Raw genomic sequence first — 72,089 nt, forward strand, 5'->3', positions numbered from 1 at the left:
TATATTGAACATTTTCTTGTAAGGAAACATAGATCATAAAGAGGTTCCTAGGATGATAAATCACTTGGGGAAAGAGAAAGAGATACAGAGATATCTCTGTATCTTCATGTGCAGCCAAGTCACAGCACATAAAAGAATGGGTGAAATCAAGACCCTTTGTATAATTTCATCTTTCTTTTCATTTTCTTGATTTCATTTTTTAATTTTCCTTCTTGGTTTTCTTTTACCAAAATGGCTACCAATAAAAAAAGGGCTATGTCTGGGACGCCTGGGTGGCTCAGTTGGTTGGACGACTGCCTTCAGCTCAGGTCATGATCCCGGAGTCCCGAGATCGAGTCCCGCATCGGGCTCCCAGCTCCACGGGGAGTCTGCTTCTCTCTCTGACCTTCTCCTCACTCATGCTCTCTCTCACTATCTCTCTCTCCCAAATAAATAAATAAAATCTTTAAAAAAAAAAAAAAAGGGCTATGTCTGCGGCACCTGGGTGGCTCAGTTGGTTAAGCGGCTGCCTTTGGCTTAGGTCATGAGCCCGATGTCCTGGGATCCAGTCTCGCATTGGGCTCCCCGCTCTGTGGGGAGTCTGCTTCTTCCTCTACCGTTCCCCCTGTTTCTGCTCTCACTCATTCTCTCTCTCTCAAACAAACAAACAAATAAGCAAATAAAATCTTTTTAAAATAAAAAAATAAAGGTAAATAAAAAATGGCTCTGTCAATATTAACAATGGATGCACCAGGCATCCATTATGCACCATAATTAAATTAATTAATTATATTAATGTCCTTTCATCACTCATCATAGGCACGTAGATTACTTTAGGATTAAGTCAGGACTAAAACCGCTGAAATGTAATATGATTTCTAGATTTAAGGTTTTTCTCCCTTCACGGGTACCCAGACTTAAACTATATTCCCTGTTAGAAGGGCCAAGAAAATCGAACATTTTTATCATATGTACGTACAGTTTTGAGGACCTAAAATCTGACATTGGACTTCTCCAACGCTTTTATGGGTGCCTCACGCTCCTTTGGACCATGCTTTGCATTTAGTTGGACAAGGTTCGTGTGGAACAACGCAGAGAAGATATACTTTAAAGGGGTCTCTGAGCACAGTTTTGTTCACAGTCAGTGATGCACTTTAGCCAGCAAGTGTTTAATTTGTAACTTAATAAAATTACCAAAATGTAGATCTTAAAACAGAGAGGTGTTTAAGAAATGTCTCTTTGGGGAGTGATTGCTATCAACCGCACATAAAGCACAATTGGAGATTGCACGAGTACTTACTGTAAAAGAGCATCTGCTCCCGTACCTATGAATCCTCTTGCTTATAAAGACGATCCAGCCCTGAGTGCACACAGGGAGGGGAGGAGGGCAGAGTGCACGGCTGGCAGCCTCAGGTGGGGAAAGGGATGGGGGCCGGGAGCATCTCTGAAAGCTTCTTCGAGGCACTAATGTCCAGCGTCTGTTTGCTAATATTGTTTTATCACTCTGCCAGGCCATATCCAGTTTATTCGATCTAATGTAGATAATGAACATGAAATCTTCAGGGTAGCTAAGGACATTTCCTAATGAATATAAGAACCTTAGAAAGGGAAATGATTATAATGGATGCAACAGTGTTCTCTGAATCACTAGACCGAGTAAATTGGACATGACATAATAGCTTCTTGTTTTTTGCCAGAGACTCACTCCTGCTCCTTAGAGAGGAATTCAATCATTGCTGTTTCGGTCAACTCTTTATCAGCTGTTTGAATTATTTGATGAATAGCTCCAGTGAATAACCCAGGGCCTGGAACTTTTATGAATAGCTTAGGATACTTGTCTGTGTAATAGAAGAATTTAGAATGTTTTGGCTAAGCGTATTTTCCTTGCCAACTCTTGTATCCGGTTAAGTGTAATGAAACCATGTACCCAACTGGGATCTTTTGAGAGCTGTCTTCATTTTCACTTTCATATTTCAGTAGAATAAAACCAATGAAAGCACTTCGGGGGTAAAGCATATCACAAGTTATTAAGATTAACCCCTTTTGGGGGACCCTGGGTGGTTCAGTTGGCTGAGCCTCCAACTCTTGATTTTGGCTCAGGTTGTGGTATCAGGATTATGAGATCAAGTCCCAGGTCAGACTCTGCGCTCAGCTGGGAGTCTGGTCTGCTTGTCCCTCTTCCTCACCCTTTCCTCCTTCTCCCTTCGCAGCTCTTGCTGGTGTATGCATGCTCTCTCTTTCTAAAATAAATAAAATAAAGTCATTTAAAAAATAAGATTAATGCCTTTTTTTTAAAAAAACACTTTGTCTGTCCAGTGTGGGGCTTGAACTCACAACCCCAAGATCAAGAGTCGCATGCTCTACCGACTGAATCAGCCAGGCTGCCTGATTAATCCCTTTTATAAAGTAGATGATGCTGTTTAAAAATTGGCATATGATCTTGTAGAGTTTAAATTATTTTCTCATTTAAATAATAACAATAATAATAATTAGTTCTCATATAGTGTTTCTTTCCAGCTGAAGTTCTAAATTCTCTACAAAGGATAATTCTTTTAATTTTCACAACAGTTCTATGAGATAGATACAATTAATATGTCTGTCTAACAGATGAGGAAGAGATCCAACGAAGTTGAGAAATACACCTGAGATCACAGAGCTGTAAGGTAGTTGAACTGAGATTTGAACCGATGCCCCCGAGTCTATGCTCTTCACCACTCTGCTATTCTACCTCTTGAAAATTTGTAATACAAGTTAAGATGGTTTAGTGTTTCTGATCAATATGTGGCAATATAAATATATTGGAAAAATATTTGTATCATTACTACAAAAAAGCAGTTAGCACTGAAATCCAGTGATATTTAGCCCTATCAATCAAGCTTAATTAAAGATGTTTAATGCAACCGACCTTATGGTTTTTTGAGCCTGCAAGGAAAAGAAATGTGTTTGGTTATGTTTCGCAATTAGGCTTTTGATTAAGAAAGAACAGGAAATATCAGGTTGACCAGCTGGAGGGTGGGGTGGGGGGTTGGGCACCATGGATAGACTTGGTCCCATAGGGGAGAGGGGGAAAAAAACAAAAAATCGCCTGAAAAGCTGTATGTTCAGGCTCCACTTTCAGAGTAAAAACTCTAATTCTGCAGTCCTGCTTTAGGGAGAAGTGGAATGTAAGCATTCAGCATTGCTCTGATAGCAACTGGTTCCCTTGTGTTGCCTCCAGAAAGATGGGTCCATTATTCTCTCCTCTTGAGCTTTGCTATTTTATGCAGTCCGTCTCTGTTTCAACTGCTTTTACTTCTGCTGCTGACTCTATCATTACATGTTTCAAGTTCAAACTCCCCAAGAGGGAGTATTTGTTTTAGTGAATTGTCACCATCTAGTATAAAAGCATTTCTTATGGACAGAATCCTGTGACAGTCACCTCTGGATGGCTATCTTGGGGTCCAATATCCACCCCTGCTCCAAACAGCTATACCAAAGACTGACAATCTATGCATATGGAATTCCTAGGTCAATTCCCTCAGAAGACAGCTAAGCGTAGTTACTCAACACATTGTGTGCAAATCATGACTCCATATATTTTTCCCCAAGTTTTGTAAATATTAGTCAGTCTGAAAACTTTCCTCAATGAAGCTAGATGTCTATAATATTTAATAAAGTTCTTATTTAAAATTAATGAAAGTAATGTTTCCTAAACACATAATTAAGGTAAAATTATTAGGTAAGTATTAAATTTGAAGAAATGTTATACAAATATGTATAAAGTTAAACTACAACATACAACTTTCTGATCTTTACACTTCTTTTCTCGCAGAGACTGAAGAATTGAGAGAGATATTTCATTCATTGAAGAACTAGAAGTTTAATATTGAAATAAATTCTTTCAAATAAGTCTTCAATTGTTTGGCTCTGTAACTATTCGTTTCTTTTTATTTCACTGTTAATAGAAAAAACAATTACTCTGTAATTTCTAGGGCATGAATGTGCCTTTCAAACTTTAAAGACTGTTGGTACAAGTCATAAGATATATTAAACTGAAAGGATTCAGTCCCAGCGGATGAATGTGTGTCCTTTCGTGTGTGTTATTACCTTGACTTAGTGATGGCACTTCCCTGACGGATTATTCACCCAAGCTTCCCCCACTATCAGGAATCTTTTATCCCAGTATTCTTGTGACAGTTTAATATGGCAGACCTCCGCAGTGATCCTCATATAGTAAGCAAAATGATCTGTTGGGAAAAGAGAAGAAACCAAAACGAGAATAAAAATGAGTTGTGTTGAACTTCGCTTTCTCAGAAAACTGAGACACTCATGTCTGAACATTTTTACAGTGTTCTTCCTTTTGTTAAACCTTGATACATTTTGAAATAATTGTTTTTCTTTTTTTATTCTTGAGGCCAAATTGGTCTATAATGTTATATATGCCTTGGGAGTACATCATTACGATTGCATATTTGTATATTCTCTGAAGAGATGACCACCATAAGGTGAGTCACTAACCATCACCAGTCAGTTGAACCTCTTTACCTGTTTCACCCACCCCTTACCACATTCCCCTCTGGTAACTACCAATCTGTTCTTTGTATTTACAATCTTATTTTTAATTGGTTTTGTTTTTTGGATGTCACATATAAGTGAAATCATCTGGTATTTGTCTTTCTCCATCTGACTTATTTTACTTAGCATAATATCCTCAAAGTTCATCAATGCTACAAATAGCAAGATTTCCTTCCATTTATGGCTGAATAGTGTTCCATGGTGTCTTTCCATATCTATCTATCTATCTATCTATCTATCTATCTATCTATTATTTTTCGTATCTTCTTACCTACTCATCAATCATTAGACATGTAGGTTGTTTCCATATCTTGACAATTGTAAATAATGCTGCAATAAACATAGGGGTTCATATATATTTTCAATTTGTGTTTCCATTTTCTTTGGGTAAGTACCCTAGAAGTAAAATCTTTGAATCACATAGTAGTTCTATTTACATTTTTTAGGACACTCCACATGTTTATCATAGTGGCTGCACCAATTTACATTCCTGTCAACAAGGTCGAAGAGTTCCTGAATTCCTTTTTCTCGACATCCTCTCCAACACTGGTTATTTTCTGTCTTTTTGATAATTGCCATTCTAATAGCTGTGAGGGGATTCCTCATTGTGGTTTTGATTTGCATTTACCTGATGATTAGTGATATTGAACATCTTTTCATGTGCTTGTTAGCTATCTGTATGTCTTCTGGGGAAAATGTCTATACAAATCCTCTGTCCATTTTTAAAATCAGGTTGTTTGTCTTTTGTTGTTGAATTTTATGAGCTCCTTATATATTTTGGATGTTAACCCTTTTTTGCTATATAATTAGCAAACATCTCCCATTCAGTAACTTGCCTTTTCATTTTGTCAATGATTTCCTTCACTGCGAAGAGGCTTCCTGGCTTGATATGGTCGCGTTTGTTTAATTTTGTTTTTTTCCCTGTTGCCTTTGAGATCAGATCCCGAAAAACATCACTAAGACTCGTGTCAAGGAGCTTATGGTCTGTTTTTCTTCTAGGAGTCTTATGGTTTCAGGTCTTGGATTTGTATCTGTAATCCATTTGGAGTTTGTTTTGTGAATGGTGTAAGATGGTGGTTTAGTTTGATTCCTTTGTATATGGCTGTCCAGTTTTTAGAGCACTGTTTGTTGAAGAGACTGTCCTTTATTGTATACTCTTGACTCCTTTGTTGTAAGTCAGTTAACCATATATATGTGAGTTTATTTCTGGGCTATCTATTCTGTTCTATTGATCTGTATGTTTGTTTTTACTGACGATGAAATAACTGTTTTGATTACTACAGGCTTATAATTTGAAATCAGGAAGTGTGATATCTCCAGTTTTGTTCCTCTTTCTCAAGATCCTTTGGCTATTTGGGGTATTAAGTGGTTTGATACAAAATTTGGGATTATTAGTTCTATTTTGTGAAAAATGTCATTGAGGTTTTGATAGGTATTGCATTGAATTTGTAGGCTGCTTCAAGTAAGATGGACATTTTAACAGTGTTCTTCCAATCCATGAGACCAGACTACCTTTCCATTTATTTGATATTTCCATATCTTATTCAATTTCTTTAATCATTGCCTTATAGTTTTCAATGTATGGTTCTTAGAGCACCTTGGTTAAATTTTTTCCTAGGTATTTTATTTCTGATGCAATTGTAAATGAAATTATTTTCTTAATTTCTCTTTCTAATAGTTCATTATTAGAGTATGGAAATGTAATAGATTTCTATATATTAATTTTTCATCCTGCAATTTTACTGAATTCATTTATTAGTTCTAACCTTCTTTTGATGGGGTCATTAGGGTTTTCTATATATGAAACCATGTCATTTACAAATAGTGACAATTCTATTTCTTCCTTTTCATTTAGATATCTTTTATTTCTTTTTTTGCCTAATTTCTAGGACTTCAATACTACATTAAATAAAGTAATGAGAGTGGGCATCCTTGTCTTATTTCTGACATAGAAACAAGTGCGATTCTGTGTGGGTTTGCCATTTATGGTCTTTATGATATTGAGGTACATTCCTTCTATACCATTTTGTTGAGAGTTTTTATGGTAAATGGATGCTGAATTTCATCAAATGCTTTTTCTGCTTCTGTTGAGATTATCATATGATTCTTATACTTCATTTTGGTCATGTGGTATATCACATTGATTGATTTGAGAATGTTGAACTGTCCCCCCATCCTTGGAATAAATCTCATTTGATCATGGTGTATGATATTTCTAATGTCTTGTTGAATTTGGTTTGCTAAGCTTTTTTTTTTTTTTTTGAGGATTTTTACATCTATGTTCATTAGAGATATTGGCTTATAAGTTTTTTGTTTTTTGCTTTTTGTTTTGTGGTGTCTTTGTCTGTTTTTTTTTTTACCAGGGTAAATCTGGTCTCCTAAGTTGACTTTGAAAGCATTCTTTCCTCTCCAATATTTCGGAAGAGTTTGAGGGTAGGTAGTACATCTTTGAATGTTTGATAGACTTTACCTGTGAAGCTGTCTGGTTCCAGACTTTTTTTGGGGGGGGGGGTTTATTACTGATTTGATCTCCTTGCTAGTAATTGGTTTATTCAGATTTTCCATTTTTTCATGATTCAGACTTGGAAGATTGTATGTTTCTATTTATCTATTTCTTCTAGGTTTTACAATTTGTTCATGTGTGATTGTTTCTACTGGTCTTTTATATTTTTGTGGTATCAGTTGTAACTTCTCCTTAATTTATGATTTTTATTTATTTGAGCCAGCTTTCTTTTTCTCAGTGAGCACAGCTAAAAGTTTATCAACTTTATTTATCTTTTCCAAAAACCAGTCTTACTGCCATTGATTTTTTATTGTCTTTTTAGTCTCTATTTCATTTGCTTGTGTTCTGATCTTTAATTTTCTTCCTTCAACAGATTTTCTTCATTGATCTATTTCTTTCTTTAATCTTTACTTCATAGTTGGAATTTAACTCAATGTGTTTTTTTTGTTACAAATAATTTTATTTTATATTTGTCATTAAAAAGATTCTCCAGCACATGTTACCTTTTGTGAATGCAAAACTCTACTGTGTGGATTTATTCCCCCTGCTGATCTCTGGAAATGTATTGTGAATTGTCTATTATACTAAATTCTGGCTGAACTTTGGTTCCAAGTAGCTTAGAGACAGCTCTGTGCTACTCATTAGTGAAATGTTTTTAAGCCCATGGTGGCAGGTGAAGGAGAGATTCATAAAATATTTATAAAAAATTGAATAAACTGGTTTCAGAGTGGGGAATATGGCACTAAATTGCACTGCAATTTGAGGTGAGTCACTTAACCCCTCAGCCCTCTGTTTCTTCACTGGCAAAAGGGATATACTACTATTTGTCCTCAGAGGTGACTGTGAATTTTAAATATTAGTACCACGTTTGGTACATGTGGTCATTTCTAGGTCATTTGAAAATATTATTATTTTTATTAGATAAATTTAATTCCCTAAGAAACAGAGGCTCCATTGCTAAATAATGTATTATTGGCAGAGAAATACAGCTAACATATAGATAATTCATCTTTCAGTTACCTGTGGTACTGTAGAACACCAGACTATTACAGATAGAAGGGACTGATTTAATTTAGTATATTTAGGATTTGACCCTAGGTGCACTAGAGATTTCATTTAGGCCCCTCAGGGGCCCCTGGGATGTGGGGGAAGGAAGCAATTTAGTGGGATTTCACATTTTCATCCCCTGTTTCCATAAAAGAAATTCAACTTTTTAAAAATGTATCTTTGGTGTATTGCCAAATGATTTCAAAGTATTTTGCCAAAAAGTGTTTGAAGATCACTAATCACAATCAACATCCTCGCCTATAGATGCAACCACCAATCTCCAAATCCATCCTTAAGTCATGTTTGTCTGTGATTCTAGTTGCTAAAAGAACTATAGAGGAAAAAAAAAGGAGAGGAAGATCTTAGAGCAACGTTTTTAACCTTGGCTTCCCATTGGAATCACCTTGAGAGATTTGAAAATCTTGAAGCCCAGGTCGTTCCCCAAACCAATTATATCAAGCCTCCATGGGTGATTCTGATGAGCAGCCAAAGTTGGAAAACACTGGCTTAGCAGGAGGGAGAGGTGACTTTGACTTAAGTTGATAGGGAAATGTGTATGGAGAAAGTAGGCTCTGAATAGAATTCCAGAGATGGACTAAATTTCAATGGAAAAAGGTAGGGGAATTTTAGGTGATTTGGCAATATTAATTTCATAGAATAAATAGGAGTGAATAGAAGAAGAGAGCGAGAAAAGGGACAAAATCAGAAGAATAAAATGGTCTTAAAATTTAGAAATAACTTCATATATCAAATTCTGACTCTTTTATTTATTACCTGTGAAAATATGGCCAAATTACTTAATCAACTAAATCTGTTTCTTCATCTGAAAAATGGAAAATAAAAGGGCCCATGAAATAAATACTACTTGAGGAAATTGATTAAACTACTTTTCTCAATATCAATTTATGGGAAACTCTCAATATTTGTTGACCATTACCATAGTCATTATTACCAATAGATGGCATTGAAAGTTAAAGACTGTCACTTGATTGCAATAAGGAGTCAGTTGGGCCCAGATTGTGGAAAGCCTTGAATGCCAGAATAAGCAGAGTTTTCCTTTTTACCTGTTCCTGGAGCTTAAGTTTTTGAGCACAGGACCAAAGCAACTGAAATAATGGGTTAGCTGCATATAAGCGCAGTGTGCAGGAATGATGGAAGAGTGGAAGGCAGTAGCTGGGAGACTTGGATAGGAGAGGCTACATCCCAGGAAGGAAGTCCCTAGATTATAACAGTTGGAACTTCCGAGAAAAACTTATAAAAGAGATATTATAACTTATAATTAGAGACTTATAAACTTATAAAAGAGATACTAAGCTTGAAATAGTGACAGAAGAGCTAATACCTAGTTTGGAAGGAAAGAGGAGCAGTTCATTGTACACCTTTCCAGCCTGAAGTTAGGGCAGAGCTGTTAAAAAGAAGGGGAGCAGAGAGTTGAAAATGTAATATGTATATCAGGAGGGGGGGATCAGACATGATAATAAAGTTTGATAATCACTCAAGTAGAAGTCCTAGTTGATAGTGTGAGGGTAGCTGAGATCCCAAGGGAAGACTGTTAAGCAAGAGGAACAGAAGGCTGTTCAAATTCCACAGAGGAGTAAAATTTGCCTTTACAACCCTCCCCCTCATTCTCCCTTCCCCTCTCCTACTTCAGCTGACCCTGGAACAACATGGCTTTGAACTGCATAGATTCAGTCATGTGCAGGATTTTTTTTAAATAAATGCAACATGGTTCTAGAAATGTATTTTTTCTTTCCTATGATTTTCTTTGTGCATTCTTAATGCAGAATATTTCTGGCAGTTGGTTTTGAGGTATAAAATGGGACCATGATTCAACAGGCAGATATTGGAAGATAAACAGAAGGCAGAGGGAGCCTAAGGGATCCTGTGCCACTGGAGCACAAAAGTCTCCTATGCTGGGGCCTGGGAACAGACTCACAGATCAGTAGTTGGGGGGAAAGGACTTTAGGACAGCCCCTCAGACTGAAACCTGCAGCTGCGGGGACACGCGTGTGAACTGGGGGTGGCTGGTGGTTTTAGAAGCACAAAAGAGACATGCCTGGACCTGGAAACAAGGACTGGGAGTGCTGCTGTGGGATGCACAACCCAGGATGCTCCGGTTTTTAGCAGCACAGACAAAAACAGAGACAGTGTGGCCTGGACAGCTCACTGGAGAGCAGACTGTGGTCTCTCTGTTCTGAGACAGAAGTTTTGATATGGTCACTTCTGCTTTGACTCTTGAAAAAGACACAGAAGGCCACCTGGGAAAGCCATCAGAGAACAAAATTCCCCCCAAACCAGTTTTCATTGAGCCCATCTCACAACAGGGGGCAGAGCTCTGCCCAAACAAGGTTGCCTGAGTAACAGTGCCACACCTCCCCCAGAAGACAGGCTGAAAGAACAGGAGGCCAACAACCCTAAGGTCCTTATAAAACAGGTGCATCTTTCTTGGGTTGTGGTCAATAATTTGCACTTTTTTCATTTCCTCAACCACCCTCAACAGAATGACTAAGAGGAGGAACACTCAACACAGAAAAAATTCAGAAATGGTGTCCTCGGCCACAGAACTAATGGATATGAATATAAGCAAGATGTTGGAAATAGACTTCAGGGTAACAGGTATGCAGACAACAGCTAGAATGGAGAAAACCAGTAATAGATTCTCTCTGTTGGGCAGAAATGAGAGCTGATCTGGCAGAACTTAATGCTTTATCAGTGAGATCCAATCTAATCTAGATAATCTAACAGCTAGGGTAAATGAGGCAGAAGAAGGAATTGGTGATATAGAAGACAAACTGATAGAAAAGAAGAAGGAGCGCCTGGGTGGGCCTGTTCCCTTGGCTCGGGTCCTGATCTCAGGATCCTGGGATTGGGTCTCACATCAAGCTCTCTGTTTGGTGGGAAACCTTCCTCTCCTCTCTCTCTCTCTGCCTGCCTCTCTGCCTGCTTGTGATCTCTGTTTGTCAAATAAACAAATTTAAAAGAAAAGAAAAGAAACAGGAAGAGGCCTGGAACAAACAGCTTAAAATACATGAAAACAGAATTAGAGAAATAAATGATGCCATGAAACATTCCAGTGTCAGAGTTATTGGGATCCCTGAGAGGGTGGAGAAAGAGAGGGGACTAGAAGATGTATTTGAGAAAATTATAGTTGAGAACCTCCCTAATCTAGGGACTGAACTAAGCATTTGTGCCCTAGAGGCAGAAAGGACCCCTCTCAAGATCAAGGAGAATAGACCAACGCTCTGGCAAGTAATAGTAAATCTCACAAATCTTAGAACCAAGGAAACCATCTTGAGGGAAGTTGGGGGAAGGCATTCCTTGTGTACAGGAGAAGGAACATCAGACCTGTCCACAGACAGCTGGTAAGCCAGAAAGGGCTGGCAAGACAGATTCAGGGTACTAAATGAGAAGAACATGCAGCTAAGAATTCTTTATCCATCAAGGCTGTCATTCAGAATGGATGGAGGGATGAAGAGCTTCCACGACCAGCAAAAACTGAAACATGTAACAACTAAGTTAGCCCTGCAAGAAATATTAAGGGGGATTCTATAAAAGGAGAAATACCCCAAGAATGATATCGAACAGAAATTTACAAAGAAAATCTATAGGAACAAGGACCCAGTGGCAACATAATGGCAATAAAACCATACCTTTCAATAATCACTCCCAAGTGAATAGCCTAAATCCTCCCATAAAATGGCATAGGGTTGCAGACTGGTTATGAAGGCAAGACCCATCCATATGCTGTCTACAAGAAACTCATTTTGAGCCTAAAGGTATCTCCAGACTGAAAGTGAAGGGGTGGAGAACCATCTTTCATGCCAACGGACCTCAAAAGGAAGTTGTGGTAGCAATTCTCATTTCAGACAAATTAGATTTTAAGCTAAAGACTGTAGTTAGAGATACAGAAGGACACTATATCATTCTTAAAGGGTCTATACAATAAGAAGATCTAACAATTGTAAATATCTATGCCTCCAACCTGGGAGCAGTCAACTACATAATCCAACCATTAACCAAAATAAAGAGACATATTTATAATAATACATTAGCAGTAGTAGACCTTAACACTCCATTCTCAGCAATAGATAGATCATCTAAGCAGAAAATCAGCAAAGAAACAAGAGCTTTGAATGACACACTGCACCAGATGGACCTCATAGATATATACAGAACATTCCACCCTAAAACAACAGAATACTCATTCCTCTTGAGCGCACATGGAACTTTCTTTAGAATAGACCACACAATGGATCACTCAACTGATACCAAAAGACTGAGATTATTCTCTGCATATTCTCAGACCACAATGCTTTGAAACTGGAACTCAATCACAAGAAAAACTTTGGAAGAAATTCAAAACACTTGGAAGCTAAAGACCATCCTATTCAAGAATGTTTGGTTCAACCAGGAAATAAAAGAAGAACTTAAACAATTCATGGAAACCAAGGAGAACAAAGATACACCAGTCCAAAACCTATGGCATACAGCAAAGGCAGTCTTAAGGGGGAAATACATAGCCATCCAAACCTCACTCAAAAAAATAGGAAAATCCCGAATACACAAACTACCTTTACACCTTAAAGAACTGGAGAATCAATAACAAATTAAGACTAACTCATGTACATGAAGGGAAATAATTAAGATTAAAGCGGAGATTAATTAATCAGAAACCAAAAATACAGTAGAACACATCAATGAAACTAGAAGCTGGTTCTTTGAAGGAATTAATAAGATCAATAAACCACTGTCTAGATTTATCCCAAAGAAAAGAGAAAGGACCCAATTTAATAAAATTATGAATGAAAGGGGAGAGGTCATGACTAACACCAAGGAAATAGAAACAATTATCAGAAATTATTATCAACAGCTATGTACCAATAAATTAAGCAACCTAGAAGAAATGGATGTGTTCCTGGAAAGCAATAAACTACCAGGACTACACAGAGAAATTGACAACCTGAATAGACCAATAACCAGTAACGAGATTGAAGCAGTGATCAAAAACCTCCCAAAAATAAGAGTCCAGGACATGATGGATTTCCTGGGGAATTCTACCAAACATTCAAAGAAATGGTACGTGTTCTCTTGAGGCTGTTTTGATAAGTAGTAACAGAAGGAAAACTTTCAGGCTCTTTCCATAAGGCCAGCATTACCTTGATTCCAAAACCAGGCAAAGAGCCCATCAAAAAGGAGAATCACACCAATATCCCTCATGAGTATGGATGCCAAAATTCCCAACAAGATCCTAGCTAAGAGGATCCAGTAGTGCATTAAAAGGATTATCTATCATGACCAGGTGGGATTTATCCGTGGGATGCAAGGGTCAATCAATGTGATAAAACACATGAATAAGAGGAGAGAGAAGAACCACATGGTCCTCTCAATTGATGCAGAAAAAGCATTTGACAAAATACAGCATCCTTTCTTGATTAAAACTCTTGAGAGTTTAGGGATAGAGGGAACATTCCTCAATTTCATAAAATCCCTCTATGAAAAACCCACAGCAAACATCATTCTCAATGGGGAAAAGCTGAGAGCATTTCCCTTAAGAGCAGAGGATGCTCACTCTTGCCACTATTGTTCAACTTAGTACAAGAAGTCCTAGCAACAGCAAGCATACAACAACAACAACAAAATGTGTTCAAATTGGCAAAGAAGTCAAACTCTCTCTCTTGCAGATGACATCATACTTTATGTGCAAAACCCAAAAGACTCCACCCCCAAATTACTAGATCTCACAGCAATTTGGTAATGTGGCAGGATACAAAATCAATGCACAGAAATCAGTTGCTTTCTTACACACTAACAATGTTACTGTAGAAAGAAATTAGAGAATCAATTCTATTTACAAAAGCACCCCAAACCATAAAATACCTTGCAATAAAGCTAACCAAGGAGGTAAAAGATCTATGTTCTAGGAACTACAGAACAGTCATGAAAGAAATTGAAGAAGAAGCAAAAAAATGGAAAAGCATTTCATGCTCATGGAACAGAAGAATAAACATTGTTAAAATGGCTCTGCTGCCCAGAGCAATCTGTACTTTCAACGTCATCCTGATCAAAATACCAACAGCATTTTTCAAAGTGCTGGAACAAACAATCCTAAAATGTTTATGGACCAGAAAAGACCCTGAATCATTAAGAAAATTTTGAAAAAGAAAAACAAAACTGGAGGCAACACGTTGCCTGACTTCAAGCTATACTACAAAGCTATGATCACCAAGATAGCATGGTACTGGCACAAAAACAGACACATAGACCAATGGAACAGAATAGGGAGCCCAGATATGGACCCTCAACTCTATGGTCAAATAATCTTTGACAAAGCAGGAAAAAATATTCAATGGGAAAAAAGACAATCTCTTCAATTAATGGTGCTGGGAAAATAGGACAGCTATATACGGAAGAATGAAACTTTACAATTCTCTTACAGCATACACAAAGATGAATTAAATGGATGAAAGACCTCAATGTGAGACAGGCATCCATCAAAATCCTAGAGGAGAACACAGGCACTAGCCTCTTTGACATCAGCCATCGCAACTTCTTTCAAGACACGGCTCCAAAGGTACTCACTACCCCTCATTCTCTTTCATACACTCGAGATTTTGCATATCGTTTCCACTGACTGGAATGTTCTACTTTTCTCCTGAGCCACTCTCCTCGGCCACATGGTCCCTTCAAAACAGAGACAGTTTCTTTTTCCTCCTCTTCATAGCCTTCTCCATTCTCCCAGTCTTTTCCTTCTTTTGTTTTCTATTAACACTCTGAATATATTTTTATAATAATATAAGTTGAATTGTGATTTTATGTTTATTTTGTCTCTCTGATTAAACGGTGGGTTCCCATTATGTTATGTGTTTAATTACGGATGTTTAATAAACTCTTATTGAATAAATGAGTAAGTATTTCTCTTGGCTCTACTTCAATGCTTGTCTACATGCTGTAAACCACTAGGGAGGATCTGAAAATGTATAGAAGTGCTATTTTTAATAAAGGCTCATGAGTGCTGTTGGCATTTGATGCCTAAATACTAGGAACACGAAATATACTGCAAAGTGTGGGACACTATTTACAGTGAGCAATTGTTTCTTCCCAAATGTCAAAGGGGACACAACTGAAAACACTGATCTAAAGAGTGCCGAGCATATAGTAGCTACTATCGAGCACAATTTCAAGCAGGATTTCTCAATCAACAAGTAGGATATATCTCTATCTAAGGGGCAAAATCATGTTTGAAGTTGTTTTCAAGTACCATGGGGCAAGAGAGGAAAGGACATAACACAGGCAGAAAAGGGAGTTCTAAAGTAAATTGAGTTCTGTTTTTGATACTAGTACTTTTTAAATTAAACCAGAATGTTCTTTTTCCTTTAAAACGTAAGTTACATAACTTTATTAAACACTGAAAAAGATTGTCCTAGAGATTTCACAATAATCACTATTTATTTAGAGTCTTAATATCTTGACAATTGTATGAAGAGGGGGTCAATATAATTTCTGATGTGTGTAGGAGAGCGGTCTGTTCTGTAGAAATGTTTTCTGACTAAAATTGTATCGATTCTTCCTGAAGAGTAATTATTTTCTATGTTTTTTGCTATAACAAAATTGAATTGAATTACTGTCAGATGATCCCAAAGAGCCAAAACAAAGTAAAAAAAAAAAAAAAAAAAAAAAGAAGAAGAAGAAAAAAAGAAAAGGAAAATAACTTGTTCAGTTGCCTTACTTTGGATAGGGTCATAGTTTTTTTTTTTTAGTGATCTATTTTTTTTAATTTATTTTTTATTTTCAGCATAACAGTATTCCTTATTTTTGCACCACACCCAGTGCTCTATGCAATCCGTGCCCTCTATAATACCCTCCACCTGGCTCCCTCAACCTCCCACCCCCCATCCCTTCAAAACCCTCAGATTGTTTTTCAGGGTCCATAGTCTCTCTCATTGTTTACCACCCCTTCCAATTTCCCCCAACTTCCCTTCTCCTCTCCATCTCCCCTTGTCCTCCATGTTATTTGTTATGCTCCACAAGTAAGTGAAACCATATGATAATTGACTCTCTCTGCTTGACTTATTTCACTCAGCATAATCTCTTCCAGTCCCGTCCATGTTGCTACAAAAGTTGGGTATTCTTCCTTTCTGATGGAAGGGTCATAGATTATTCACTGGAGAGTGAGTATCTGTTTCAGAGTTGTTTATCAACCCTTGTCAGAACTTCGTGTTTACTATGGGGGTTCTTATAGGACCATTTCTTACCCATTCATTATGAATCTTTCCAAGCTCCAGGTAACTGTCTCCTCCATAGCGGAGTCACTTAGTGAAAACACAGTATGAGCTGAAGCAGACTATTTCTAAGGAGTTTATTATTTCCTTCTGAAAGAGGGAGATGTTTTCTTGGGCTTTATGAGAAGTGGGATATGGAGCCCAGTGGCACACTTCTATGTGCTATAGAATTTCCAAGGTCCGGAATGCGTATCAGTTATCTACCTCTTAACAGTGTAGCACTATTTTTGGCATGGGACTCAAAAACATTTACATATATTAAGCAAGAAAAATAATTTACTGTAATTATAAACACTTTCTTCAGGATATACCTCTATAGTTTTTCCAAACAGATGAAATCATTGGAAGGGTGACCTACACAATAGCTTTTTTTCATTCTTACATGAGAAATGATAAAGATACAGAAATAGATTCCACATTTATTAAAGGTGCTGTTATCTCCATCTCTGTTCCAGTTCCTCCCTCAAAAAACATACCAGAAATGAAACCCCTTGAAGAAATAAACATTTATTATTTCTTAAACCTAGTGACTAACCGTATTTCTGATCCCCAAATAATGCTTAATCATAGTTGTTGAATAGATGGTTTAGTATTTTATAAGTTTTCTACAAGGAAATGAAAGTAATCAATTTATCAGTAGGCTGTCATATGGAGATGGACCACAGGGTGGCACCAGAGTACTTGAAAGTAAGTGCATTTAGGTATACCTATTCTAAAACAAGGATGGGTTACTGTTCTTTTAAAAAAATATTTTTAGATTTTTATGTAAATGACTTAATAAAAACATGACTAAAATTTTAAATTAAAAAAAATTCTGGGTTCTATTTTGTTCTTAAATGTGAGAGCACACTGAGTAAGCATTTTAAAAAACAAAACTGTGGATCAAGTCAGAGATGGAGGGCCCAAGAAAGGATGTGTAATGAGGAACATTCCATGGGCTGGCAAAATTGGCTACTTCACTCTAAAGCATGCACACTACAGAGAGGTATCTATAGATGTGTGTGTGTGTACACAAATATTTATATATACTTTGTATATATATCTCACATATTTATATATTAAACTTACAAAAATACACAAAATATCTATGTAAAATACATGAATATGTATACACACGTGTAATTTATTATATATTATATATAGATATCTTGTGTATACTTCATGTATACATTATACATAATATAAGATATATATTATACCTGTATTTCTACTCTATTTACCTATGTATCTACCAATCAAAGCAGAACATTTTCTTCAAAGGAAGCAGACTGGGCTGTTTTGTGCCATCATGCCTTTTCTAGAACTATTCTCTGTCTCATGTTCCTTTCCAGACTCCACTCAGAAACCCTTTCCTTTATGAAGCCTTTTTCTCATGTGTCTCCCAAGGAAAAGTTATTACTTGCTTTATTGTTTGTGCCCTGTTGTTTCCTTACACAATTTTATATCAATATCTATGCCTTGTAAGCACACTCATTTACTTTACTACTTGATTTATTTTATTTAATTGTTAGTCATTTGAGAAAGGAACTTTATCTCATTGGGTTTTGACTCCCAGAGCCTGGCACATAATAGAAACCTAAAAAATGTTTCATGAATAAATGTCTGACTTTTTATGCTGAGAAAATGTGATGAAAAAAATGAACAGAAGAGAGACTGTTCTGGTTTAAAATGTCAAGATTTTCTGGCTAATGTTGACATCAATCACATTTAATCACTAACAGTGATCAGGAGTTTATAAATTCATCATTATTTTACTAATATTAATAGAAAAGTAGCATTAAATGGTAACTATTCTTTCTGTATTTGGGAGTGTGGGGTTGATGATACTGCAGGGAAACAGGATTTGTCACCCTAAAATATGCCTCTCTGGCATAAGGATTATTTTACACTGATTATTTTTAAGAAACTATATATATAGGAGAAACTCTGAAAACTAAGAAATTATCCTTTTGTAAGAGATATTTACATTTACTAGTGAAATCTCCATTTGTAAAGTTATCTCTCTTTCTTTATAGGGAAGAGGAGGATGACTAAATTCTCTAGAAACTTAGATGACTGGCTCACCCTTCCCCAGACTTTCTATTGTCTTTAGCTGGAAATGGCATTTAAGGTGCTGGTTTGGGATCTTTAGCAGAGTAATTCAGTTTTCCTGGGGTCTCCCACGTGTTTCAGAGGTATACATGTTACTAAAGTTCTATTTTTTTTTTTTTTTTTTTTTCTGTTAGGCTGTCTTTTATTCCAGGGAAGGGAGGTCGAGAAACTTAGCCAAGAATCTAGAAGGGTAGAGAGAAAATTATTTTTCCTACCCCACAAAACTAAGCTTAATAGATAATGAGGATTAGATAGATCACTGCTGTCTCAGTCATTTTGCACATTAACTTGTACTGTAAAACATCCCTCTTTCTCTATTCACTGCATCTGTAAACCAGATCAATTAAAACTAGACTCAACATTGATCCTTCCATATGCTGGTTGGCATTCCTTCATCAGCTAGGAGTTTATATTTCTAATTTTTTTAAACCCCCTGTTTACAAACCTTCTGCTTATTCTTGAATAATGCAGCAATGCTAAAATCCTGAGCCAACAATACTTAATTTTCAAGAGCCAAATGCTCAGCTAAATAAAGATACAGTATCTTGGAGATATGTGGATTAACGAACACTTCTGTGACTAGTTTAATGTCTTTGAAGAAGTGTTTAAAATAATTAAGTTTGCGTTATATAAAATTGGAATAGTATTTTCAGTGGCAATACTTGGTAAAAAACACAGTATTTTAATTTCTGTTTTTAACAGTGGAAAATGGAGTTGACCAAGATTTCATTTCTGCTACATACCAATACACTAATGATACACACGCCTGTACACACACACACGCACATACCCATACACACACCCCTTGATCTTCAGTAATTAAGATCTTCCATGATTTGCAATTAAGGATAAGTGATGATCATACAATCTGACCAAATACAAAGGTCTCCCATGATATTCACTGGGCAAACCGAGGTAGCATAGAATCTTGGTACTCTAACCTTGTCATTTTTTTAGACTTTTCCTATTTTTTTTCAGATTAAAAAAAAAGTAAATACAAGCTATTTGAGGTAGAAAATCTAGAAGAGATATCAATATTTTTTATCACTTAAAATGCCATCCAGCACTATGGACAAAACCCTTTTTTATTCCTCAGAATTTCAAGTGTAAAATTTTTCTATAAAATTTGAAAGTATATATAGAGTAGAATCTTAAATCTGTGCATGTAAACCATTCCCCTAAATATGAAGAATTTTTAGTGTGACATATTTCATATCCGTTTCAATCTATTCTTCCCAGTAGCAGCCGTACGCACGCTCGCACGCCTTCTTCTCCTGTTTCTCTTCCCTCTTCCTTCTGCCACCTGGGAACATACATACCTGTTTTATTGATTTCTTCCCTACTTTACGGAATCTTTTAGAATCCGTTTTTGTTTTTCTTTTTTTTTTAACTTTTTTTTTTTTTTAAGATTTTATTTATTTGACAGAGATCACAGGTAGGCAGAGAGACAGGCAGAGCAAAAGGAAGGGAAGCAGGCTCCCTGCTGAGTAGAGAGTCCAACTGTGGACTCGATCCCAGGACCCTGAGACCACCACCCAAGCCAAAGGCAGAGGCTTTAACCCACTGAGCCACCCAGGCACCCCTAGAATCCATTTTTCTGTGCATGAGTCATTGATCACTTTGATGAACTGTGTTCACAAATCTTCAATCCTACTATGTTTTTTTCTTTATTAGCAAGCTGTTTTAGATATCTTACTTCTAGGATAAAATACAAAAGAGTGATTTATAAAGGTGTCCTCTCTTTCAGTTCACCACTTATTGTTCTTTCTGCCTATACTGTTGGCTGGTTTTCTGATTAATACAATGTTAGGCACCCAGTGGCCACTTATTGAATGCTTGATTAATGAATGAATGCACCATTCGCTGTTGAATTAAAGATTTTGAGAAGAGAGCAATTGCTATAGACACGTGCCTTGACTCCTTATGTTGCCTAAAGAAGTTCCAAAAACGGAGGTTATTTCATATATTTATTTCTTATTTCAGCGCCCAGTGGAGTTTCTAACCCATAGTGTATATCTTAATGCTGTCATCACAATTTCTAGTTCTGTAAGTGTATTTGAATTGTGGCACTACCATTTATTAGCTGTATTAACGATTCTTAAGGCTCAGTCCCCATTGTAAAATGCAGACAATAACAATATCCAGTTAATAGATTTCTTTTGAAAATTAAACGAGATAGTGGGACAAAAATACATGACTGTTCCTGCTATTCATTGGTGCTTAATAAACCACCCCTGGAACTCAGTGACACAAAACGGGAACTATTTTATTCTTCTAATAAATTCAATTTATAAGATATTCTTATGAATTCTGGAGCCTCAGCTTGGAAGACTTAGATAGCTGGGGATGCTGGAAGTGAAATGATATGGAAGGTTCTTTACTGACATACCCAGTCAAAATGACTTGAAGAAGAGCCTCCCCTGTGGTGGGCCACTGGAGCTCCTACATGCAGCCTCTCTATGTGGCCTGTGCTTCTTAAAGCATGGTGACTAGGTTCCAAGTGGGAGTGTCTTAGTACTTGAAGCATTCTCCTGCTGTAGGGCCTTTGCAGTTACTCTTCTTGTCCTGGATTTCTGTCCTTCCAGATAGCCCCAAGACTGTCTTGCTCATCTTTAGGCCACGTACAAATGTCACCTTTTCAATGAATATCCTTTTATATTACAACTACTCCAATGCTTCTTATCATCCCTCTTTGCTTAATTTTTCTCAACAGCACTTTTTCACCATCTGACAAACTATTCACTTATTTGCTTATGTTTCATACCTTTTCTTGGAAAGCAAATTCTGTGAGGGCAAGGATTTTTTTTTTTTCCTTATTTCCTGCCAACTCACAGCAAAGTGCCTCTTGCAGGTGCTCAGGAAATATTTGGTGAAACAATGAATAGAGTAATAATGTATAAATATCATACTACATTTATATTAAAGTCAAATAAACTTAAAATAACTCACTGTCTGTAAGACATTTATCAAAAATAATACTTGGAAGGACAAATACCATATGATTTCATTTATAAGCGGAATTTAAAAAAAACAAAGCATATGAACAAACCAAGAAAAGCAGAAACAGATCCATAACCACAGAGAAGAAACTAATTAGTAATTATTGTAAGAGAGCAGGGTAGAGGGACAGGAAAGTGGGAGTTTAGGCTTCCAGTTATGGAATGAATGAGTCATGGGGATAAAAGGCGCAGCCTGGGGTGTACAGCCCGTGGTATTGTGATAGTGCTGTATGCGGACAAATGACACTTGTGAGCCGAGCATAAGATACAGAATTGTCGAATCACCATGTTGTACTTCTGAAACTAATAGAACCTTGTGCAGAAACTATACTTCAATTAAAAAATCATAACACCTATCAAAATCATTCAATATGTTTTTTTATAAGCTACATTTTCCCAGTACCCTAAGTTGATTTCAGTTTATTTTGCTTCTCTAAGAGCCTCAGCAGACCACAGGCCCTTTATTAACTGCTTTGTGTGCATCGATACAGCTTCTCTAGTGAAATAGCTCATACATTCGGAGTTATTTTAGATCCTAGGAGAATCTGGTTCAATTTGTATCTTCATTTTAGATCTATTATTCTGAAAACCAAAAATTCCTGCATTGTTAAAAAAAAATTCCCACATTGTTATGGGAGGTATTACCATGCACTTTTAAGATACTATTTTCTAAGCTATGGTAAGCAAATATAGGAAGATTCAGTAATTTCCACTGTAAGACAAATAAAGGCTAATTCAGGTTAAAATTTTAGTCGATAGTATCAAATTATAAATGTTCTAGTCTTACAGATATGTTTAGTACAAAAATACATGGCCAAAAGTAAATTGGTTCTTCAGGCATAAAAATGAGATCAGGAATATAAGTTAACAATCTTTTTTTTTTTTTTTTAAGATTTTATTTATTTGACAGAGAGAGACACAACAAGAGAGGGAACACAAGCAGGGGGAGTGGGAGAGGGAGAAGCTCGCTTCCCCCTTAGCAGGGAGCTCCAAGGGGGGGGCTCCATCCCAGGACTCTGGGACCATGACTTGAGTGGAAGACAGATGCTTAACAACTGAGCCACCCAGGTGGCTCACCCTACTTTGCCTGTTCCTCTACCCTGCTCTCTTACAATAATTACCTATAACCTAACAATCTTTTAAATAGAGGCTATAAAAATTGTGAATTATGTGCATCCTGAAATTTAGGTGGGTAATTTGGCTATGTGTTCAGTTTTTTTAAGGCTTATATGGAGAATCATGTAAATACTGCTGTTGTTTACCAAGGTCTCCAACAAATGAGTTACTTTATCTTTCCAGATTTCTCTTAACAGTCAGAGAAAAGATGGAAAAAAATTTTATTTCAAAGGTCAACTGTTCTGCTACATTTAAAACATATATTTGGTTCTATCACTTTCGTGTGACTTTAATTTCGTGTGACTTTAACTCAAATCTAAATTTGATTTAAATTTAAATTTGACTTTAAGTCATCAAATTTGTGACATTTTATTTGAAAAAGCTGAATTTAAATTTGAGTTGTTTAATATGATTGATTAAAAAATTCGGGATCTTGAGAATTGAGTAAATATTTATTGATGTGTTAATTTATAATCACAAAGCTTACATTATAGAATTATATATGCATGGATATTTATACAATACAACAAATAAAAATTTTCTGTAATGTTAGAAAAGTACTTGAAGTGATGTTTTAATAGGGTTAATATAACCAAAAAAAAAAAAAAAAAGTGAATTCACAGGGATTATGCCTTGTTGGAATATGGTCCTTTAGGCAGATGATGGTCTCGAGCACAGTGGAATGGCTCACATAGCAGAGCTGCAACCCAGGTTAAACAGGGATTTACATTGTATTAACATTGTTGAAGAAGGATAGGAGTGAATGGATTACCAGGAGTCCCATTTGGTGGGGAGCTGTGAACGCTCCTGGGAGATGGCTTATAAGCGGCCAAGACAAAGTCAGGCATGGTAGGCTGCACTCAACAACAAACCCTTTGCTATAGGAAAGCAGTGGTCCTGAGTTCCAAGCGGTGACTGGCCCATGAATTCATTCGAGCCAAACCACTAGCTTGTGTCTGGGACTAGAAGAAGAATAAAAAACCAGAACCACTTGTTTTACCAACAATATTTTAAAATGATGATGGACAAGCACCATCGCCTTGGGATTCCTTACACAGGAAGGGGATGAGAAGTGCTGAGGCAGTCCAGAGAACCACTGCACATCTTTGTCTGGCCTGGGAAGCCTGGAGGAAGACATGTCTGTCCTGAGAGAATGAACTGAGCAGCCTCTCAGAGCTTCAGTTTAAGTGTAATCCTTGGATTCTCAGAAACATTTTGAAGAGGCAAACTTTAATCTTTGGGATCCTATGAGGTAAGTGTTCAGTTAGTGCCAGGAGAATTTGGGTTGATGTTCATATGACTGTGTTTGTTCCCATAAATTCGTCAGGCCCAGAGAGACTCCAATTACACTAAAATCGCAATGACAATTTCCATCTCATGGGATTATACATGACAATTAAATGGCTTGCCACATCTGGCATGTAAGAATTGCTCGACAAAAATGGATTGAATGAATATTTAGACGCGATAGGACACTAACAGAATTCTCCTGAACAGACCTAGCTTCTTTGGAATGCAAGTTTGTATCCTAGGGGCTGAGTGTGAAATCTAGCTCTGACGCTAGTTCTGTGATCTTAATCAAATCACCTTCCTCTCCATACTTCCTTTTCTCCGTGGGAATTTAAACTGAAGGCTTTGTGATGACCATCCGAGATAGTAATTTTGCCGAGGTGCAGGGTAATAGGGAAAGTGCTACAGAATGCTTCGACGTCTCTATCATTCTATCGTTTTCTTTTTCTTTAGGTCCCAAGTGCTCATTCCCTAAAATTCAGGTACTCGGTGACTTAGTAGTCTCCTTTCCTTCAAATCTGATATTAACTCATTTATATTAATATATGATATTTTACTATTTAATAGTAATATACATTTCCCCTATTTACTTATTATCTTTAAACAGCTTATAATTTATATACCATGAAATTCCCATTGTAAGTGTGCAACTCAATGATTTTAGTAACTTTATAGAGTTGTACAACCTTTATCAAACTCCAGTTTTCAAAACATTTCCACTTCTTCCAGGTCCCTTGTGTCTGTTTACAGTAAATCCCTGTTTCCACTCAACAATATACATGTAAGCACATACACTACATCTTTCACAGATAATTACACTTATCCTGTTTTTAAAAAGTTTCAGATATTAAAGAGGGGATATTGAGAGAATCAATTGTCATAAAGAGGTTGAAATTGGAGAGCATAGTGACTTACATTTTTAAAATGTTTCACAGTACCACGGCTATAACAGTGTTTAATGCCTGATTTTTTCTGATGATATCTAGGGGGTACCTTTAGCTCTGTGCCCAAGACAGATTTCTAAGATATCAGTAGTGCTGTGGAGGCAGCAAATTCCACAATAGTAATACCAGTGTGGATTGCTATGAAGGCTTCATGGCTATGTAAAATGGAAAAAAGTGGATTTTGTCCCTTTCTTTGCCATTCACTGACTGTGATATGGGATAAGGTATTTGATGTCACTGAATTTCTTTTGTCATTTGTAAAGTGAGAGTAATATTTACTTCTCATTTTTTCTTCTTAGTGTTATAACAGCAAAAGAATGTCTGTGAAAGCACCTTATAAATTAAAAAAAAAATCCTACATATAGGTTAGTTTTTCCCCCTCATCATTAATTAATATAGTTAAGAGCAACTATGTCCAGGCAGCTGGGTGTCTCAGTCAGTTAAGAGAATGCCTTTGGCTCAGGTCCTGTTCCTGGGGTCCTGGGATGAAGCCCTTGCTCCATTGGTTGGGCTCCCTGCTTATTGGGCTCCCTGCTCAGCGGGGAGTCTGCTTCCCCCTCTCTTGCCCCTCCTGCTGTTCTTTCTCTCTTTAGCCCACTTTCTCAAATTGATAATTAAAAAAAAAAAAAGAGCATCTGTGTCTACAGTTAACTCATTTTAGCCAAAACTCTAAAACTGAGTTGATAAATAAATACAGAAAAGTATTTTTCATCTGAGTGTTTACAGACTCTGTGGTTCATTAGCTTTGTGGGTTGAAAGTAATTAGTATCCATTTGAATTACATTTTTGCTTCACTTGAATGACCAAAAACCTAGTATTAGTAGTGCATGCAGGAATTTATTGGAATTTTAATGTAATTGTATCTTCAAGTCTCAGAAATCTAATATTTGACTCTTCCTGATGAAATCTGCCAAGAACTTTCATCTCTCCACTCGAGAAAGAATTTTAAGTTGCTGGTGGCACTCAGCAGGAAGCCTCCTCCACAACGAGATTGCAGCTTCACTCTGTCAAGGTTAAAAGCTCAATACTATCTTGTCTTCTAGGGTAGAAGCAAGCTATTCGAATTGTCTTTAAGTGGAAAGGAATGGGAAGGGGAATTTATGAAATTCTTCAAGTTCCTTTCTCTAACTTCTTTTCTGTCAGATTCCTCTGCTTTTGAATGGACCCCATTGTTGATAAAGCCATCTGAGCCCTCTGTTGCAGAACATTCTTCGTCTTGTGTATGGCAGAGAAAAGACCTATTCTTTGCAGACAAACACTGACAGCTTGAGAAGGTTGAACATGAGAGATTTTAAGTTCTATTTAAGTATTTTTTCTTGATAGGGTGCCATATTTAGTGGGTCAGCTGTCTTGGTATTATTTGCAAAAAATAAGTCCATTCAAAAGAAGCTGAATTTAAAGATATACAGAGACATCAATAAGAACTTTTAAAATACAGGTTTATCAGAATCATTGCCTCAGTTATTCTTTAAAACTAAGTCAGAGATGAGTAATTGATAATAAATGTCCTAATTATCCCTCTTATCTGTCCATTGCATCGATAAGAGAAACTTCCACATTTTCCCTTTCCGGGGTTTCTTATTCGTCATTTGATCTATTATCAAATTTACCTATCATCTCTTCTTTTATGATATGGATATTTTCATCTTGACTTTGGATTGGTTTTCATTGGTTTCTTAAATTTTCATTGAAAAGTACAATAAACATGGCTTTCGATCACATTGAAAAATCAAACTTCCGTACCCCGGCTTACACAGCTCTCTGTAGGGAAGAGGAGAAGACCTCTCCTTCTGGCCTAGTTTTCTGACCTCAATTTGAGCCACTCTTAAACAGTTAAATTCTGGGGTGCCTGGGTGGCTCAGAGGGTTAAAGCCTCTGCCTTCGGCTCAGGTCATGATCCCAGGGTTCTCGGATCGAGCCCCGCATCGGGCTCTCTCCTTGGTGGGGAGCCTGCTTCCTCCTCTCTCTCTCTGCCTGCCTCCCTGCCTACTTGTGATCTCTCTCTGTTGAGTAAATAAATAAAATCTTAAAAAAAAAAAAACAGTTAAATTCTAACATCAATTACTTTTTTTTTTTTTTTTCCTGTCCTTCCTACCTTAAAGCCTCCATACTGACAGCCCTCCTGGTCTTCTCTTCCTGGGATGTTTATCACGCTAATTGGGCCATACCTGGTACTTCAGGTATAGTTTCCCAAGAAAGAGACTCTGAGGGGGGGAAATTAAGATGGAGGGAATTTATTAAGGAATCCTCTTGCGATCAAGATTGTGCAAGGGAGGAAAACAAACTTAGGCATAGGGAGATATTGAGCTGCTACACGGCCTCAGTAAAGGCCTCAGAGGACCCCACAGGGAACCTCAAGGCTGGGCTGGCTCTTCAGAAAGTGTGGAGTTGGGTTGAGGAGCCAACCCTTTATTGTCCATTCTTAACATTTATTGAATGAAAGCTGCTCTTGGAAGGGGTGTGATTTTGCGCAAAGCTGCTCTCTCTAGCGAGGGGAATCTCTAGAGAGGGCTAATTACTCTTAAAAGATAAACTTTTATGAGTCATATTAAAAATTTTGAGTTTATTTGAACAAGAACCAATCTGAATCAAGCACTGCCGAACTGGAAGTGATTAGGAGCGCTCTACTGATTGGAGTTGGGAAGAAGACTTCTATAGAGAAAAGGCAGAAGCGGTGTAGAGAGATTATTAATTGGCTAGAGCTGAAAGGCTGGGTGACTATTCGTGATTGGTTGTTACTAGGTTTCAATTATGTAACTTTGAGGCATTTACAGACTTGGATTTTTGTTTGCTTTTATAGCTGCCATGATATTAGAGCCACTTCAGTCTAATGGCCTCCTTGTTTAATTAATTTAACACAACTAAAAGCTAAAAGCTCTTAGCCAGCAGCACTTCCGGTGGCTGGGAAAATATCCATCAGACCTCAGGGGGCTCTGGGTGGTCTATCACAGAGTCCAGTCCAGCTGTCTATTTCTGGTTATTCAGATCTCAGCCTAAATGCAACCTGGGCAGAAGGGCTGTTCTTGATCGCTGTAGCAGACACGCCCTCAGGTGACCCTGCTGAGCCCCCCTCTTGCAATCATCCTTTCCCTTGAGTGTGGATGGATTCCGTGGTTTGCTTCTCATCAATAGAAAATGGCAAAGGTGATGGGATGCTAATCCCATGATTGCATTAGGTTATACAAGATTTCTTTTTAGCAGACTGGAATGTAAGAGACCCTTGCTAGCCTGGAAGAAACAAAAAGCCTTGCTGTGAACTGCCTATGGAGATGCTCATGAGACACACAAGTGTTATCATCTCTAGGACCTGTGGCTTCTTCCAGCCAATATGCAGTAAGAAGCCGGGTCTTCCATTCTATTTGTCCTTGAGGAAACAAGTTCTGCTAACAATCTGGTGAACTTGGACCAGAGCCCTGAAGTCCCCAAAGGAGGTACCTTGACCAACATCTTACTTGCAGTCTGGTGAGACCTGGGTAGAGGACTCAGAAAACCCGTCCCATGGATACTGAGATAATAAGCGGGTGGAGTTTAAAGTCATTAAATTTGTGGCAATAGAAAACTAAAAACAAAACAAAACAAAACAAAAAACCAACCAAACAAACAAAAAAACCACTCTGCACCTTATCTGTTTCTCATAACCTGAAATGGAAGCAACAAAAAGACAGTAGCCTTGTTCATCTTATTTAGTTTTGTTCCCAGTGTGTAGAGCAGTGTTGAGAAATTACACAAATAAATGTAAAAAAGAAAAAAATAAACAAGTATGTGAAAATTCTGCTTCATGCTTCCCTCTGCTCTGATTCCTTTCTTCAGGTTGCACTTCTGTTGATAGACTGGTATGCTCCTTCCATTCTAGTTTCATTCTATATATCAAGATGTGTACATACTTTAATGTGATTTTACTTTACGTCTCATTCTTTGACTTGCTGTTCCCATTTCACATGTTTTAGAAATACTTCCATGTGAGGTGCCTGGGTGGCTCAGTTGGTTAAGCATCCAATTCTTGATTTCAGCTCAGGTCATGATCTCAAATCAAGCCCCACATCAGGCTCTACATTCAGCATGGAGTCTGCTTGAGATTCTCTCTCTCCCTCTGCCCCTCACCCACTCGCACATGTTCTTGCGCTCTCTCTTTCTAAATAAGTAAATAAATAAATAAAATCCTTTAAAAAAGATAAATATTTCCATGTCACTTTACATCAATTTAATTTTGTCTTAATTTCTATATAGCATTGCATAGGGTGGATGCAATGTAATCTATTTATTTCTTTGATAACATTTAGGAAGTTTCCATTTTTTAAAACAATATCACTGTTATGAAACAGTTACACAGTTTCTTCTTTACATATTTTTTTAATGTAATTATATCAGTATTATGGTATCCTAGACATGGAATTGTTGGAGTAAACATGGTGTGGTTTTGGCTTTTATCTCTTACCTGAGTTGTTTCAATAATTTATTAAAAGAAACCATGAGAGACTGTGGACTCTGAGAAACACACTGAGGGTTTTGGAGGGGAGTGGGTGGGGGTTGGGTGAGCCTGGTGGTGGGTATTAAGGAGGGCACGTGTTGCATGGAGCACTGGGTGTTATACATAAACAATGAATCTTGGAACATTAGATTAAATTAAATTAAAACTCTTAAAAAAATATCATGTCATCTCCAGGTCTTTCTCACATATCCATCCCACAAACGTTTAGTGCTTCACTGATATATCTCTGATCGTGTGAAAAACAACCTTAAAATTTACAGTGTTTCCTTACAGTATACCAAATAGGGTATTAATTCAGTTGGGCATTCATACATTTTTTTTAACTTCCAGACAAATATTTAATTATTTACCACACATATTTTAATAGTGTCCTAACAGGAATGTCTATCCTCCAAGCATCACTGGTAATTTGTCTACCATGCATTTCACTTCTTCCCTCCCCCTGGGACACTATCCTTTTCACACTCTCTGTTTCTCTTGATCAGTTCTCTTGATTCTCTTGACACAGTTCAAATGCAGTTTTTCCTAGTTAAATATTTCTTATCTTTGGTAATGCTCTTATATCTGTAGTTTTTTTAATAGTTCACAAATACTTTATGTATTTATTATATTCTGTAATTTTTTAGACGATCTTTTGACATAGGTAACAGTACATATGTTTTGCAAATTTAGCAACTTGAGATTAGATAGTTTAAGTGATTAACCTAAGGCATACTTCTTTATTTTTAAAGATTTTATTTATTAATTTGAGAGAGTGAGAGAGAGAGAAAGAGAGAGAGAGAGAAACAGAGAGAGAACATGAGTGGGGGGAGTGGGAGAAAGAGAAGCAGACTCCCTGCTGAGCAGGGAGCCTTATGTAGGGCTCCATTCCAGGACTCTAGGATCATGACCTATGCCAAAGACAGATGCTTAACTGATTGAGTAACCCGGGAGCCCCTAAAGCATACTTCTTTTTAAGGGGAGGGCTATAATGCAAAGCCTTCTAGTTCCAAGTCTAGTGCAGGGACATATGCCTTTCTTCTGGGTCCTTGCAATGCTGTGTTTGTGTTAGTGTAGTCTTTGCTGCTTACTCCATTCTGAAGTACATCTTGAATATTATTTCTGTATGGTATATTCTCTTTTAGAATATAAGCTCCTTGAAGTCAGGAGCTTTTCTTAATTGACTTTAAAAAATCTCCCAGAACTTCTTATTCTCTGTTATGTTTAATTAGTGAAAGAGATGAAGGATTCAATTACATACACATTGTATTTAATGAGACAAGTTATATTGGTATAGAAAATAACTTGTTTGCATCTGGCCAAGCCAGGCTCTTTTGTGGGTTATGTGCTCAGGTACACACACCACTGCTGTTGATGATATACAGACTTCCTGGTCCAGGGCTGTGTGTGCTTGGTCCTTAGGCATCCAGGTACATGGCTTAACCAGTACTTTTTATAAACTAAATATAAGTGGCATATGTTGCAAATTTTCTTAATACTACCTGAGTATCAGTAACTGATCTGAGGAATTCAATAGGAATTTTTGCCATGCTGGGGCTCTGAGTCACCTCTAGCAAACTGAAGGTCAAATCCTATCTCCATTCCAGGAGCTCTCTGAGAGAGCAGTCTCTCTGAGAGCAATTTCTCTGAGAGCAGAGAGAGAGAAAGTCCGGAGACTTTGCTGAGTGTGGCCAGGCCAAGACCATTTTTGGATGCATAATTTTCTCTTTCTGTTTTCACATGAGAACCAGCAACTCACTAGTTTACAAAAAATCTATAAAACCACCCATGTATATTCAGGGACAAACCTGCTGACCAAAATGAAGAGTGAAGATAATGTTAATATATTTGCTTGGATAAGTATTTTAAATATTTTTTTTTTTATTTATTTCCAGCATAACAGTATTCATTATTTTTGCACCACACCCCGTGCTCCATGCAATCCGTGCCCTCTATAATACCCACCACCTGGTACCCCAACCTCCCACCCCCCGTCCCTTCAAAACCCTCAGATTGTTTTTCAGAGTCCATAGTCTCTCATGGTTCACCTCCCCTTCCAATTTCCCCCAACTCCCTTCTCCACTCTAAGTCCCCATGTCCTCCATGCTATTTGTTATGCTCCACAAATAAGTGAAACCATATGATAATTGACTCTCTCTGCTTGACTTATTTCACTCAGCATAATCTCTTCCAGTCCCGTCCATGTTGCTACAAAAGTTGGGTATTCATCCTTTCTGATGGAGGCATAATACTCTATCCCCAGGGGTACAGGTCTGTGAATCACCAGGTTTACACACTTCACAGCACTCACCAAAGCACATACCCTCCCCAATGTCCATAATCCCACAAGTATTTTAAATATTAATTGACTTCATTCTCTTAAGAATTCTTGATCTATAACATATCACTAATTCTCGCTTAAAACCATGCTATCAAAATGAGTGATCTATAAGAAAACTGGTACTAAGTGAAATTAAGAGGAAGTCATGAGCTAATTACTGCTTGTATCTAGACCAATATCATTTCTGTCTTTCCAGTCCTCAGTAGTCTGCTTGATGATTAGATAAAATAAGTCATTGGAGGTTATGACCAGGTATAAAAGGTCAGGGCATATTAGAAATGGATGAACACGTCCCTCTTTTAACTTCTCAATAGTAATGTATGATTCTAAGCCTTTCTCATAGTAATTTTAGTTTGTTTTTAAATTACAGAAATAGTGTTATAAAATGTGTGTGTGCACATGTGTGTGTATTTCCAATCCCACTGAACAACAATAAGCAGGCTTCCTGCTAAGCAGAGAGCCCAATGTGGGGCTCGATCCTGGGACCATAGGATCATGACCTGAGCTTAAGGCAGAGGCTTTAACCCACTGAGCCACGCAGGCACCCCTAGACTTTATCTTTTTTTAAAGACTTTATTTATTATGTGAGAGAGAGAGAGAGAGAGTTCAGAGGGAGACTAAAAGGTCAAACAGGCTCTTGGCTGAGCAGGGAGCCTGATCCCAGGATCATGATCTGAGCCAAAAGCAGACACTTAATGGACTGAGCCACCCAGGTGCTCCTGGACTTTATTTTTTAAAGCAGTTTTAAGTTCATAACAAAATTGAGAGGAAGGTATAGAGATTTCCCATATACCTCCTGAGCACGCATACATAGCCTTCTCTATTACCAACATTCCCCAACCAGAGTGGTCCATTTGTTACATCCTATGAACCTAAACTGACACATTATTATCACCCAAATCCACAGTTTAATTAAGGTTGAGTCCAAGCATGCCACTTCTACATGTATAATGATATGTACCCATCATTATTGCATCCCACAGAGCAGTATCACTGCCCTAAGAATCCTCTGTACTCTGCCTATTCCGCTGTCTCTTTCCCTAACCCCTGGCAATCATGGCTCTTTTTAAGGTTTCCATAGTTTTACCTTTTCCAGAATTTCATATAGCTGGAATCATACTTATCTCACTTAGAACTTAGGTTTACTTCATGTCTTTTCAAAGCTTGATAATTCATTTCTTTTTAGTGCTTAATAATATTTTATTGTCTGGATGCACCACAGTTTGTGCATTCAGCTACCAAGGGACATGTTAATTGCTTCCCAGTTTTGGCAGTTAGGAGTAAAACTGTTATAAATATCCATGTGCAGATTTTTGTGTAGACATAAGTTCTCAACTCCTTTAGGTAAATACCAAGGGGCATGATGGCTGGATTCTATGATAGGAATATGTTTAGTTTTGTAAGACACTACCAAACTGTTTCCCAAAGTGGCTGATCACTTTGTATTCCCACCAACAAAGTCTGGGTTTCTATTACTCCTCATCCTTGTCAGCTTTTGGTGTTGTCAGTGATCCGGATTTTGGCCATTTTAATAGGTATGCAGTGGTATCTTGTTTTAATTTGCATTTCCCTAATAGAATGACATAGGATGTGGGGCATCTTTTTAAATGCTTATTGGCCACCCATATATCCTCTTTTGTGTGGTCTTGGGCCTGTTTTGTAATTGGGCTTCATTTTGAATGTTCTTTGTATATTTTAGACAACAGTGATTTATCAGTCATGTCTTTCACAAATATTTTTCTCCAGTCTGTGGTAGGACCTCTCATTTTCTTAGCAGTGTCTTGCAGAACAAAATTTTTGAATTTTAGTGAAGTTCAGTTTATTAATCATCTCATTCATGATTCATGCATGCTTTTGGTGTTGTATTTAAATGCCATTGCCAAAACCATGATTTATTTAGATTTTCTTCTACTTTATCTTCTAGGACTTTAAAGCTTTGCATTTTATACCTATGCCTGTGATCCATTTTGAGTTTATATTTGTGAAGGGTATAAGGACTGTGTCAAGTTTCTCTCTCTCTCTCTTTTTTTTTTTTCTCATGTGGATGTCCCATTATTCCAGCACCATATGCCAAAGACTATCTTTTTTCATTGTATTGCCTTTGCTCTTTTATCAAAGTTCAGTTGACTATATTTATGGGGGTCTATTTCTGGGTTTTTTAAATCTGTTCTATTGATCTATTTGCCTGTTCTTTGCCAATACCACACTTTCTTGGTTACAGTGGCTTTATAGTAGGTTTTAACGTAGAGAAGTGTCAGTCCTCCAGATGGTTCTTCTTCCATATTGTCTTTTGCCTTTCAAATAAACTTTAGAATCAGTTTGTCAATATCCACAATGTAAGTTGCTGGGATTTTGATTGAGATTGAATTGAATCTGTAGATTAAATTGAGGAGAATTGACATCTCCACAATATTGATCTTCCTATCCATGGGCATGGAATATCTTTTCATTTATTTAGTTCTTTGATTTCTTTCATCAGAGCTTTGAGGTTTTCATCATAGAGATCTTGTACATGTTGTGTTAAACATTTCCCTAAATATTTAAATGTTTTGGTGCTAATGTAAACTGTATTGCATTTTTAATTTCAAATTCCACTTGTTGGTTGTTGTTATATAGGAAAGCAATTGAACTTTGGAATATTAGCTTTATCTGCAACCTTACTATAATTACTTTGGCCTATGCATTTTTAAAGTCACATCTATAAATAAAATCAAATTGTTTAGACTGTTTAAAAATTTAGCAGATGATCTATGTAAATTGGTGCTCATTTATCATATTCAATTATTCTGTATGTGAGAAATATTAAGTTTTTTTCCATTTACTTTGACTAATCAAGATTTGAAGTTTTTTTTCTCTATTTTCCTACATACATTTGAATATACATATGAATGTTTATGTACATAAATAATTGTTTCTTCAGATCAAATACAATTTTAAATAAACTTCTTTCATAGTATCTTCTTCCTTTTAGGTTAAAAAAAAATAGAAAGAACCACATAATAAGGCTTGAAAGTAAAAATATCTCACAATTTAAGTAAATATTTCAAATTAATGGGAAAAGGTATTTGTGGTTTGCTTATTTTTATTTATGCCTTTGTAAATTTACCTCTCCTCAAAATTTATTTTTGCATATCTATGGTATAACCTCATTTTTAAAATCTTAAATATATATTTAAAAATATATATTTAAAAATATTTTAAATATATCCCTTAAGTGTAGTATTGGAAGGCATTTCTCTTTTCTAAAAGGAGTAAAAATATCATGTAGGTGTAGAATTTATTTGTCACTCCCTGAATAGGGAATAGAAATTCTCTCTTGTCTACAATATTCCAGATTGTCTACTATTCAGGTTAAAATAGCTTTCCTGGGAGTCATCATGTTTTTTCTGGGAGTATTTAATTATTCTTTATATCCAAGTCAGAGACTCTGGTTAGAATATGAGGTTCTTCTCAAGTTGTAATTGGCTTGTGTTGTTGGGATTCATGAGGTCATGACATTTCCCACAGAATGGCACACAATAAATAATATATGCCTTACATGCACATTTAGATATATTTGATTATTCTTGTCTTTACCTTTATTATTGTTTTTGACTTTCAACTTCTCTTTCCAAAAACTTTCAAGATAATATGTATCCTCTAACTCAGGAGTCAGCAAACATTTTCTTTGAAGGGCCAGATATTCAATATTTTAGGTTTTGTGGACCGGAAGTTCTCTTCAGCAAGCACTCAACTGTCTTGTAGTGGGAAAGCAGCCACAGAGAATAAGAAAAAGGAATGAGTATGACTGTGTTTCAATAAAACTTAATTTACAAAAAAAAAAAAAAAAAAAAAGGTGGTGGGTCAGGTTTGGCTTGCCAGACTTACTTTGTTGACCCTTGCTATAACTCAAAATGTTGAGTTATTCATACTTATTACAGTCTAGGATAAGATAAGGAGCTTGTACCTCAGCGTAAATTTACACCGTGCTGTCTCTATTGAGGGAGACTTATAAAAAATATATCAGTTGAATTAAATATTGTTTAGTGACCAGATAGTTGACTGACATTATGTCTTAAGCTCCTTATCTCCCCATGGACTGGGAACAGTTTTCTGTCCAACCCTGGTCCACAGAAGAGTCTTCAAGTAGCACTGCTTGAACTCGTTCTCTTCTATACCTGTCCCTGAACACTTTCCAATTTATCATTACATTAAATCTTTGGGTTTTTTTTTTTTTTGTTGTTGTTGTTGTTTGTTTGTTTTCAGTGTAGAGAATACCCTTTCTGCTACTCATTCTGTTGTTGCTGTTGGCTCTATGGCTTAAACGAGGGCAGAAAACAGTTGTGTGAAGGGTCACCCTGATCTCTGGCAGCTGTCGAAGATCTAGATCTAGCTCTTCACCACTCAGGGATATTCTCACCTCATTCCCTTCACGTCCTCAATTCAAGAAATACGCCTCTCGGTTTGTTTTTAAGGACGAAAAATGTTTACTCTTTAACTTTTCCAGTAAATTGTTTCTTAAAAGACATATTTATTGGATAATAATTAATTTTAACTTTTTATGTCCAATAGCAATGACAGAGAGAACATTTGTAGAAAACTGATGCACATTTACCAATTTACTTGTTAATCCATAGTAAAAACAGAGTTAAAAATGTTATGATATATTGCCATAAATAAGTACATGTGAAAAGTGTTTCCCTTCATTAATTAGGTAATTTAGGGGACTGTTGAGCAACAGATACATAATATATGCATGAATTTGTAAGCTAACACCTATAATTTAAAACATTATGTTGTATTTGCAGATTTCCTGTTTTCTTCAAACACTACCAGACACAAAATTTTAAGTGTGTGAGATAAGAGATTATGTTCTTTCTTTTTTCTGTCCTTATCTATATGTGTGAAAATTTCCAGCTTCTCAAAATCTAGACAATGGGATATTTTACTGTATTTTATAACCTTTCTCAAATTAAGCACTTAAGTTTAAAGTGGTTATACACATTGGTCCTTCTATTTTTTTTTTTTTAAAGATTTTATTTATTTATTCGACAGACAGAGATCACAAGTAGGCAGAGAGGCAGGCAGAGAGAGCAGGGGAAGCAGGCTTCCTGCTGAGCAGAGAGCCTGATGCGGGGCTCTATCCCAGAACTCTGGGACCATGACCTGAGCTGAAGGCCGAAGCTTTAACCCACTGAGCCACCCAGGCGCCCCTCACATTGGTCCTTCTGTTTAGAATTTATGTCTCCATTTTTAACCTATCAAATGAGTTTCAAATTAACTTAATGACTTGCATGTCAAATCTGTCACCATTTTAAAATTTTCCGTTTGACCAGTTGCGATTAGTGGATAATTTGTGAGAGATCATGACAATTCACTGCTACAAACAAATGTTATAATACAGATTGCATTTCTATGCACATTTTCAAGAACTTATTAATATTCAAAATGCATAGGATTTCTTCTACTAGTAATACAGCACTTTCTTTCTACCACAAATCACTGAGAAAAGATTGCAAGTCTTGGCTTCATGTGGATTTTAGGGATGTCAAAGTAAGTATCTTAAAAGATAAAGTGTGGATTGATAGAACCATATATTCATTCCTTCATTAAGCATTTATTGGTCCGTTATTCAGCGCTCAGAAATTGTTTAAAACACGTAAAGATAACAATTCAGCTTGATAGGACTTCATAAATGTGCTTTATAATTTAGATTTAGGTTCTCATGGCTTTTATCAATTTAGTCACATACAAGCAGGGGTGTTTGATCATATTCTATTTCCTGGCTTCAACATTTCAAGCCTCTCCAGAGCAGAAATGAAAGATTATGAGTGTGCTACATTTCTATAGCTCTTTCATTTCTACCCCAACCCTAGCTTACTTTCATGTCTGCAATAAAAATTTTGATCCAGGTTGGATTTATGTGAACATTATTTTTTTCAGATTGACCTACCCTGTGACTGAATTTTGCAATGAAACCTTATCAGGTTGTTATACACCATTGCAACTGGGCACCTTAAAATTAGATAGAAGAAACAGAATATGTTACCAAAGGATGTGCTGACTGGATAAAAAGTGGGTTTTACCTTGTTTCATATTTTTTCAGCATAGAAGCCACTTTTAAAGTTTGCAAGTCTTTAAAGCATTAGCTCCAGATATTTTAAATGTGCTAAGGTTAGAAAGTGCAGTGAAAAATATAAAACATTGTGTGAAGGAAATTCTGATGTACTATTATATTAAAGAAAGTAGATGGAAGTTCAGAAACGTATTGAAAAGTAACCAAGTAAGCTAGGTTTTCTTGTTTTAACTTTGCTACGAACTGTCTGTGAGACACTGCAAAAGACATGATCTTCCTTGCGTCCCAAGATGTTTATAGACTTCTGATCATAATGTGTAATCAGTTAGTGTTTTCACTCTGATGTGACATAGCTTTGACCAAAGTCAAAGAAATAGCACTTAATTTAGTTTATCCAAAATAAACAGATACGCAGTATTTGTAAGATAGTTTGGAATTAAAAGTAGTTCATGGACTTTCCATGACTATCTTGGAAGGTGGTATGCAAAATGATTAAAATATCTAGGTTCCCTGGGTTCGAACCTTAACTCAGCCTGTTACTAACCAAACGACCTTAGCAAAAGCTACCCTATTCACCTGTGCAGTAATCTCCTCATTTGTAGAATGAAGAATACTAATCTCATAGCTGTGTTGTAAAGACCAAGTAGTTAATACATGTAACGTATATGGAACAGTTCCCGTAATGCAGTAAGCACTCATTAAATGCAGTTTCTGGTTATTTTATCAATATCATCATTAGCGTCATTGTTATTTTGGAGTCTGTTATGTTGCGAGCCCAACAAAATAGACTCCAAAATAGACTCCAAAAGAGTCCAAGTTTCTAGATCAAAAACCATTAATCTAAACTCATAAATGCATTAAACTGTTAATTTAGAAAAATAATTAAGATTAGTCAAACAAGAATTTATAAAATACTATTTTCAGTGTTTATCAGACAGGTTTCAAACTATTAGGCATTGTGTACATATGGTCTAAATGGCTAATTCAAGCTCATTTGCCCCATTCTGTTTTGACATTGAATTGACAAAGATTCATCAGAGTATAAGCCTTATTTGCTGACTAATACACATAGAACTCTTCCATGTAGGGATATCCGCATACTCAAAAAATTATTCTTTTGGAATTGGCCTTATTTTATCCAGAAATCACTTTTGTTTTTCGTTTCCAGCAGTGTTCTCTTTTTCTTTTTTGTATGGATAGCTGTAAGTTTAGCTTTCTGTGCTACCAATAGAGGATGCTACATTTGGATTATGTAACCAAGTGTATTAAAGGATAGGAAATTTTCTGAGTTATTTATAGTCATATATGCAATATAAACAACTCTTAGTAATTAAGATTATGTATAAAAGAGCCAATGGTTTAATATATACTATATTATGATAGATAGTAATATATTAAAGTCATTCCAAATTGTAGACTACATTGTGTGATATATTTCCACAAAATATCATTCTAGTAATGCACATATTTGGTTTATTATTTCACTTGAGAAGGTTGATTTCTCCTGGACATCTCTGTTTTAAAAGTAGAACAGGTTCTATTCTACTTTTATTCTTTTATGAATTCTGTTCATATCATAAGTCAAGTACCTAATTTGGATAGATTAGGGAATTTCTGGATTAAACTTTGTTCTTTAAAAACTTTAGAATCTTACATTTGTTGGATTTTAATCATTAACTATGGTATTCTTTGTTTATAAAATTGTCAATCATTTTATGTCATATTTAACAATATATTTGTGTATGTGGATCTTCTGGTGTTCAAGTAATATCTAATAAACAATTTCAGAAACTTTTTTATAAGAATTCAACAAATTCAATTCTCACAATTTGATTGTTGGTATAATTCAATATTTTGGCCAATTTTTCTTTACCTATGCTTGGCACAATTGCAAAGATTGCTAAACATCCATGTTTGTTTTTAAACAGTACTTGAAAAAATGAGAGGACACATGAATTTACCAATCTATTTACAATATTCTTAATAACTACTATATTAATAATTTTTATTAGTGATTACTTGGTATCTAGCTAAAAGAATTACATATTCATTTTGTTTAAGATTTTAGGAGCTGGGCACCTGGTGCTCAGTGGGTTAAAGCCTCTGCTTTCGGCTCAGGTCATGGTCCTAGGGTCCTGGGATCGAGTTCTGCATCAGGCTCTCTGCTCGGTGGGGAGCCTGTTTCCTGCCTCTCTGCCTACTTGTGACCTCTGTCTGTCAAATAAATAAATAAAATCTTTTAAAAAAGGTTTTAGGAGCTAAGGATAATAAAGGCATAATTATAATGCATTAAAGATGGTACAGTGATACTGCCATAGTAAACATCTGAAATAAAAGCACTAGTTCATATTTTAATATTGAATTATGTATTTTTAATATTCTTGTTATCCTTATTTTTGTCATCATCATCCAAGCATCAAGGATCTTTGATGTTCATTGCCTCCAGCATACAATAGTCAGAAATATTCCTACTTTTAATTGTAAGACTCAGGCCACTTGGAATTCACATTACTTCAAGGAAAGGAGAACAGAGAGCCAGGAAAGGAAGTGGGGAAAAGGAAGGGGGAGAGAGAGAGAGAGGACTTGACTTGATTCCATTTTATATTGAAAAGTGCTATGTTACCTTGAAAGTATAAAGTAAATTCTTCTGGTAAAAAACATTATATTGTAAGCCCAATTCTATTCAGTTATAGAACAATAAAAATTATATTTTTTGAAAGGTTGAATTCATGACAGTGACATTTCAAACAAACTATTATCTTTGCTGAAGAATAAATAAATAATAGACAAAACTGTTCTAAGAAAATACCTCTATGCTTATAATTGTGTTACCTTGGTCATGTTACTTAATCTCACTGACTCTAAGTTTTATTTTGTTTTCTTTTTATAAAATAAACTGTACAATAGATATAACTAACCTATTCATACAGTTTCTGTAAAGAATAAGTAAGATATAAACTAAAGCATTTAGTATTTGGCCTCTTGCATATAGATTATGAATAGCTGCTTGGGAAAGATTATCTGAAAAAATGTCATTGACATGATACTATTCCTTCACACTTCATAAATTGTTTAGGTCTTGTTTCTAAATTAAGGCAAATCTTCTATGACCTTTTGCGATTTGAAGTCACCATTTTTGTTCTAATTCTGGAATCTAAACACTGAGGCAACCACGCTTTCAACTGTTATTAGAAGTAGGAGTTCCAGTTGCAGAAGAGTGAAAAAAATATATTTGGTGCCATAAAGTCCCTTTGTATTGGTGTAGTCATAGCTGTAATTAATCAATGAATCCTCACAGATGTAATCTGAAATAATCCTTGCATTTCTAGAAGTAGCCCTCTACAACATACACCTTTTTTGGGTAAACACTGATTTTTAATTATTTGAATTCATTATGGGACTTTTGTTGTCCCATCTTAATTTATATGAGAGGACCAGGCAAATACATTTGTGATATTTCATTTATTATTCGTTTGTTCATTTTATTTTATATCAGTGGAAGTACTGGCATTATGGGCATCTGTGAATTTTCAAGAGGCTCTACTCTCCTAAAAATAATGAATAATACTGGCAAGCTTTGGGGAGCTCTTGTTCTCCTATGAGGTTGAGAATGTATGGGTATAAAGGACGCAACACTTCCTCAGGATATTTTTTTAAGCCAACAGCCAAAAGTCAATCAGTGCCTTCATTTTTAAAAGAGGTCCACTGAGGATTGCAAATTCATTTGTGTTTGAGTGCTGAAATGATAGGCATGAAACTAATTAGAGACCGAAGGCTACACTGCCCCCTCGTCTTCTTCTGGATATAGCACACTTGAGTTCCATGACAAGGAAGCTTGAGGGGAACATATGGCCAAGCTTATCATTCTTTAACAAGTTAACCCCAAACAAAACACATTTCTGCCTGTAATTTTTTGAATTTTAAAAGAGACTCTAAAAAAACAAGAGGAAGTTAAAAATATTCTAAACGGGACTTTCAAAATGGTCACTGCAGTAACTTATTAAAGTAATAAATATATTAGTAGGGTTAAAGTTTCAAATAACTAACTTGGACCTTAAAGTCCACATTTATGCAAATCATTTACAAAGTAATTGCAAAGAAGGGAAATGTTGTTGATAAAACAATGATCTGGGGGGCGCCTGGGTGGCTCAGTGGGTTAAGCCTCTGCCTTTGGCTCCGGTCATGATCTCAGGGTCCTGGGATCCAGCCCCCATGGGGCTCTCTGCTCAGCAGGGAGCCCGCTTCCCCTTCTCTCTCTGCCTGCCTCTCCGCCGACTTGTGATCTCTCTCTGTCAAATAAATAAATAAAATCTTCAAAAAAAACAACAACACACTGATCTGGGGAAAAAACCCTAAATTTGTGTATCTTGGCATTTCTAGTAGAGGAAATTGGAAATTAAAGGTTTACGTTATATGTTTGTTTCTCTTGAAACTTGGTAATATGAGATCAGAAACATCAAGATGAAAATAAATAGACTTGATTTTTATTCCAAGTTGGTCGGTAGCTAGATCTTTGACCTGGGCTTTCATTTTCTTCCTGGAACCTCTACTTTCTTGTAGGTAAAATGAAGATATGGTATTAAATGCTCTTAATTTCCTTTGTTTTAACATCTTCAGAAGTTGTGTCATCATTTTTTGGTGACTTTACTTCTGACTTTTGCAACGTACCATAAATTTATGAATGTTTTATGTTTCATAATTATGCTTTTGAGATTGCACTCTTGTGGTATTATGGATTGAGATGAGAACTATTTAGAATAATATACCAAAATGGACTTATTTAAATAGCAAATAAAAAAATACGTAATCCCTTGGAACCTGGAACTCCCAGTGCTCAGTGAGAAGCATGATGTCTCCTGTATGCCATGAGAGATGTATCAGAAATCCAGTGACAACTTTTGTTCTTTCTTACATACTCATGACTCTCTTTAAAGTCAGTAGGAACTGAATATGTGTAATGAGGTTAGAATATGGCCTTTGCAACAGATGTCATTGATACCTGTAGCTCAACTCCTCATCGTATGTAACTCCCCAGGAGCGTTTGTCAAATTCAATTCCAAGTCTGGGAAGCCAGTTGTAATGATTTGCTTTCACATCGTGGGCTGAATCTAGCAGAAACAGAGACACTGACATGCAGGATGAATTTACTGGCCTGGAGCCACTAATTACAGAGGCTGTGTTGGAAGAACCTGAAATGCTTAGATAGAAAAATCTTGAAGCTCTTAAAAAGATTGGGAGGAACATTTTCATCTAAAGAAACAGTGGAATTTTAAATTAAACACAATTGGGAGATGATTGTATACTAGTTTAAAGTCATCCCAGGCGTCATATTATTATAGACTTTGAATCAGTCGTTTTGTTTAGGAATAATCTAGAAATCTAGAGATGAGAAGAGGAATCTTCATTATGTTAATAACTGACATAAAACTGGAATTGAGAAATGAGAAATGAGAATAAAGTTTACATTCAGGAAGAAAGAATAGAGCTATAGCCATAATTACCTGGGATATATCTACATTTGCTATGTGTAATAGATGGAGGCTCTCTTCGAAATTATTTCTTACGTTGGCTTAGTGTGGACAGTTCACAAGAACTTTTTAAGCCACTCTAACAGAATCCAAAGAGAAAGTCATTATATCTGGATGGTATCTTTCCAAGAGATTTAAAGAGGCTGAAGGAGAAAATAGGCTTTATAAGAAAATGTGTAACTTCTGTTTTTTTAAAGATTTTATTTTTTTATTTGAGAGAGAGAGGGGGAGAAAGCACACATGGAGAAAGGGCAGAGGAAGAGGGAGGAGCAGACGCCCCACTGAGCAGGGAGCCTGATGTGGGACTTGATGCCCAGATCCTGAGATCATGACCTGAGCTGAACCAACTGAGCCACCCAGGAACCCCAAATTGTGTAATTTATATTTATACAAAGCTGAATGACGTATTTCAAATTTGATTAGTTTAATTCAATATAAGAATGAATTCAGCATCAGCTTCAGAGTGGATAAACCATAGGCAGTTGTGACTAGAAAATAAAAAAGCCCTGAATATTAAAAAAAAAAAAAGACAAAAACAGATTATGCGATTTTTCACTCCAGTGAAAAATTTAGGTTATATTATATAAATAAAGAAGAACTCACTTTATTTAATCTACTTGCATTCCTAAACAGTAACTTTAGAGTTTCACAAAGAACTAAGGTTTCATATATCAGTGTAACATAAAGAGCTATTTTTAAAAAGAGAATAACTTACAGCTGGAAAACAAAAGGGCAAGAACACACTTATTCTGTGCTAAAGAAACATGCCAATATTTGCATCAACAGATAGATGTCATGTTAGTTTTATGTTTGGTAAAATGGCAAAACTACAGATTTTTAAAGTAGTTTAATATTTAATAGCTATTGTCAGTAGCGGAAAAGCATCTTAGATTCAGAGATGGTGTCCTAAGATAATAATTTACAGCGAGGCAGCAACCAAGAGAGCTAAAATAATTCTTGAAAACAAACAAAAAATAGTTTACTCAGAAAAATTCTTTTCAAATGCTAAATCTATAAAATGGATAAAGTAGGTATCAACTTTGAGTCTCAAAAGTCTAAAAAACCCAAATTGAATAGAAATAAAATTTAGATATATAACCATGAATGACATGGATCAGCTTTTCCTACAAAAATCTTGAAATGTTGGAATAAATACACATATTTCAGACCTTCAGCAATGAAAAAAAAAAAAGAAAATTTTACTTAATGCAAATAAATAACAGAATTGAAGGAATCTAAAGTTTAACATAGAGAAAATAGTTTAACAAGAAGGGCTAAAGATTTTTTCCTTAATCAAAAAGCCACATATAACTTATTACAGAATCTGTGATTTGTTGTCGAGGAGAGCACCTCGACACTATATTCTATAGTGTATATATACATATATATATATAATACATATATAGTATATTCTCAACACTATATTCTGCAGTGTTACTTTTAGTGTCCCAAGATGCAAATAAATATAAAATTCAACCCAAGGCTAAATATAACAATTCTTATTTGAATTACTTGAAAAACAATTGCTGAGATGAGTGGAATTACGTTCAATAAAACAAGTGTTTATAATATACATCAGGCGAAATAATTTAAATAAATATTAAATAAAAATGATTTTATTTAAATACTGCAGAAAAATGGTCACAAAGGATATCAGTGTTCACAAAACTAAATAATCTCAATAACAAAATAGTGTTGTTAAAATCATTCATCCTATTAACTCAACTTAATATTATATGTGAAATTGGACAAAATTATATAGTATTTATTATAAATGCACATAACTATATATAAATATATACTTTAGTTTTCAGAAAACCTCAAACATTGTTTCAGGATTCATTCAGATATAAACACCTGATTTATTAGTCGTTCTTAGCTAACATCAAGGTCATGAATTTTTATTATGGAATATATATGAAAGACTATCTCTTTTGACTCATTGCTTATGATTCCCATTTCATTCAATCACATGCTATTTTGTGACTTTTCTTTTATCTTTTTCATTTGTAGCAAGCTTTTCCATTAACTTTGAAGTTGTTTGTCTAATTTTTCTTGAGTTAAACAATAATTTTAATAGTCTTTTACCTGCTTCGTAACAGTTGCATAGTGGAAAATCTATAATTATTAAATTTTCTTTTATATTTGAAAATTTGTAATTATTTCACTACAGTCGCTTCTCATTAATTTTACTGTGCTGTAGACAGAATCTAGTTTTAGATGAATCTCAAATTATACCTGGTTTTTCTTATGTAGAAAGAACCTGACTCTGGTTACTGGCTTGGATCATTTTTCATGAAACAAACCAAGAGAATATCTTGACGTGAATGTAAACAGAATTTGCCTATATTTTATTGGCATCATCACTGCTTGATGGGGAGAAAACAGCTATTTAACTGAGGAAGCTGTTGCCAATCAGACATAAAGTTGCCTTTTGCTGCACATGGTGAGAAATACAGAAAGCCAGAAGGAAACAATTAATGGCTTGTCTGAAAAATTAGAGTTCATTATCAACATTAGAAGGACTGGCTATTTTATTTATATGAAATATTGCTGTAAATGACTCTAACTTGTCAACATTTGCTCTGGTGCAAGGCATAAACAATGGAAACTGTCACATGCTTCTTGTCAGATTGGAGAACAACCATACGGGAAATGAGATCATGGATGGGGTATGTTTGGCTCCTGATTTTACTGGCACTGGGCTCTTAGCTTAACAGGCACCATCTTTCCACTTAAAATGGAGTTCAGTTAGCAATGACATTCCAGTTATCATGCAGTGAGAGTACATTTAGTCAGTATATATTTTCCATTTATAAATTAAATGGTCGAGGTTCTCTTCAATTTTTTAAGAGGAAAAAATGAACCAAAAATTTAACTCTGGTAAGTTCTTGTATATGTAGATAAACTGTATCTATTTAGTATGTATAGAAAAAACCTCTAGAGCCATAGGAATGTAATTAGCCAAATAATAGTTATAAAAATTAAACTATAATTATTATTTTATTACATATTTTAATAAAACTTAAGGAAATAAATTCAAATCAATTTGAATTGATTTGAATCAATTTCACAATTCCACAATTGATTTGAATCAATTCCACATTCCACATGGAATTAGTTCCTTGTTAAAATTTAAAAAATTAGTTCCTTGAGAAGTAATAAAATGCCAAAAAGTTTAAAAGTAACAGAAAATTTTGTTAGGAATAAAATTTTTTTAAATAGATGCCACAATGGCAGAGGATTAATTGTGAAATGAGTGTTATAAACAGTGTGCCAGAGGAAATATTATTTTATGTGTATATCATAATGAAAACTCACATCATTATCTTTAATATGTTAGCTAAGAATAATTATTAATCTCCAGGTCTGATAGTCACATATGAATTGCTATTGCTACTACTATCATGTGAAATGAATTGAATATGAAGTATAAATACTTAAAGGTTTTAGAAAACAACTGAATCCATCAATTGGCTAAATTTTATTTACATATAATTTATTCAGCATTTTTTTTTCTTCCTCGGTGGTATCATACATGATTTTCAGCTTATTCTCTATGGGGGTTACCATACATTTGGAACTAATAGAGCTTATATTCTACAAGTCTTTAAGAGTTTGAGTAAATGTGTACTCATATTTCTTTCTCCATACATCTAAAATTAAAATGAATATATATAGCCAGGCTAGTGAAATTAAAATTTGTTTCTCTCAAAGGAAACAATGCATTCATAAAGAATGGTCGGGTTAGTTACTGTGAATGAATAGTACTTAAGATCCAAGCAATGATTTGGTGTCATGCAGTCGTTCTTTTTCCTATGGTTTTATGAAATGAATTATTGAGTAGCAACTTTGTTTATGTCATTAAGATTAAATCTCTGTCAGAATTGTCCTAGAGGAATTCTGAAATGTCTGGGAAAATAGCTTTGGTATCAACAAGTTCCCCAGTTTTTCATATTAAAAAATGTGTTTTTTTTGACATCCTAATTTGTATATTTATGTGGGGTGTGTGTGTGTAAAAATTACCGAGAGTGGGTAGATATTCCATTAGAGACATCCCAGTTATTTTTCCTACATACAATATAAAAAGCTTTGGAGTATGTGAGGGTGAATGGGTGTGATTTTTTAGAGTTGCATATATTTATAGATGGCATGTTTTTCTGTTATAGGAAATTCAGACACAAATGCAAAACTCTAAAGTACTAAGAAGACAGTAAGTAATATTATATTTGTCTAAAGTGCCACAGGTATCAGAATGAGATAAATGATGGTTTGGGGGATGTTACCATTCTACTTTTAATTTCCAAAATTAGTTTTAACTAATTGTTTAATGATTGTTAAATGCTGAATGTGATCATTGCCAGAGAGACAACTACTTTTGATCTTGGATGCTCTATGCCTACACACTGCGACAATGTCTTGCATTAATGTACTGCTGGTGAAAAATTCATTTTCTGCCAAATTCAGATTTATTGTTGTTATGTAGTTCTTCAGCTTAAGAAAGAGAATTTTTAAAAATACCATTCTGAATTTCTACTTGAGAAATTTTCTATTATAGGAAAAACCTCTTGATCTTAATATTCTTATAGTTTAAGGCCATAGCCATGCCTCACTCTGCTTAGTCAACCACCTTAGTATCAGTACCTAATCTAATGGAGAACAGCCTTGTCTCAAAATGTTTAATTATTTAACAAGCATCACAGTTCTTAAAATAAAGTGATCTCACTTTATTCTTAGAATGCATTCTAAGAAAGTGCAAGATAAAAGAAATTTATGGCAATTCAGCCCACTAAATGATAAGAGGGAGCAGGGTCTGGTCCCTGTACCTTTCCTGGCACAAACTCACATTGGCTGAATTTTCCATACTTCATTAATCAACTACTACTCATATCAAATAGATCATGTTGTGAAAAAGATGTTAACCCATATGATAGTGTTCCGTGGTGCCACAGTTTTCTTTTGTGTATCTCATTTGTAATAATCTTTTATGCAGCTGTCAAATTTAACGTGTATAAGAGGTGCTTGAGAGGATTACTGAAGACCAAATCGAGCCCCTCAGTAGAGATATATTTGTGTTGTGAAAAGACTGTGTTTGGAGTGGTCTTTGGTAATCATCTACAATTCAATGTGTAAATAATTAGACAATTTGAGGATTTATAGTAGTAGGACTAGTAGAAGTCATAGCAATAATTTTAAAGACATATTTATATCTCTGTTCATAGTTTTATAGAAATATTTATATGGATTATTTCACAGACATGATTAATTTCATGATAACTTATTCAGTGTTCATTGATGACCCAGGTGCTCAGGGGAGGAGATTCAAAAGTCTTGTGAAACTCACTGAAAACTATCCTGAAGTTAATTTCTATTCTTTGCTCTGAAAATACTTGCCTAATTTAGGTTTTTTATTTATATTTTTAACATTCTCCAATGTTAAAAGGAAAAACTCTTGGAAGACTTTCTTGGAAGACTATATGGTCTAGGAATCAGACTGTACAATATTGAGAATAATATTTATATGAAACAAAGAAAGCAAAATAGATTATTTTTGAGGTCAAAATAAGAGTGGCAAGGGGTTACTGGGTGGCTAAGTCAGCTGAGCATCTGACTCTTGGTGTCAGTTCAGGTCATGATCTTGGAGTCCTGGGATCGAGCCTGAATCGGATGCAGACACTCTGCGCAGAGTCTGAGTGGGATTCTCTCTTTCTCTCTGCCCTCTGCCCTTCCCCCTGCTCATGCTCCCCGCTCACTCTCTCTCTAAAATTAAAGAAATAATTAAAAAAAAAAAAGAGTGGCATATTAAATTTTCAACACAAATCTTAATTATTTCCTTGAAAGGCACAATGTTCAATGAATTTTCAGAGTTAAAAAATGTGACAATAAGACAAAAATGTCTTGGTAGCTTCACTATGAAGAGGAGAAAATTTCCTTATAATATCAATATCCCCATTTAGATTTTATTTGCCTTGAATGTCCAACTATGTGTACTGGTCCGATAAAGGTGAGAGGGAAGTTTCAGTAGTTTTTTCTTTGATGTGATTTCATATATTAAACTGTTTTTACTGTGCTTCTTTTTTCTTGTATGGCAAAAAAAAAGACTTGAGTTTGCAGTATTTGAAGTGGTATGTATAGGAGCATAGTATCTTGGTTCGAGTAAGAAATTACAAGTTCATAATCTGATGCTTTTTCTTACTTTCAGGTAAAACAATGATACCGAGATCCAAAGTCTGTTCTGTTTCTAGGTCCTTTAAGACTCTCTGGAGCTGATATAATTTGGGGGTTACTCTTTGTTCATGAGTATGGGGAAAAAAGGGATAGCCAAGCAGGAGATTAAAATTTTAATACAAAATTCCTGTTTTTACAATTATCATAGACTAAATAATTATTGTTTGGGACATAGTTGTTTTCAATATTGAAACCTCCTAGGACACTGTACTGCTTAGAGCTTGCTTTGAAGTTAGGAAAAGCTCTGAATACAGGTAAGATGCCTGAAAATTAAAAAAAAAAGAAAAGAAAACTACTGTGAAAGTGTTGAATCAGAATAAAACTAGCAGAAAGAGGTAAAGTAATAATAGGGAATATTCATTTTGTTTTGAAAGGTGCTAAGACAGTCATGTCAGGACAACTAATGTGCAGATGGTTTTGTATTCATGCTGTTCAATTACATGCGGGATCATGAGAAATTCCCAGTGGCTCTGCCACATTTCTCTCCTATTATAGTTCTTATTTTAGAACTTTGATTTCGCTTTAAAAAATGCATGAAATGCCTACCTCAGGGCAAACTCTCTCACCCCATGTGTCTTCTATTGAAATCGCTGCAATTTACAGGTTCTATAGATAAAGAGGTCAATTTGTTTTATGGAATGTGATATTATTCAGGAAATACCCTAGCTTTTTAGATTCAGGACTTGAGGTCTCAAATATTTGCTCTTTACCTAAGAAGGCCCCACGGATTTCACGGCCAACTATTCCTGGAGCCCCGAGTGCTGCTGGTGTCCTGCTCCCCATGTCTCCCACTTGCTTTTCCCATCTTCCTCCAGAATTGTCAGTCCGGCTGCCCTAGCTCCCCAAGCAGATCGGGCGGCACGCCTTCCTTGTGAACGTGAGATTCGCACACTTTATAGAGCGATGCTAAAGCTGGGTTAGCACCTATATTAGGCTTTCCTCTTTACATAATCAGAAGAATTAAAATTCAAAAAAGAAAACTTTGGAGAGAAAACCAAAACATGGACAGTGGGCATTTGTCTGAAACATTCTGCGTCTGTAAGACATATTTGCAGTGTTGACCCCCCTTCTCAGGCATCTCCTGTCCCTGTGGTAAGTAGTCTATAGGAATGTTTTGTTCCAATAAGCTGATAGAATTATTTATTTCCTTAGTTTCATTGCACAAAGACTCTAAGAGGCTTACAAGAAACTAGTACAACAGATGTGAAGACCTGTGGGTAGAATTTAGGACATACCAACTGTTCTCAGCTGAAATTCCAGACCTATCTGGGTCTGTCTTTTTGTTTTATGTTAATATTATGATGACTACTAAAAAACTAGTAAGTACTAAACAATTAATGACTGGATTAATTCACGTAGAGTGATCAGATCATTTCTCTAAATGTTATAAATGCCTGTGGCAAATCAAAAAATCTAAGTAGCCCTTCCCACTGAGGGCGGGACCCACCTCACCACCCAAAATGTGGTCTGGGTGTGGAGGTTTTTGGTACCACACAAACACTGGGACGGCTGGTACCACGCATCATGCTATACACACGAACACTACAATGGAGACATGTATTAGTTACATAAAGAGAATCTGGGGTAGGGCAGGGCGTGTTCTGAAAGTGGTCTAAAAATGACTTGAGGGAAGGGAGAGGCAAATGGCTTTTGTTTTCCGGGGGTGAGAGGCTCCGTGAGGTGAGGACTGTGGTGGGAGGGCGTGGGGGGTAGGGACTTAGCTTGAACTTTTCACTGGCTCTGGGGAAGGAAAGCACAGGGCTTTCTTACTGGTTGTCCCAGATGTGGGACAAGAAGGAAAGGAAAAATATGGGGCTTAAAAGCTGTCAGTGGGGGACTCCTGGGTGGCTCAGTTGGTTAAGCGGCTGCCTTCGGCTCAGGTCATGATCTCAGCATCCTGGGATCTAGCCCCACATCGGGCTCCTTGCTTGGCAGGGAGCCTGCTTCTCCCTCTGCCTCTTGCCTGCCTCTCTGCCTGCCTGTGCTCGCTCACTCTCTCTCCCTCTATCCTTGACAAATAAATAAATAAAATCTTTAAGAAAAAAAAAAGCTGTCAGTGGTTAAACATCAGAACTGGGGTCAAGCTCTTGGTTACAACAGCAGAGAAAACTACCTTTTTTTTTTGAGAAAACTACCTTTTTAAACCAGACCCTTACAATGGCCTTCATCTCCACTTGCACGGACATCGGTCTGTCTCTATCACCTTTTCCCCTTCCTTCCAACCTACCTTCCTACCTTCCTTCCCTCTGTCCTTCCTTCCTCTTCATGGAACTGGTCATGGTCTGGCATAGGAACGTGTCTTTGTTTATCGTTTATCTTTTCCAGCTGCAATTGTAGCTCCTGAGAGCTATAATTATGTCTGTCTGTCTGTCTGTTTATTTTTACTGTTGTATCCTCAAGCACCCGGACAATGCAGGAGACATTAGAGGCACACATAATTTTTTTTTTTTAAAACGTCCATCAGCTTCACTAGACTATATGATCCATGAAGGCAAGATTGTGCCTGTTTCTATCATGTTGATTCCAGTGATTCAGAGAAATGCTTCCTGCCTCAGCAAATAGTGGTGGAAAGAATTCACTTTTTTAGGTATTTTAATATAGCACTTTTGCAAGGTTCTCATCATATCTTTTACTTTTCAACAAAGAAACAAAATCTATTTTTAAATAAAATTTTGACTTATTTAAGTCCCAAAATAGTGTAAAAACAAGTTTATTGAGTGCTGCAGATTTGTTTTAAAATTTGAGCCGAGTATCAACTTTATCAAAGAAGCAAGAATTGGGAACTTGCTTCTGATGACCAAAAGCAACAACAACAAAATAAATAAATAAAAAGTCAAAATTCTAAACAATTTAGGAGTTATATAGACATGGTTACTCTCCTGTTCAGAGACGGTAACAAGAAATGTCTTAATTACTGGAACACTAAGTGATTTTCAATTTAAAATCAATTATATAAATGACAGGACTGCACAACTGAAGTCAGGGAAAATCTAATGACTAACCTCAGATGAAATTTGTTATGAGAACTTATTAAAAACCAAAATATCTTCCCTCACATAGATAGATAGATAGACACATCGATAGATACATAAGTAAATAAATAAAATGTATAAATTAAAAGTCACTCTGTTTTCCAGTCTAACTGACATGACAGCACCAAAGTTACTGTCTTGCAATAAAACAATACTTTTTTTGATTGATGAAATGCTCTGACTTAGGCTAATTCTTTTGAGTTCTTCAATGTTTAGTTCACTCTAATTTAGTAACTGTTATTACAAGACATCTTGATATTCTACAGCTGTGAAATTATGTGGCTGCCAGACTCCAGGATTGATTGCGGTGTTGTTGAAGTCTAGGGAAGGTGGCTCAGCCCAAACCCTTCCTGGTGTTCAATCCTCAGTTTTTTACCAACTAAGGGAGGTGGAGAGCTGTATGCTTTTCAGAGGTCTGTTGCTCGGCAACCAGTCCTTCCTTCTTAGGAAACAGGTCAGGAAAAAGGAGAAGAGATGAGGGGGTGATTAAACGTTTGTCTGCCATCTCTGATAAAGCAGAAATTCTCTGAAGAGAAATTGTTCTGCATAGATATCTCCAACCCACAGGGAAACAAATTAATCTCATTAGGCAAGGGGTTAATATCTGTTTGTTAGAAATATTGTTTCCTCTGCCCCCTGAAGGAAGTTTTAGTGGTTTTAAATAGCATCTAAGGCCAATAACATTGTATCTGATAAAGGTAGAAATTTTAGTATGGTATGACAATCATCTCAAGGTCAAAAAATAAAATTTGTCCTTGAAAGACAATAAAAAATGTTTTATTTCATATGGATGGCTTATTATTTAGTTATTCAGGGATACTTATCTGTCACAAAAGTTCTACCATTTTAAAATGACTTCAAGTTCATTGAAATATAAGGCTTCTTCTGTTTACTTAGGAATACCGTGGGATAGAGTTTGTCAAGAAAAATTCCAGATGAAAAACTGCACTGTTGAATCTTGAATATCTCTAATCGAAAAATGCGAAACACAAGTTTTTCTTTCATGTATTGAATGATGTGAACTTGTGATAACTGTATGGCGTTTGGTGGATTTACAGTCTAAAGGAATTAAAAATTAGATCTGCAAACATATGGTAAAACAGACATGTTGGTTAGGAATAGTAGACGTAAAAAGAATCTGCGTTCCTTAAAAGTCTACTCTTACCACTTCTCTTAAACCAAACTTTCTTTTTAAATACGTTTTGTCTCAGCTGGTATAATTATAGATGCTAAACAATCTTGCATTTGTTTTCTGTATTACGTGACTGATACACTATTTAGAAGTGATAGTTGGCCACCTCGGTTACTTCTGGGTTCAGACCTTTTTAGTATTCTTAGAAAGTGGTGTTTCTCAGTTTTAAGGTGAGGGTTAGTTAAGCACAGGTGATGCTCCCTCCCAGGGACTGGCCAAGTGCAACCAGGACACCCGTGAGCGTGCCTGCATATGGGCAGACGACCCTGCCGGAATCCGAATGTCCGGCTACGCATTGGTTTGTATATGCTTCATTCATTCATTATGGATTTCAGCCTTTAGGAAGCCAACAAAAATAGGAATAAATTAATTGGATTCAGCAGTGATTTACTGCCTTTCATCCTGTTTTCTCATTAGAGAATATACTGGCTTTGAGAATTGAAGAAAATTGAACATATTTAAAACCCATAGAAAAATACACGATGAGGGTCAGCCCTTTCATATTCACTATGAGCTTACCTTATTACAAACCTCCAAACCCGCCTCTTCTTGTCTTCTGTGGAATGGGGTTTAAACTTCTTCTAACATCTTTGGAGAGGTATTGTATTGAAGGACGGTGTGAGATTTCATGTTATTTTGGGGATTTTATTTTTCTATTTTATTGTTGAGATTTTATTTCAGGTCTTAGTTACAGTTAATTAAATTACAATTAAGAAGAAAGTTACTATATAACTGATAATAAATAATTAATAATAATAAATAATTCCATGCTAGCTACATAAAACACATATGAACACACACACACACACACACATATAAACTATATTTTTTAAACTATATATTTTTGAGTTTAGTTCATGTAGATTATGACTTACATTGTCATTTACTATAAGTTGTAATTATTGTGATTTTTAAAAATATTGCTGCATGATGGATAATGGACTTTTTAAAAAATCTCCTACACACATATTTCTATTTTTGCATGACCCTGCAGAATTAGTTTGATAGATTATAATTGCAATTTTGATTGGATATCTCTATCTTTACATCTATCTTTAGAATGAGAGCATTTTTATCAACATCTTTCTCACCCACACTTTTCAGCTGGTGACTGGCAGCTCGACCTCTGAGAATCAGAGAACAGAGGCATTTTACCCTTCCAAAAATATTTTCTGACCCTTGGATTATTGCTCAGCTTCCTTCACTAAAATATAAAGAGGTCACCTTCTATGTGTAGGATAGCCTTCCTCAAAACTCACAAAATTTAAGACCAATTCCTATGGGATATTTATTTTTTAACATGGCCTGGTTGGGGTTAGCAGGGGGAGAACTGGCAAAAATATGTTCATACTATTTAGGTGCAATGTAACTTTTTTTAAAAATAAGAAAATAACACAAGCTTAGGCAACTTTTGCAGTTATATCTAACCTATGGAATCTTGCTTTATAAGATTTTTTCACAGCTGTAACAGACTAGCTGTGTATTGAACGATTTGCATTTAAACGTGATAATCAGGAAAAAGATTCTTTAAAATATAAAACTCAGATTAGGAATAAATTGTACATGCAAATGTGCTGATTTGGATGCAGCGGATGAATTCTAACAGTGGGGCAACTATAGAAATTAAGGCGACGCTTTCCCTGAGTGCCCAGTAACATCAAATTACAATTGAACACCTATAGAAATAAATGTGACACCCAAATGGTTACTAAATGAATATATTATGCTCTGTGATGTTTCACTGAATTCTAAACAAGTTCAGAACGATGACATACCAAGAGGTGCTGAAGTACTTCAAACACACTCCATCAAATGCGTGTGGTTAAATAAAACTCTGTGGAATGTTCCTTATATAAAATGAGTTTTTCCTATTCAGAAGGAAAGTAGAGCAATTTAGTTTTTTCTTATACAGTCTCATCACAAGTAGGAGTTTACTTTAATAAGCTTGCTTTGGTTTTAAAGAAACTCTTGCAGTTTGAAAGTTACTTTGCAATGTTTTCAAACTTTAATGTGCTAAACTTGCAATCTTGCTTTTACTGTGTCCTATAGCATTTATGAAGCGACATTTTGTGTTTATTAGGAAAAGCAGTAAGAACCTGGGTAAGTGGACTAATGGGATAGTTTATGCTACTAAAAGGCTTTCCAGCAAACTGAGGACGTTTGGATGTTCTGGTTAAATATTCTGGTTAATTTCTTTTTACTACATTTATATACAAAATATTATATGCCATAGACAAAGATTACACTAAAAATGCACTTATGTTTAAAGTTATTCCTTTTGACATGTATAAGTTAATGAGGATAGAGAAAATTTCAGAAAGTTAACCTATAAATGATGATTTCCCTGGGGTAGAGTCTGTATGCCAACAATCGTTTGAAGGAGTAGATGCCTCACCATGAGTTACTGTTCAACTCGTGCAGTTACCAAAGCATAAAACAGAGCAGAGTCAGGGAAGAAAGCATCGAGGAGTCTAGAGTGGGAGCTCATCCCTGGGGCAGGATGAGAGAAAGAGAAAAAGAAATGAAGGAAGCAGGAAATGTCTCCTAAACCCTTCTCATATCATCCCATATTTTCACTAAGGTATCGAATCCAGTAAATTCAGAAAATATTGCAAATTCTGATTCTGCCAATTACTTGCTTTGAGGCCTTGAGAAGGTCACATAATCTGGGGTTTGGTTTTCAAGCTGTAAAATGGGATTAAGTGTAAATTGTTGGGTAATTACAAAACTTAGCAAAACCATTGATAAAAGTAGATACAAAGATGACTCGACCAATTAATGGTTGTTTTAGCTGTTATTTAGCTGGGTCTCCCAAGGACCCAACACTCCAGGAGCCGGCTCTCCAGACCTACTCCACATTACAGATGCCTTGAATCAGGGTTCTTCCCATCCTTGAAAGCCCCCTTGTTCCTCCGTCACCCCATTTTATACTATTCCTTCATCCCCCATAGATTAGCCCACTGATGTTTCCATTCTTTCTACAATCAAGTTCTTTACCTTGGGGTCTTTATACTAACTGCCATCTTGATCTTCAAATGAGTGATCTGTTTTTAGCTTAAATATCTCCCCCTCTGTTAGGCCTTCCTAAGCATCCAGTCTAATTATAAAATCATAAAAACATGTTCTATCAAATTTCCCCATTTTAATTTTCCTCTAGCAGTTATTATGGTCTTGTATTTTCTTGTTTGTTGTACTGATTTTTCCCCCAGTTAATCTTCACTTCTGTATCTTCTCTACCTACTCAGGTGCTTAGGCATACTAGATACCCTGTAAATATTTGCTGGATGAATAAATTTCTAGTGTAGTTGGGCTGTGATGTTACATTCGCATTGTCTAAGTTGTGGGGAAGTCTCCCTTCTCTGTGCAGATTTTACTCTCCCACCATTTAGATGGGAAGTTACAGGTTTCTTTGGGATATTCTAAGGACATTTTTCTCTCAACTGAGAGCTGAAAGCTAACTACTACTTCTCTTCCTCCTCCTCTCCCTCTTGCTTAGTTTGTCAAGAGACCCAATTTAAGTTTTACCCACTCAGAGGCAGTGTAGAATGCAGGCAGCTTGAGATTCTAGTCAACAAGGAATAAATTAAAAATATGATGCTTGTGAATTCAGATTTCTGTATAGGATTCTTAACAAAAGTTTTGAGCTATAAATTACCTCCTGTCCACTTAGAAGCAGCACCATTGAATAAAAAGAGAAAAATAAGCTTCATCAGACCTCTATGACCTCTTCCTTTTTGAAAGGACACAGGGAAGCTGTCCAGAGGGACCATTAATCCCCTCACCAGGTCCAAGACATGACGGCAATGTTGACCTCAATGCGGCAGTGGAAATCCACTGGAATTCTAAAATTCAACAAGGCTTGAAAAGAGCTATTTACCTGGAACAAGTGTTTTATTTTATTCTCTACATTTTCTATCTTTGACTTCAAAGAACATCTGATTCACATTAACATACGGTATTCCTCATATTGAACATAAATTAAGAAGTATCCAATATCTACTAATGAGAAAAGCAATTTCTTCCGCCAACTTCCCTTTTCATAAAATTGAAGAGGTGCCATGTGCATAGTTTGCCCTGAGGTCCGTCTCATTGTCTCTGTTCTGCTGGCACCGTCCACGCAAGCCGTAAAGACTTCGGGCTCCCAAAGAGCCAGACTGCTCCTCTTGTCTCCTGGGCTCTTTCTCCCCTCTTGATATTTAATTCCTGTTACCTTTGAACATTATTCTTCTCCTGGGGAGTGTGGAGACCTGAGAGCTTCCAGAATATCATGATGGAACTGGAACATTTTTGCCACAACCTTCCTTAAGAGTACACACCCCCTTCCTTGTCTCAATCTCTCTCTCTCTTTTTTTTTTTTTTTTTTTTTAGTTCTGACAGTTAAATCCTTGAGGATTTGAGAGCAGAGACCTTCTAAGCTCTTCCAGAACCACTCTCTGAGCCCTTGTTTTCTCTGCTCTGCTCCCACCTCCCATCACTACAGTACAGAGAGACCACCTTCTGTGGACGAAGAGCATGCTTCAAAACTCCCCTGCTGAGGAAGAAGAGAGAACTGAGCAAGATGAACAGGAAGAAGTTGTTCTTTCCCAACACTATTTCCAGCAACAGGAGAGAGAGCAAGACCAGGTCTGAATACCAGTTCTACTGAAACGAAGTGCCGGAGATTTTAAGAACGGGAGGAAGGAATGCCGGCCATCTGCATCTGCTAGTTGACCTTACCCAAAGGAAAAGTAAACTTTCTCCCATCACCATGACAGGAGGTAGCATCACGACTTGAAGCAAGACGTCCACTCAAGTTAGTCTCCTTCTTCCTAGGAGACGGGGATCTGGGTGCGATCTTCCACGATGATTACATTGTGAAAGAATGTCTCTCAGGTCCCTGAGAAAGACATCCCTGCTTGTAAAACAGACAAGAGGCTTTTAAAAGACAGAGACTAGATTTATAATTACAAGATTTCTCAAGTAAGTGCTCTAAGAAAAGGGAGGTCAGAGGCCTACAGTCAAAAGTTAAGTCAGGCGGAGGAGAATGTGAAAGTCCATTTGGTCACCAAACATGTTTTAATTTCCCTGAGGACTAAACTTAGGGGCACTTTATATGACAGGTTCATCTTGTAACCACGTTGCCAACAATTTGCTTGCATTTTTCCTAGTTTTCTTGCTGGGAATGTGATTCTGGCTAGCTTAAAGGTGTGTCTGCCTTAATGGTATATTTATTTTCTCAGTTTTATCTCTAAAATATCACAGAATGCAATTTTCCAAGTTAACAGCACAGTGAGTCGTCCTGGTTCTTTGGCTACCCTCGTCACATTTTCTTTTTTTCAATAGTAACTTGCATTCCAAAGTTGTTGACTTTGGAGGCTCGATGAATGCTTACAGGAGATTATTAGAATTTTTTAAAAATGTGTTATTTTATGTTAAAATAATAGCACAATGGTAATCAAAATCATCTGTGAAAGTTCCTATGTGTATTGACAACAGCTTGTATCACAAGATACTGTGAAAGTTTAGGAGTGGATATTTCTGTTTACCAGAAAAGGTGCTACATTCATGGGAGGCAGAGGCTTAAGCAGACTTTAGAATCCATTTGGCCTGACAACTTTGCAAAGTTGACATTATCAACTGAACTTTAAAGTTATTTGAGGTTTCCATTATTTTGAACTTTCTCATGAAATGCATTAACAAAATTAATTTACAGCAATGAGTGGGTCCATATTTTAATTTCCAAATAGCACACTTTTCCTTCTGTTACAAGGGGACACATTCTTCGCCGGTTACATTTCAAAGTGCAGAAAATTATTCCAATTGCTTGGGGTCAAGTATATGAATGCTTGACCGTGTGTACTCTCAGCGGTTTATAACAATTACCTGAGCCATCTTTGCAAGCCTCAGTGTGCTAATAATGCTGATATCTGTGCATTAGCTTGGGATGTCACTGTCTTTGTTTGCCTGCCAAATGTGCAATAGAGAAGTTCTTGCTTTGGATGGTAGTTAAATCTTTGCTTTAATGTTCCATTACCTCCAAGTTTGTGGCCACTATTTTATCCTGTATGGTATTTTAATGAGATTATTAAATTACCGTTGTGAGGTATCGCATTGCATACCAACACTACAGTGAATGTCTGATATGACTTGAATGATTTTGGTGTTGAATTGATCAGTCAGCTTTCCTCAGCACAAATATAACACCTGATGTTATATTTGTCTACAATAGCAGTTACAGTAAAGATTGGAGCCATGGATTTGAAAAATATATATATAAAGGAAATGAACAATGTCTGCTCCGCAGCAAGTTTGGTGGTGGCAAAAGAGTGAAATGGTACTGCTCTGAACTTAGGACAAGTGTATAGGATTGCTTTACAATTTTAACTTCAGTTAAAATTCATGGAAATTATGAAGCAAGTATATTGACATTTAATATCGTCCAAAAAAAAGGAGTGGCAACCCAAGAAAATAAAACACAGAAACTATTACCAGACTATCTGATGCTTAGAAGTTTGTTGATAATGGTGGAAATGTAAACTAAGAGAGGTCAAATTTTTTGTTATAGAAATGGCTTTATTTATCATTGCTACCATGTACAGCAAGGTCATTATTTTAAAATGAAGTTTATTACCATGAAAAACACAAGAATTTGCTGAAACTAAGGGTAGGTTCAGGATTAGGGTTAACTATGGAAGTTGGTACCTTGTATTTTGTTTCCTCCTGGTGACATTTGAAAGGACAATGAAGCAGTGTCTAAAACTTTATTTACTCTTTCATGTATGAGGCATGAATTAATCACGTGCACTGGGTCTCCCAAATTGGGGCATGAAGGTGCCGCCGCCATCTCCTTCACACACACTCTCTCTCCAACTCACCCTTCTGAGACTATTTCAGAAAGGACTCTGGTTCTTCAAGAGAAAATTAAAAATTTTACAAATTTTATATATTATATAGATACCTACCACATCATGTAAGCTACAATATTGTATAACTGAGCACAGTTAGACTATCTCAGAGCTCATCTCTGTTTTATTATTTGTGATTGTGCTCAAAAACACAGAACATAAAATTTACCATCTTAACTACTTTTAAGTGTAGGTGAAGGACTTTGAGGTTGCCTAGGGTACCGCAACTTCCTGATTGGTTTAGGGAGTTCTCCTGAAGGCTTCTTGGACTGTATGTTCATAAGTTGATGTTTCTGCTGGAGAATGAGGTCAGCGGCTTCCAATTCTGCTGTCTTACTGAAGTCACCTCTCCTTATCTGCTTTTGTATTAAGAGTAAATTCGTTCTGAGTAGTAAGGTATACAATCCCGTATCTATCACTCTTGGGCCACTTGTTTTTCATAATTTTAGATCTGAGAAAGGTAATGCAGTGCCTTGTGTTAACTATTTGCACATTGTGCAACACTTCTAGAACCTTTTCATCTTGCAAAACTGAAACCCTGTCTATTGAGCACCCATCCCCACCCCCAGGCTCCTGGCAACCAATTTCTACTTCCTGTTTGTGAGAGTTTGACTCTTTAGACAGCTCCTGTCAGTGGAATCAGGCAGTATTGTCTTTTTGTGATGGGCGGATTTAACTTAACATATGAATGTCCTTAGTTTCATCCATGTTTTAGCCTGTTGACTTGTCTTCAAGGTTGATGATTTTTCTCCTTGATCAAGTCTGTTGTTAACCCCTTTTAGGGAATTTTTTCAGTTCAGTTACTGAATTCTTTGGGTCTAGAACTACTGTTTTGTTCTTTCTTATAGTTTCTATCTCTTTGAAGATATTCTAATTTTTGTACATGCATTTTTTTTTTTTTTTTTTTTTTTTTACTGATTTCATTTAGTGATCCACCTGTGTTGTAGTACTTGAGTTTCTTTAAAATGGTTGTTTTGAATTCTTTGTCAGGTAATTCATAGGTCTCAATTTTCTTTAGGAGATTTAGTTTGTTCCTTTGGACCATGTTTCCTTGTTTCTTCGCATGCCTTATTTTTGTTATAGTTGTTTGAGTTTTGCATTTAAAAAAAAAACCCAGACACTTCTATTCCTTATAGACTGGTCTCATACAGGAGAAAACCTTCACCAATTAGTCTGGCTACGGATTCTGGGAGCCTCTCAAACTTTTTATGAGTATGTGTCGTCACTGGATTTGTTTTGTGATTTTCCTCTCAGAGAGGTAACGGAGTTTGTGGCATCTTGCTCCCTCTGGTGTCTTTCTGTGGTACTGCAAGTTCTCTTGTGTAACAAGCTGATCCGCTCTCTCAGTCTCTGGGATGCCCAGACTTCCAGCCATGCTGATTTCATCAGTGCTCTAGGTCAGGAAAGACAGAAACCAATCTTTAGGCAGCTCTTCACACCTCACACCCCACCACCAAAAGCGGAAATGCTAGACCCTCAATCCTCTCTTTTCTCTCCCTCCCAAGGAAGAAGTTGAGAGGATGACTTTTCCTCCTGATCTCAAAGTGCACACCAGCTTAGGGAAGATGCCTGCCTACACAGTTAACAGGAAATGGCTTTTCTTGCCTGTTTCAGTGTGACTGGCCTTGACTTTGAGCTTGCCTAGGGTACTGCAACTTCCTGATTGGTTTCTGGAGTTCTCCTGAAGGCTTCTTGGACTGTATGTTCTTGAGTTGATGTTTCTGCTGGAGAATGAGGTCAGCGGCTTCCTATTCTGCTGTCTTACTGAAGTTACCTCTCCATATCTGCTTTTCTATCAAGAGCAGATTGGTTCTAAGTAGTAAGGTATACGATCCTTTACCTATCACTCTTCGGCCGTTCTTCATAATTTTAGATCTGAAAAAGGTAACGCAGTGCCTCGTAATCTCCCCAGAGAGCGAGGAGCAGAACCCTGAAATGAACACAATCACATCTCAGCAATGACAGATTTGCCTATTCAACTAAGGGGAAGATAAAGACCATAAATATTCTCTTCCTGTTAGGTCAGGTCAGATTTTGCCATCACACGAATTACAATAATCATTTGGTTTTCAAATCATTTCAAGAGTAGAAAGTGAGGATAACAACTATAAACCAGTGGTACTTTGCCGTCATTGGTAAGTAAGAGAAAAATGGAGTGATCTTAGTATACAAATGATCTGGGCACTCAAAGATGGTAATGATAAACTGTGTGTGTTGCTTATCAATGTATTGCCTCTAAGCTCTCAATTAATCCTTTTTGTCTGATCTGTGAAAATGGACAGGGGCCCTTTAAATACTTTTCCTTTGCCGGCTGGCACTGACTCTCTGCCAGCAGAGGGGACACACTGACTTCCATGACTGGTTCCCGTAGTGCATGGCAGCCAGCAGCTTCCCCTTGGTAGCATCGAGGGAGGCTTTGCCGCAGAATGGGTCTGGTGAGACGTCTCCTCAGGACCAGCTTTTCTTGGCATTCTAAAGGACATATTTCTAGCAAGGGCTACAAGTGCAGTTCTACAGTTATGTCTTTGTCATAAAATGCACTGCAGCTACAGGTTCTATCATTTCTTCAGAACAAGAAACACACTTCATCGCCCATAGTAGCCAACAATGGGCAGGAAGATATTCTCAGAATCATAGTTTGGTAGAAAAGTGGAATGGGCAATGGAACATTGGTTGTCTAAAACAGGAAGAGGTATTGGCACGAAGGGCTTGCTTATATATCCTCACAGGTGTGTGCTCACCTTTGACATGACATTGGCCAAAGGAGTGTCCCCACTGGATAGATTCCCATTTGCTGGTGGGTCTGGAGTAGAGGGCATAGAAGGGGACATGGGTGTGACTTTCCTTCCTTCCTTCCTTCCTTCCTTCCTTCCTCTCTCGTCCTTCTTTCTTTTCCTTCTTTCCTTCCTCTTTTTCTCTTTCTCTTTCTCTCTTCTCACATCACTCAACTTTCTTTTTCCTACCTGATGCAGTGGACATAGATAGGACCAGGACTGCAAAAATAAATGCTGGAAACAGGGATGTCTCCCAAGCAAGAAATTGTAATGGTATTTTTAAACTTTATGTCAGACTTCCTAAGGGCCTGATCGGGTGGGCTGTACCTTCACACATCTGGCGAAGTTGGGACTAACAGTGAACGCCGCTGTGTTGCTTGCTGGTCAAGAGAGCCCAATAGGGGGCGCCTGGGTGGCTCAGTGCGTTGGAGCCTCTGTCTTCAGCTCAGGTGGTGATCCCAGGGTCCTGGGATAGAGCCTGCTTTCCCCTCTCTCTCTCTGCCTGCCTCTCTGCCTAATTGTGATCTCTACCTGTCAAATAAATAAATAATCTTAAGGAAAAAAATAAAAAAAGAAAGAGAGAGAGAGAGCCCACCAGTTCTAAACCCATATAAACCTTACCCTAGTATGAATAGGAGGGAACTGAGTGGAAATATTTACTACCAATCCAGACCAGTATAGTGACTGAACCTTGTGTCCCTTCCAAATGTGGAAAAGTTGGAGTGCAAATGTAGAAAAGTAGGAATAGTAATTGAGGATAAAGGAATGAATAAACGGATTATGTAATCAGAAAAATATTATTTTGATACATTTGATACAATATTATACTGATACTTTGAAAGAGATTCGGAGCAAGAGAGAATGTTGTCTCTTAATTCAGTTATACTGGATGTCCAAAAGGGGGAAGCCGTGTATTACTGAGACCACTTCTGCTTTTGGAGGTTCAAATAGAAAAAATTGTGGAAAAATGGATTTACCCATGTCACATATCGAAATCAAAAGAACTACTATCGTAGATGCCCAAAACACATTCATTTTCTGAAGTATGGTTTGGTTGCAGCAAAATGGCATTTCTTTTCTGATAAATTAGTGTTGTTAATTTAAATTAATTCTATTTGTGTACAATTTTAAATTTTGTTTTTGGCTATTTACCATTACACAAATTATAAAATAAATTTTTTTGTTTTACTTATTCAGGTAACATTAAAATAAAAATCATTCTCCAGTGTTGGTTATCTGCTAACATATTTTTTCCTTTTAGAAGGAGTTCAGATCTGCTGTAAGTTGAATTGTGTATCCCCACCAAATTTCCTAGTTGAAGTCCTAAAGCTCAGCACCTCAGAATGTGACCTTATGTGGAAGTAGGATTGTTGCAAATGTATTTAGTTAAAATAAAGTCATAATAGAGCAGGGTAGGTTTCTAATCCCAGAGAACTGGTGTCCTTATAAAATGAGGGAAATTTAGACCCAGAAAGAACTCCACATGAACCTGAAGATGACCATCAACGAGCCAAGGAATGATGCTTGGAATAGATGCTCTTTTCATAGCGCAGAAGGAACTAATCCTGCCCATATCTTGATTTCAGACTTCTAGCTTCCAGAACTGTAAGAAAATAAATCTCTGTTTCTTAATCCACTTAAACCTACTCTGTAGTACTTTGTTATAGCAGCCCTGGCAACTAATACAACATCGGACTGAAGTTATGGAAGTATGTAGCTTTATTTTCCTCTGTACATTTTTTCAATGTTCTTGAAACTTTCTAACATGATTAGTGGCTCAGTAGAAAAGAATTTTTCAAATGTATCTATTTTTAAATCTCTTTTCCTAATTGTCCCTTGAATTTCCTTATATTGTTATTTATTCAACTAAACTAGAGATTGGAAAGAATCTGATTTTAAATAATTTCCATGATGTCACTTCCTTTTCTGCCCACTTTTCTCTTTTGACACATTCATGCAATTTTAGAGAATCAAAAACCTTAGGACCAACTGGCCATCATAGAGAAAACTATCAATGTATAGCAGCATGAATATAATGTGTAACTAGACCGTAATGACACTTGTATCAAAATCACAAAGTAAAATCCATCCCATTCTTTATAATCATAATTGGTATAGGACTTATGTAATGTAACTTTCTATTTTCTGGCCTCTTCTTTTTTTCATCCTTCCTTCCTATGTAGGCATTGATGCTTTTTTTTTTTTTTTTTCCTTTCTTTCTAGATTTCTCTTATGTACATACACTTCTTGTCTTAATTCATATGAAAATTTTTTCTTGGAAGATGGTATAATTTAGTAAATTTCTTGCCTGTCATTTATGTTCTTAGAACTAAAGAAAAATGGGAGGAAGTCAAGAAATCAATAATGCTACCAGAAAAGAAGAAAAAAATAGCCTCCAGATTCAATCATTTCCTATAGATCACCTTTGCTTGTTTCTATGACTAATGAATGCAGTATGGAAATTACTCACACTCCAGCAGCAACCTCATGCAAACCCATTTACAGAAGGCCTTGAATAAGCATATAATTCAGGATTCGTTCATTTTAAATGCAAATAGCGGAATCTGAGTAGGACAGGAGTGTCACTGTGGAAAGGGTGTGTTTCCAGGCATTATAGAAAGCTGTCATGGTGACTAGGAGGCATAGCAACTTACTTATAAAAATAAATCTGAAAAGAAAGTGAGTCAAGCACAGGTTTTTGACTTTACTCCTGTCAATGTTAGATGGAGAATGTCTCCTGAAAAATCTTAGTTATCAAGATCCTGAAAAAAAACTTTAGAGAAAGAGTAATAACAGAAAACCATACCTTCACAAAGGTGGATATTTGCAATCTATTCTTCTGCAGGTCATTTGAGATTCCTACAGCTACAATTTTTGGAATATTTCCTAAATTAAAGGCAAGGAATAAGTTTGTGTGTGCAAAATTAAAAAATATGTATCTAATGAATTCTGATGTTTTATTAAATTGTGTATTTGAGTTTTAAAATGATAATTTTGCAATCTTTCCCCACAGGTGTATTTTTCTCCTGCACTTCTATGGATATGGTAAACCAAGCGGCAAGACTGGGGAATATGTTGAAGCTCATACAAAGAAAACTAACTGGAGGTCAATTTCAAGTAATAAGGCAACATTGGGGATATGTCCTCTCTCTTGACTTGAATACATTAGGGTAAAGTGTCACTGAGATTAGTTTGGGAAGCTTGGGGTTTAAACCCTGCTCTGGGTGATGAAGTCCCTACAGTCCCAGCATGAGTTCTGTAGAGGCCACACCACCAGGTCCTGGAGCTCAGCCATTAAGCTCCATTAGCTAGTTGGCCCTCCTTGGGGGATGGTGGAGGCACCTAATCAGTGGCAAGCAGTTGAATTTTCCACCTGAGTGGTCTTTCACGTCCTCCCATATATAGACTTTGAACTGGATGAAAGTGTAGTGGTGAATTTTTCACCCTGATGGCATGAATTTTGATGTGGAATGATCAGGTAGAAAGGTGATCTCATTCTAAAATACTTTTGTGGGTCCCACTGGGAATTTCCTGTGAAGATTCACTGGCAGGATTCAGGGAAGAGTTTAGTCTACGAGAAGTGTCCCTTGTTTCCCTACCCAGGACACCACACTTCTAGGGTGTAGACCAAGGAAATAGGCAAGAGAGGGGGCTAGTTGATATTTTTAGAGAACTGGTTAGAGAAAGTTAGTCAACTTTGACATAATTTTTTTTTTTAATTCAGTGGCATGCAGAACATGAAAGGCTTACAAAATCAAGGTGTTTATAATCACGTCTACTATATTTGTAACCACTATTAAGGTTTTAACTTACTTATAGTTTATAGAAAGCAAACACTGCCAGCTTCAGTTCCTTGTATTTTCTGGGTCTAGATTAGATATCACAAGAGTATTTGAGATGTGTTTATTGTGTATGAAGCACTGTCTCACTGCTTTGTGAAAAGAAGCTTTTTTGCCCTGAAGTTGCCTATCACTTGTATGTGCAAAGGAGGTGGAAGAAATAGACTATTTTGATAAACACTCCTACATTCACAAGATTATACATAAACATGTAACATTTAGAAGCAGAGTGATCCCTGGGTGGCTCAACCGTTAAGCATCTGCCTTTGGCTCGGGTCATGATCCCAGGGCCCTGGGACTGAGCCTTGCATTGGGCTCCCTGCTCAGCAGGAAGCCTGCTTTTCCCTCTCCTACTCCCCCTGCTTGTGTTCCCTCTCTCGCTGTCCCTCTCTCTGTCAAATAAATAAACAAATAAATAATCTTTTAAAAAAATTTAGAAGTAGAAATTCTGTTCATTTCCAAGGCATTTCAGCACTACGGACATTTATCTTTCTAAAACAAAATTTTGATTGGTTACTCTGTTGGTTAGACTTGTACCAGAGCTTGCTTCTCACTCCAACACAGAGAATCCAAAGTAACTTTGGAAAGGAACGTTATCTGAGCTTCCTGTCCCTGTCAGACTTTGATATATTCTTCCATGATCCTTTCTCTTGAGTATAAAATATCACTCGCCTTGTTTAATTTTGCTGCTAAATCACACTTTCCAAAGAGGCAGTTATCCCATCTATTCTATTCATTTTTGTATCTCTAGAAAAGAGTACATTGCGTACCTCAGAGCAAGTATTTCTGGAATGTGTGAACGGACACCTCGAACTTGTGGCGTATCAGCAGGCAGCAAAGCCAAGCCAAGGGAAATTCATTCCTCTTTTGTCTGGACACCTTCAGTCTTGGTTTATTAGGTGTTGGTTGAGGAGATGAGTGGAATTTCTAGGGGTGCCCACTAGAATGTCCCCTCTCTCACGTTCAGCTGCAAAAATGAGATTAGTAAGTGCTAATTCACATAGGACAAGCATGAAGCGGGCTGGGCACGGAGGTTCCTTAGCTCCTAGTTCTCTCTCTCGTTTTCTCCCGATCTCTCATCCTATCTGGTAGGTTTTTTTCTTTTTTTTTTTTTTTTTTCCCAGCATAACAGTATTCATTATTTTTGCACCACACCCCATGCTCCATGCAATCCGTGCCCTCTATAATACCCACCACCTGGTACCCCAACCTCCCACCCCCCGTCCCTTCAAAACCCTCAGATTGTTTTTCAGAGTCCATAGTCTCTCATGGTTCACCTCCCCTTCCAATTTCCCCCAACTCCCTTCTCCACTCTAAGTCCCCATGTCCTCCAAGTGCTGTGAACTATCTGGTAGGTTTTGAGGATTGGTTTAAACCTCACTTATTCCTCAGATTTCTCTTGAGCCTCTGTTCCAAACAGGCAAACGGATACACACTCACCTAAATACACTCGTTTTTAAGCTCTTTCCTCCATCTCATCTGACTTAATACAGGGCCTTGTATCATTGCATTCTTTTAATTGTCCTGTAACTCAATCAGTGAAAATGACACATTATTTAACCCATTGAGAGAAGTCCCTGCTTCTCATTCACTTTTTTTTTTTAATTTTTTTATTTTTTATAAACATATATTTTTATCCCCAGGGGTACAGGTCTGTGAATCACCAGGTTTACACACATCACAGCACTCACCAAAGCACATACCCTCCCCAATGTCCATACTCCCGCCCCCTTCTCCCAACCCCCCTCCCCCCAGCAACCCTCAGTTTGTTTTGTGAGATTAAGAGTCGGATTGGGAGGGAGACAAATCATTCACTTTTTTATCAGCCACAATTAGGAAGCAGCTCAACAGTTAATTACTTGCTGTATTAATGATTGAAAGGATTACATACGTGACTGAACAAATGGACGGATGGACGGATGGATGATGGAAAGAGGGATTGGAGCAGTAACTGCTTTTTTCCATTATCTTGTCAACTCGAATTATTATGTTGCAGTAATAGATTAGGTGGATAAGAGGAAGAAATTAATAACAAAATAATAAACAAAATAAAATACATTAAAGAACATATCGCAAGGAGCCTGATACATAGTCTCGGACATTTATATTATACAATACTACATCAAGTTACTTAAGACATTTCCCTATTTTGCGGAGATTTGTGTTGGGGTTGGCATCGAGAGATAGTAAGTTTTATGAAATAGACCGCCACACTCCCCCAAAAAGAAAAGAAAACACAGTGATTTTAACCCATTGTTTTGATTATGCTTTTCCTTGAAAAAAAATTTTTTAAGGATTTCTTTCTTTTTTTTTTTTTCTTTTAAGATTATATTAGTTTAGGTGACCGAGAGAAACACAGCTGGAGAGGGAACACGAGCAGGGGGAGATGGAGAGGAAGAAGCAGGCTTCCTGCCGAGCAGGGAGCCAGATGCAGGGCTCAATCCCAGGACCCTGTGATCATGACCTGAGCCCAAGGCAGACGCTTAACAACTGAGCCACCCAGGTGCCCCTTCCTTGAAATTTTTTTACTGTAGTTGATTTAGTGCATGCATGAATTATATCTTTGTACTTGATGAATAGAGGCTTGATAAAGAGCTGTCCTATGCCACTCATAGTGGGAACTGTATTTAATTATTTTAAAAATTTCTACAATACCAGAATTTAGTATTCCTCCTAACAGACAGAAATTGATTGAAGCAGAAATGGAAAGGGACTGATGTCTACTGCGTAGGGCTTTCAGAACTAAAACAACACAGTAAATGAAGCTGACTTTCAAGTGGGCAACATTGCTCAGCTGCAATATTGCATAACCGCAATATGGAGCCGCAAGGTGTGACACAACTGAATCTATATATGGTTAATTTAGGATTCGAAGTGATGACTTCTTTTTAGAAGACGGCAAACAGCAGATCTGGGAGCAGTGAAGTTTCAGTTGAGTCATCTCACTTATGACACTTATTTTAAATGCAATCTGTTAGCTCAAAGTATTACCATCCTTAAAAAAATATAGGTCTCTTTTTCCAGGCATTTTCTCTTATCCGTTTGTAGGCAGCTTATTGAAGAGTTTCCAGAAAGAAAAATCCCATCTCATACTAAGTAATGTACTTTGACATATTGTGCTTCTCTAGCAAAGGATGACTGTGACCTCTTCTCTTGATTTTTCCCTCCTTCTCTCAGGGAATGGCTTCCTGCAAGTTCAAACGTAGTTCTATAGTCACAGCCAATGGAACAAAGATGTCTGAGCATTCCCCCATATTCCTTATAATAAGACTAATTATTTCCTAGTCTTTGGTTGGTTGTTGGGAGACAGTTTCCCATGAACCTCTCCCATTTTTGCCCATGTTGAAAGGAGAGACTGTTCTGAAGAAAAGATTGATGGCAGTTGTACTCTTAGTTTGGAAGGGAGGAAAAAAAAAACACTTTATTAACATTATAAAAATCTAATAGAAACAGGAAGAAGAAAAGAAAAATCTACGCATAGATGAAGGCAATAGTAAGCAGTAAAAGAGAATAAGACAGAGTTACAGCAAATCGGGTCCTTGTAACATCCAACCTCATTAGCTGGGGAAGCCCTGTGGAGATGGCCAGGCTGGAGTCCTAGTTGAGAGGCCTGGGCAGAGTGACCGCCCCTCAGCTGAGACTTCCAACTGGCCATCCCCATAAAGGCCATATTTATAGGGCAAATGATGCGGGTCTGATATTGAACCTATGTGTAGTTTGGAGCAAGCTGCCTTCCTATGTTACCATGTCTTTACATCTTCAAGGAGCCTGCGCTAGGTGTGCTTGCCTCTCCTTCCTCGCATTCCGTTTGGGAGGAGGGGGCAGTCAGCCTGGAGCCAGATGGGATGTAAGGCAAAATTTATATCTCTTAGAATCCAGACCAGAAGGGCAAATGCTGACCTGGAAGCCAGCTAATGTCAACTCATCAGTCTCCTGAGATCACTCAAGCACACAAGTTTCACAAAAAATATATATATATTTTTAATTATTATTTTATTTATTTATTTGAGAAAGAGAGAGTGTGCGCAAGCAGGGGGGGAAGGGCAAAAGGAGAGGGAGAAGCAGACTTCCCCGATGAACAGGGAGACCAACTTGGGGCTGCATCGCAAATCCTGAGATCATGACCTGAGCTGAAGGGAGACACTTAAATGACTGAGCCAGCCAAGTGCCCTGCAAACAACATTCTTTAGCCTGCCTGCATCTGTGCTGGTTAAGGTGGTCAGTTGCACAGGAGAAATCACAGAAACCTCCATCCACACAATACAGAGGCACTGATCATTTTGTTGCGGTCTAATTTTTCAAGGATGTTTTTGTAGCAAACAGCCTTGGAGAAATATTGTCTCTCCTCAGAACAAAGAGTAGGCATCTTACTATTCATTATAAACGATTCAGATCCCTAAACTCAGGCTTTCTCTCTGTAACAAACCACTGAGCAAGCAGGTATCACCTGCCCCTTTGCACACTGCCCTGTGGGAGGTAAGACTCAGGGATTCTGATAGTCTTGCTACTACTATTGCTATGAGTAATAACATTTTTTGGTCTCAGATTCTGGAGTCTTGTGTCTTCTGCTAGCATCTATTGAATTTTAGCAGGCTAACTTGTTAGCTTAAAAAGGAGATAACATCCCATACTCTTCACAGTAAGTGAGAGTAGTAAGGTAAGATATATTATTTAAAGCATTGTGATATAGAATTAATTATAGCTTAGGTTTTAACAAATACTTGTAACATATGCTAACTAACCCTTCACTGATAGCTAAATTGTTGTGTGGTAAGTTTAGAATAGTACTAAGAAGACATGTTTCATTATGATACAATATGTGCATTTATTCAGTGTTACAGTAAGGGTAAAATTACATTTGCATAATGTATTGTGTTGTTTTCGACAACCAGTACACTGCACGTTTTGTTGAAAAGTTGCAACTTTTCTAAGCTTAACATTTTATT

The sequence above is a fragment of the Mustela erminea genome, chromosome 17, assembly GCF_009829155.1.
Source record: "Mustela erminea isolate mMusErm1 chromosome 17, mMusErm1.Pri, whole genome shotgun sequence".
In the NCBI taxonomy this organism is placed as follows: domain Eukaryota; kingdom Metazoa; phylum Chordata; class Mammalia; order Carnivora; family Mustelidae; genus Mustela; species Mustela erminea.